Source organism: Carassius auratus, chromosome 3 (assembly GCF_003368295.1).
Source record: "Carassius auratus strain Wakin chromosome 3, ASM336829v1, whole genome shotgun sequence".
NCBI classification, from domain to species: Eukaryota; Metazoa; Chordata; class Actinopteri; order Cypriniformes; family Cyprinidae; genus Carassius; species Carassius auratus.
Window position 1 is genome coordinate 16892481 of NC_039245.1, and position 72089 is coordinate 16964569.

At 37.4% G+C, this 72089-nt stretch overlaps 3 protein-coding genes across 5 annotated transcripts in view; 2 read left to right on the plus strand and 1 right to left on the minus strand.

Annotated features, from left to right (window-relative positions):
* Window positions 1–676, plus strand: part of LOC113055646 (transmembrane protein 100-like) — a 5119-nt gene extending 4443 nt beyond the window's left edge. Inside the window, exon 2 of the mRNA XM_026222057.1 lies at window positions 1–676. This exon is cut by the window's left edge and continues 2181 nt beyond it. The gene's annotated coding sequence lies outside the window, so the exon portion shown is untranslated.
* A 20565-nt stretch (window positions 677–21241) lies between these two features.
* LOC113055475 (monocyte to macrophage differentiation factor-like) lies at window positions 21242–35526 on the plus strand. 3 transcript variants are annotated; one of them, XM_026221820.1, is made up of 7 exons: window positions 21242–21337; window positions 29244–29325; window positions 29441–29601; window positions 30266–30340; window positions 31648–31749; window positions 32944–33013; window positions 34153–35229. In XM_026221820.1, exons 2-7 carry the CDS (start codon window positions 29248–29250, stop codon window positions 34354–34356), a joined length of 690 nt encoding a protein of 229 aa, XP_026077605.1. In that variant the 5' UTR covers window positions 21242–21337; window positions 29244–29247; the 3' UTR covers window positions 34357–35229. The 3 variants fall into 3 exon arrangements, with proteins under 3 accessions (XP_026077605.1, XP_026077614.1, XP_026077593.1); XM_026221829.1 differs by lacking the exons at window positions 21242–21337; window positions 34153–35229 and adding exons at window positions 26955–27236; window positions 35231–35526; XM_026221808.1 differs by lacking the exon at window positions 21242–21337 and adding an exon at window positions 26955–27236.
* Window positions 35527–36833: 1307 nt separating this feature from the next.
* On the minus strand, window positions 36834–49776 carry hlfa (HLF transcription factor, PAR bZIP family member a). The gene is made up of 4 exons (XM_026221573.1): window positions 49470–49776; window positions 47852–48199; window positions 40347–40558; window positions 36834–39395 (listed from the first exon to the last, which is right to left on the minus strand). Exons 1-4 carry the CDS (start codon window positions 49582–49584, stop codon window positions 39180–39182), a joined length of 891 nt encoding a protein of 296 aa, XP_026077358.1. The 5' UTR covers window positions 49585–49776; the 3' UTR covers window positions 36834–39179.
* Between the last annotated feature and the right edge of the window lie 22313 nt (window positions 49777–72089).

Below are 72089 nucleotides of genomic sequence, written 5' to 3' on the forward strand. Positions count from 1 at the left end.
TTATATCACTAATATTATGATATATAAACAACAATGGGCTGGAAAACCAGACGTTATTATGTTCTTTTATCGAATTTGTTTTGTATTTCAGACTATGAGGACAGACAAAGATGCTCTTATTTGAGCATTGATTTATGACTGTGTTACAGTATGTGAAGATGACAGTATTATGTCATTTTTGTGTATTTAATCATGGAAATTGTGAATTATGGATGTCAGGTGCTTATTTTTTTTTAATGAATGAAAACGCATCTTAACAATTCAGTTTATGCTTGTAATTGTCATTCCTTAAAATATGTCTGTGGAAATGTTATATCTGTTAGATGTTGACAGAACTATTTTTAATAAACGCCTGTGAAAATAAAAATGTTTTATATCAATGGTTTCAAAACTCATTTGAAATTCAGTTGTAGACTGTAAAACTTAATAGCAATTGATGTATTAAAGCTGAATACACAGTTATAGTTGAATTTTATTAAATGCTGAATTTTAAAACAAACTGTTATGCTTTAAGTTCTGACTGAATGAGTGGTGTTTGAGTCATTTCATGTCTGCAGCTGGTTTAGAGCAGGCTGGCTTTCATTATTTATCCATTAACTTGTGCTGTTTGTTTGAAGTTGTGCAGTTTGGGTTTGGTCGAAAGACGCCAACTGAATGCAAAGAGCTTTCTCGTGTAAGATGTTGCGATTAAAACTTTCAATACTGAATGGAAGGAAATGTTCCTTTCTTTCTTTTACAATGAGTTCTGCTCACTCCACGTCTGCACTGTGCATTGTGTTTATGTGAATGCAATCAGATGTGTCTAAACTTCAGTGCATATGTGGCTGAGAATTTCAAAGGCAGATTTTTTTTAATGACTTTAAGTCAGCTTGAAATCAAAACTGACTTTATTTACTTTGCTAGAGCACATTGCTAGTCTTGATGTAAACACTTAATCCATGCAAGTTAATCCGCTGAAAAAAAACTGTTTGTCTTTGTAATCTTTAATCAAAATCGGAACATTTACTTCCGCTCTGGAATGGCATTCCTTTTCTGTTGACATCAGTTTGACTGCTTGGGCAGTATATCCTTAAACACACCCCTCCTACCATATTAATAAGTGCCGGCCGTTCTATCTGTTGAGGGAATAATCAGCCATACTGTTCGTTGCTGTTTACATTCCTCCCTGCTCCAACACCAACAACAGGAGTGGGGCACTGAATTAACTGTACCAGCTCACCCTGATGCTTTTCTCATCTTGGCTGGGGATTTCAAACACACAGACTTGAGTGTGTTCCCAAAAATACACCAACACATTAACTTTCCAACACGAGGTAAAAACATTTTGGATTTTGTTTACACCATCGAGAAAGGAGCTTACAAGGACCTTTACAGACTACAAGCCCCCACCACTGACCCATGACAGCAACATTTCCCTGCTGAAATGAGCGGAACATTACTGGGCATGTACTGAGAGACCATCCACTCAGCACTCACACATCTAGAGAAAAAAGACTCATACGTCGGAATGCTGTTCATAGATTTCAGTTCAGCGTTCAGCACAATCATCCCTCAGCAGCTCATTAACAAACTGGTCCAGCTGGGGCTCAACACTTCACTGTGCAACTGGCTGTTGGACTTTCTGACTGGAACATCTCAGGCAGTACGGGTCGGCAGCAACACATCCAGCACCATCACACTGAAGGGGTCCCCCAAGGATGTGTGCTGAGCCCCCTCCTCTTCACTTTGCTGACTCATGACTGCACACCGTCAAACAAATCCAACCTCTTTATTTAGTTTGCGGATGATACGACTGTGGTGGGTCTCACTAGCAACAGAGATGAGACAAACTACAGGAGCTAGGTGAGCCGCCTGGCCAGATGGTGCATTAACAACAATCTTTCTCTGAATGTGGAGAAGATGACCAAGATTGTTGTTGACTTCAGGAGAGTACACACTCAGCATGATCCTCTGACCATCAACAGAAGAGCAGCACCAAGTTCCTGGTGTGCACATCACAGAGGACCTCTCCTGGACCGACAACACTGCAGCACTGGACAATAAATCACAGCACCATCTCTACTTCCTCCGCAAATGGAGAAAAGCCAGAGCCCCGTCCCCCATCATGTGCACCTTCTACAGAGGCACCATCGAGTGCATTTTGTCGAGCTGCATCACTGTGTGGTTATGGACTTTAAGATTGAGCTAGATTGAACATTGCTGTTTGCTAAGTCAAACATCATTATTACTAATGCCCAATAGGTGAAAAAATCTAAGTGTAAGTCAAATCCAATTAACTTTTACATTTTTTTTCTTTATTTTTTATTCAGCTTTTTGGAAATCCACACCTATAACACATACTCAAATATTAATGCACAAAGTTGTTAACCACTCAGAAAACCATACTAATACCCTGGAAATTACCATGAGCATCCTAGCACCTGCATAGCAACCAGTCAGAGCACCTTAGACACATCAAAGCAACACCCTGACAACACCCCTGAACACCCTAGCAACAACACAACAATGCAAATAAAACAACAAAACTATCAGCGCTGAATTAATTCTCTATAGGTGATCGCTTGTGGCCTTGAACTGCTCACTTCAACATGACGGTTTAAAATAGATGGACTTAGAGATGTATTTATAGGTAGCATTTAAATTGCTATGCGTTTCCCTGACACCAGACACTACAACTCAACGGTTTGTTTGCGTCAGAGGAGCATCCACAACACACTTCATCAGATTTGATGGCCAACTCACAACCGAGTGGACACACAACGGACAGCAGATACGTCCTGACACCTGACACAGAGATCAGATGTTTGAAGCCCAGTAAGATGTCGTCAGGAAGCTAGAGAAAGTCCTTTAGAGAGACAGAAATAGACACAAATGAGACCAGTGTTATTTTATTAATGCTTATATACAATAGTTTATTCAAATTTTGAGATAGTTTTTATTATTCTATTTTTCAGTTTCATTTGAATTAAATTTTTAGTAATTTTTGTGTATTTTTGTCCTTCATATTATACATATTTAAAGCTAAACCATGTATAATTTAGCTGTTTTTTTATTAGATTTTGGGGAAATTGTAACATTAATTGTGAAAGTTTTTCTCAGAATTGCGAGATAAAATTACAACTGTAAGATAATAGTAAGTCTATTTTCCTCATAATTGGACCTTATAACTCGCAATTGCAAGTTTATATCTCACATTTGTTAGCAAATAAGTCAGAATTGCAAGATATAAACTCATAATTGACAGAAAAAAGTAACAATTACAAGTTTATATCACACAATTCTGAGAAAAAAAGTTAGATGTAAAATGTTAGATTTGTTTGGATCATTAGATGCAAACTCGCAATTGTGAGAAAATATTTATTTTTATTTATTTATTTTTTATATCTATATTCAGTAGTGGAAACAAGTTACATTACAGATTTATTCCGTTATTTTAAAATAGAATTGTTTTTAGATTTATTTAATTATTTTAATATAGTTTTAGGTTACAATTACAATAAACAAAAAGGGAAGTGCAAAATTAATGCATACATTATTTAATTTATAATAGCATCCCTTAATAGTCTATATCAAGATTTATTTATTTATTATTTATTTTATTTTTTACTCTAGAGGAGAAACATGAAATATCATGATCTTCTTCTCAACTGAAACATTTAATGTGAAGCAATCAATATATTTAAGAGATCTCATTTGGGAGTTGTGTTTATAATGTATAATAGTATTTCCACATCTGTCCTGTTTAGATGTCTTATATAAATTGTCACGGGAGGAGCACAAGACAGACACAGTGGGCGTGGCGTCAGGCCTCGGAGAGGCTTTTATTAACAGAAATCATAAAACAAAGGGAATAAAAGTGGCCAAAGGGGGAAAGTGTCCAAAATAACAGGGAATCTGGTGTCCTCGTTGTGCTGCGGGATTTGTGTAGGTCGGGCAGTGTTCATCAAGGAAGGGTCCAGGCAAGGGGCGGAGTCCGGCGGCCGCACGCGCTCCCCTCCTTGGTCCGGGGCGCGAGGGGCGGCGGCTTCTCCTAGCGGCCGCGTCTCTCTCGTTGGCCGCGGCGCTGGTAGGGGATGGACGGCCCGGCATCCTGGCCCGTCGGCCGTGTATACGGGTGCGGTTCCCATCCGGATCGCGGGTCCGGCAGCTCACGTCTTGGTGGCGCGGGAGTCCCTCAACGCACCCTTCCTGGACCCACGAGGACACCAGTGTGCATGCACGGGGAAGAGACCGGTCTCCTGAGGAGAGGCGCGTTGGGCTTTTAAACAGCGGCGGTAATGAGGCTCCACTTCCTTCAGGTGTGCCCCATCACACGCCGCCAGCCCTGACTCGTCCAGCGCCCCTCCTCTCACACACCCACTCCAGTCGGGAGCCTGGTGAAGGGCGGCGATTTAGGACGGGGTGCCGGTGACAATCAGGGAGGAGGCAGCTGACTCGTCACATTCCCCCTCCCAAGCGACATCCCCGTCCCCAGGGCGCCACCCACACGGGAGTGCTACCATCCTCAACCAGGCTCCAAACGGTCGGAGTGGGCGGGGCTTCCTCTCCGGGCGGTCCTCCCTCTCGCAGCGCACCAGAACAGGGACAGAGAAACCGGGTTTTAGTGACAGCCTCAACCAACCACAGGGTAAAAGGACAATGGAAAAGTCACTTACCCCTTGTGTGGCTGGGAGGCTGTCCCCAGTTTTCCTCCGTCCCAGTCTGGGTTCTCACGAACGTTTGCAAGCGAGAGGGAGTGACGTCACCAGACGTTTCCCAACTGCGCTGTCTAGGCTCCGCCTGCCCGCATTCTCCACCAGTGTCACGGGAGGAGCACAAGACAGACACAGTGGGCGTGGCGTCAGGCCTCGGAGAGGCTTTTTATTAACAGAAATCATAAAACAAACAGGGAATAAAAGTGGCCAAAGGGGGAAAGTGTCCAAAATAACAGGGAATCTGGTGTCCTCGTTGTGCTGCGGGATTTGTGTAGGTCGGGCAGTGTTCATCAAGGAAGGGTCCAGGCAAGGGGCGGAGTCCGGCGGCCGCACGCGCTCCCCTCCTTGGTCCGGGGCGCGAGGGGCGGCGGCTTCTCCTAGCGGCCGCGTCTCTCTCGTTGGCCGCGGCGCTGGTAGGGGATGGACGGCCCGGCATCCTGGCCCGTCGGCCGTGTATACGGGTGCGGTTCCCATCCGGATCGCGGGTCCGGCAGCTCACGTCTTGGTGGCGCGGGAGTCCCTCAACGCACCCTTCCTGGACCCACGAGGACACCAGTGTGCATGCACGGGGAAGAGACCGGTCTCCTGAGGAGAGGCGCGTTGGGCTTTTAAACAGCGGCGGTAATGAGGCTCCACTTCCTTCAGGTGTGCCCCATCACACGCCGCCAGCCCTGACTCGTCCAGCGCCCCTCCTCTCACACACCCACTCCAGTCGGGAGCCTGGTGAAGGGCGGCGATTTAGGACGGGGTGCCGGTGACAATCAGGGAGGAGGCAGCTGACTCGTCACAAAATCTTCAGTACTTATCCTGCTTGATCTGTCCGCTGCTTTTGACACGGTTAACCTCCAGATTTTCCTATCAACCCTACTGGCAAAAGGCATCTCAGGATCCACACTTCAAGGGTTTGAGTCTTATCTATCAGATAGGTCCTTCAAAGTATCTTAGAGAAGTGAGGTGTTCAAGTCACAACATCTAACTACTGGGGTGCCTCAAGGCTCAGTTCTTGGACTACTTCTCTTCTCTGTCTACATGGCATCATTAGGTTCTGTCATTCAGAAACATGGCTTTTCATACCACTGCTATGCTGACGACACTCAACTCTACCTCTCATTCCTTCCTGATGATCCGACGGTAGCTACTCACATCTCAGCTTGTCTAACAGACATTTCTTCCTGGATGATGGACCATCACCTTCAACTCAACCTTGCCAAGACAGAACTGCTTGTGATTCCAGCAAACCCATCGTTCCATCACAATTTCACCTTCAAGTTAGGCACATCAACCATAACTCCTTCAAAAACAGCAAGAAGCCTTGGAGTTATGATTGATGATCAGCTGACTTTCTCAGACCACATTGCTAAAACTGTCCGATCCTGCAGATTTGCTTTATTCAACATCAAGAAGATCAAGCCCTTTCTTTGGGAACATGCTGCACAACTCCTTGTTCAAGCTCTTGTTCTGTCCAGGCTGGACTATTGCAATGCTCTCTTGGCAGGTCTTCCAGCCAATTCTATCAAACCTTTACAATTAATTTAGAACGTGGCAGCAAGATTAATTTTTTAATGAGCCGAAAAGAATACACGTCACACCTCTGTTTATCAATTTGCACTGGCTTCCAATAGCTGCTCGCATCAAATTCAATTTTTACAGACTTTTAAATTAAATGTTCCCTCCTGGTGGAAAGACCTCCCCAACTCAATCCGAGCAGCTGAGCCATCTTCAAGAATCGTGTAAAGACCTTTAACTCTAGCTTGCTCTATTCTTTTTTATTCTATCTGTTTTCTTTTTATTTATTTTATTATTTAAAATCCCATGCTACATGTACTGTGTTAACCTAACTGAGACTTGTTATAGCACTTATATATCATTGCTATTTTTGTTGTTTGTGATTGTTTCCACTGTCTTCATCTGTAAGTCGCTTTGGATAAAAGCGTCTGCTAAATGAATAAATGTAAATGTAATGTAATATCTCAAACTGTGCTCAGAAACCAAGTTCTCAACTATTTATCCTCAAATTCTCTACATTGAAAAATGCACCGATCTTTATTTCTCCTTAAAATGTTTATGAGACAAAGTTGATGCTTAAACAAACCACAATAATTCAACTGAGAAAAAGACACAAAAAGAGCCACATCTGAGTTGATCACAGATTGTAATCTCAAATTACAAAAAAAATACAAGAAAAAAAGTATTGCTAAAACAGAAAAAAAAATAAATAAATAAAAAAATAATAATAATAATGAAAAGAAACAATTATAATATTGACTAACCACATCCGGACAAGCTTTTGTGAATGTTCATTAAAAATATTATATTTGTGAAGCTTCATTTAAAGCTCTGCCCTGTCCTCGTGTACTGTAGCCAAACCTTCAAGGCATTTAATAAACAAAAGGCAGAGACAAACGTGGTTTAACTCTAGCACTGTGTAATTTGATTAAACTGACTCAGTCCATCTTATAGGAGCAGCAGGGGGTTCCTAAAAACAAGCCAAGATCTCCCTCTCTTCTTCTGGTGAAATATCACTGCTGTGACCCCGTGGACTCAGATTTGGGGCCAGGATGAAGGGTGGCTCTGTGTTTGTGTCTCAGCTTTTTCTTGACATGGAGGGGCATCCCACAACATCACTTCCTCAAGCTATATCATCACCTGACATGAGGAATCAGCAGATCAAACAAGCTCTCTGCTGCCAGTAGGGGTGGCACGGTTCGCTGAAAAAAACAACGAGCCGTTCGGTTCACCACACACGCGCTGGGACCGCGGTTCAACTTAAATCAGCAACAACAAAGAAATCACTCACTGCTCTTGATTAAAAACTCTTGTAACTTAAATGAAGATAATTCATCTTAAGATAAATAATCTTTAATTTATACAGTCCAATATGGAGTGCTGTTTTACATTCGAGTACTTTATTAAATTTCTGTACCTAAAATCTTATGCTAGACCTAAGAAAAAAAAAAACTGAACATCACTGTTTATTGTTTGGATCTTTAGTCTATTGAATTTATTTGTGTTGTTGCTTGTAGTTGGACATAATATTATTATTCTTTTTTTATTAGAAAGTACAGTTTTTCCATAAACATAGCCGAACTGTACAGAAACTATGACTCTAAAACCGTGAAACAAACTGAACCGTGAAAAAGTTGATCCGTGCCACCCCTAGTTGCCAGCTATCTATCAATAAAAACGAAATAAATAAGATGTAGTGCTCTTTTATTTTTATTGCCAGTAATGTGCCAATAATTGTCAATTAATGAATTTTAAGAGTAACATTTAATACGTAACTGAAATCCCCACTTCTTAGCCTGAGATATGAAAGAGCAAAGTTAATAAAACATCTGCGCAATGGTCACAACAGCGTGTGAATCATGTTTTCCCTTGGCTTTTATAGGTGTCTGTTTTGGGCTCTCATCTGACCACTGTCATCAGTAAAATGCAGTGAGAAAGACCTTTACAGAAAGAGCTTTTATTCAGGAATGAAATACACCATGCTGAATTCCCTACATCGGCTCTGCCCTTTAAACACAATAATGTGAATCCCTTCTTTGCGGGAATGCTTTTGCCTGTCCATTAGCTTGCGAAAAACGAAATGTTATCTGTCACAGCAAAGTATCTCTCCCGCTGTTTCTGAGCTTCGATTCAACACGACAGCCAAGAAAAGCAGCCTGACCCGAGTCTGAAATGCACAGAACTGAACGGGAGGTGTTTTAAAAGCTAATAGATCTTCTTTAGTGTCTCTCTGTGAGACAGGAAGGCCAATTAAGCCTGTGAAAACTCTGCCGTATAGCTGCAGGGATGGAAGATCTCAGCGTGGGATCGCTGTACTTCCTGTGCCAGACGGTTCCTGGAAGTGACACGACTCTGAGCAAGCGTACATTCAGGAGGAATGCTGATTAAAACATGTATCACTGATCTGAGCAACGTTACTGTCATCCATTTCACTTCATTCAGGGTGACTCCCCGGTTTGCTTCCTCTCTTTGATTGTGAATAAAAGCCAAGAAGACAAAGAACAGGAAGGAATAAGAGAAAGTGAGGTTTTCATTATAGGTTTCAAAATAAACTTGAGGCCTTTGACTTCATAGACCTCTGAACTCTCCTAATCGCAATCACCGTGTTGCAACAGTGATTCAAAAGAAAAAGCTGGCAGAGCTTTTGTGTCTCTGGTTGAAAGTTGAGAAATCGTGTGAAACCCGATGGAAAGAAAAGTGACCAAAAGAGCTTAATCGTATTGGCGAGATGGTCATCATACTAAATGGATCCTCCCTCTCAGATGCTTCTCCAGCGGAAATGAGCCCAATCTCGCATGTTTTCCTCCCTAAAATCAGTGAATCCACGGTATTGCAACAGTCAAGCATAATCCCATACACCACAATGAATAATACACAGTGATTTCTCAACTTGCATCCAGAAACATTTGCAAAGACAAAATCACAAAGATAAGCTGTTTTGCTGAAATGTTGCTCTATGTAAACTAGGCTCATTTTCAATGTGATATATTCATAAAAATATAGCGCTATGTGTCTAGTCCAACATACACTACCATTATGGGATTTGAATAGTGGTTCTAGATTCATAGGTCAATTACTTTACTCATTAGAGATCATTTTATTCTACAACACGATAACACATATTCATTCCTCAAATGCGAATTTTGACACGATTGTGTGAATTTAAATGCAAGTTGCTAAAAAATAACTACAACTAGAACATGGAAGGACGGCAGTCTGAAGAATTAGACAACCATAGATGCCTTATATAGCAACTCGTTTGCAAACAAACAACCAGAATTCAGAAGTGACCCACAAAAATAAGCTAACTGCCAAAGAGAGAGATTTATAGCGGCACTCAGAAGAGAAAACCATGTCAAATTTATTGTCATTTCCACAGACGCTGTATTAGAAACAGAGCAGATCAGAGTAAATCTGAGCATCGTTAACTGCTTTATTTTTTTTTTAATTTGATGCAAAAATAGTATAAAACAAAGTGTTATAAATATACACTACTTTAAAAAGAAATACTAACTTTGCAGGATTTGCGATGCTGATGATCAGTCTGTGAAGATGGTCAATAAGAAGTGTTGCAAACTGTAAAACTATTAGCGCTACAACCCACTGTTTGTATGACAATGAATTAAAGCAATGTAATAAATACCAGTTTGCAATATCAAGCAGCAACTAACTTGACTGTTTTTGTAGAGATAACAGCCCAGATAGCAAGAACCTTTGGGCCAAATGTGGCTGATAGCTGTCACATATGTGCCAAACTTTAGAATTTGAGAGAATTTTCTTTTGGATGACTATTTGTATTGAGGTTTATGGTCCAGATGACAGCACACAACTGAGAGTCATATGTGGTTTGCTATGTCACACCGTGGAATACGTTAACTCGTGGTTAACCTTCTTTTGTGTCTTTTCCTATTCTTATTGGTGGATTAATGAAAATGTGAAAATCTAAAAAAAAAATTTCAGTTCATATGAGTGAATAAAACTTTGCCATAAATTATAACTTCTTTTCCTCCTGTCCAATAATCACAATAATCTTGTGTTTTTTCTTTTTCTTTTTTTATAAGAAACAAAGTCTCATCTTTTGATAAGAAACAAAGTCTCATCTTTAAAATTATGTATATTTTATCTGGAAATTCAATCAATAAAGGAAGTGAATGATAATAAAAGACTTGCACATTGAAATTACAAGCCCTTAAAGTAAGTGGGCTTACCTGAAAAATAATGTGGGTAAAGAGTGCGAGATTCATTCATAGTAAGTTTCCCCGTGCATGTGTTTTTAAGGAGAGGGATACGCATTGTGGGGTCATTGTTTGCTGAGCTGGAATATGGTTGTTATGTTCAACAAAATTCGTACAAACAGAATGTAACAATATTTAAAACTCCATATACATCGGGAAGAAGGAGGCGGGAACCGGCGCACAATCAAAAACGTTTTAATATCCAAAATTAAACACAAAACAGCGCGTCAGCCCCTCACGGCGACTGACGCACACAAATAAAAAGCAAACATAAAATAATGTCCCAGGCCTGGTCCTCTCTCGTCCTTCACTATAGTCGCTCCAGTTTTATATCCTTCCATCTCCTACGTGGGACTCGATACTAGCGGTGGGGCGCAGGTGTAGCTTATCTCCAATCACTACACCTGGCCTCACTCCTCGTTCCCACGCCTCTCGGCCTCGCCCCACTCGCCACACAGAACTTTCGGGTGAATGGAAGTTTACTCAAAGAATTCCTGTGGCAACAGAACGGAATACGGTATAACTGTAAAGAATGCGCATCAGCATGACTACATGACAGTATTACTACAACAGATAATAACAATGAAGAACTGGTTAGAAACCACAACATTTACCCCCTTCCCACCATAAGTATAAAAACGTAGCTTCAAAGTCCTGGAAGTGTGCAGGACGTGTCCTTGTCCTCACAGGGCAAGTTGTCATAGGGGCATCTTCTGATTGTGGACTCTGACAGCATTCGGTTATCACTTCCCGTCCGGTGACTCTATCAGGATCAAGGTTTAATGGCAGATGAATGGGGTCCAAAGATCGGTTCCGGTTTGGGCACTCTTCGAAAGAAACGGGCATGCCAGCGGGATCCATTAGATAGCTAAAAATTGACTGGCCCAAGCTGCCGTTTGACCTGGAGAAGCTCAGACAGGAAAGAGCTCAATTTATTGCTGCGATTTATTGCTTACTCAGTCCTGTACTCGTATCTTTGTGGGCTGAACATAATGCTTGCTCTCATATCTGGCTCTCGTGTTGCACTGGTGTTGATGAAGCCGTGTCCTTCAGACTCTCACTTAAGATCATCAAGAGACACTGCGGCCTGTTCTGTTCCACTGAGTATTTCTGTTCCGCAGTACTCAGACCCTGTGAAACAAAAGCAATAGGCCTTTCAATGCCATCATGCAGCTGTGACAGGACAGCTCCGACTGCTACTGCTCATGCGTCACATGTAACCAGCATGGGGCGAAGAGATCAGAATGGATGCAAGCTGTCCAGCTGAGGCTGGCACTGGAAGGTTGAGAATGGCCTCTAAGTTGGAATGCAATGGTGATGGCTGTAACTGTAGTTTATTGTAAGTGGCCATATTAAGCAATGACACTTTAGCTCCTGTGTCAGGAAGCAGTTTTTTCAGGTGCACATCACATGTAGAGAAAGTGAATTAGTGAAGACCAGCTGTATGAATAACTGCAGGTGAAGGCTGCAAACTGGACTTTGATCTGCAACACCTTGCAAAGTGGTTGAGCTTTTCACAATGTCTACACTTTTGGCCAATGGCTGAGCAGTCCGGGGAACTTTTTGCATGACGAAAGGAGCCACAGTTGCCACGTTTCCATCTTTGTTGACTTGAGGCTGTGTTTTCCAGATGATTGCAGCTTCAGGTTGGAACTCCTCCTCCATGACTTTATGTTTGCAGGTACAGAGGTGACTTCAGTTTTAGCTGCAATTTTAGATGCACACTATTAAGCTTCTTCAATTTGGAGTGCCAAAGTGAGAGCCTTATAATGTTATGTTCAACAAAAGACATCCAAACAGAGCTTCGGGTAAATGCTAGTTTACTCAAAGAACCTCAGCAGCAACAGAACAGGATAAGGTACAACTTTGAAGCATGCACATCAGCATGACTTCATGACAGTATTACTACAACAGATACTAACAATGAAGAACTGATTAGCAACCACAACGGTGGTAAGGCTGTTATGAAACAATGGGTTTTTGTTTTTTAATGATTTCCATCAATGCTGTCTCCATGTTGAGCAGTTCTGTTCATGTGTGGCCAAACAATCGGCAGCAAGCTATAATCACAAACCGTCTGCTGTGACGCAGAGCTTTGGCTCTCTCTTTCTCTGATCGATCGAACTGTCCTTTTTAACCCGCTCACCCATTGCTTCAAAAGTCTCTCTCTCTCTCTCTCTCTCTCTCTCTCTCTCACACACACACACACACACACACACACACACACACACACACTTCCTAATTAAACCCAGGAGTGCAGAGCTCAGGCCAGTCAGCCTTTGTTCAACTTTCCTCTTCAGGATTTCTCTCAGATATGCAGAGCTGTATCCATCTGCCTCAGACAGACATATCTCACAATGCCACAAAGGAGGAAATACGTCAAGCCTCCTGCACGGGAAACCAAAGAGCGAATTTTGATTGAAAATTTAAAATGGTACCATTCAAATTCCTAAATAGGAATGCGGTAGTTAAAACTGCGTTTGGAAGCAATGTATCGTGGTCGACATCAGTTAAACCGTAACACCAGTGGTATGCACGCGAGCATGAGCTCTTGGACTCTTCTGAAAAGGGAGGCAGGAACACCAGCTCATTTTCATTTAAAGGGGACAAACACACACAAAAACAGAGAGTTTTGGCTCATTCCCTAAAAGTGGCAATTTCAACAAGCTATAAAAAATTATCTGTGGGGTATTTTGAGATACAACTTCACATACACTCTCTGGGGACACCAGAGGACAATTTAAAATATTGGATCAATGCATTCTATGGCACCTTTAAGTTAAATTTAAATTTATAAAGCCATATGAGCTTTAAACAGTAGTTCTGAATGAAATCTCATATTACATCCACCCACGATCTCTTTACGAGATTACATCAGTGTCCACTCTGATCTGGACTGGGACACACTATTGAAACAAAATCAAAGGTAGGTTTTTAGGCTTTTGTGACCACTAAATAACAAGGGGATTTCGGTTTTGGTCTGCAGTGCATGGAAAGTCATGGCTCATGAATTGTTGAGATGGTTCATGCAGGAAGTGTGAGGGTGTGTCTCGCTCAGCAGCTGCGGAGGGCAGGAAGCATTTAACGGTGATGTCATGAGAGGTACAGTCATCACAGCGCTAAGTTTCCTTTTGTCTCACCTCGGCCTGCTGTGAGAGAAGCTCACAGTTCATCCCTCAACCTCCAGAGATGCAGTAAAGTGCTGTGAGACGATGGTTGAGGGTCTGTTATGTGTTTAGTCACAGGAAGACTGGTGCATTGATGAACACACAACCATCAGATAATTTACTTCTTGTCTGAAACAGTTTTACAGTAAACTCTTGTGAACCCTCATGACTCAAACACATTTCACACAAAAATGTAAGATACATTTAAAGATGCTAAGGGCCATTTCATAGTCAACGCATCTGTACGCATACGCGTCCCTGAGGCTATGCATCGTTACGCTTCGGCCGCCATTATGCGTCATTAATTCAAGTATATTGTGTTTACAGAAGAAGAAGGTTTGAATACAATGGCGGGTGAAGAGGAAAAATGATGCGAACTTATAAGTATTCATCCACATTTATACGATAGTTCATCAGCAACAGAATACACTCCTCTTCAGTTGCCATTGTGATCTGAATATTACGCGACCCGACTCTACTAATATCACCCGACTCTACTACCCCCTGTTGCGTGAGTGGTGTATTGCATACACGCATCACCCGTGACGCTTGCGTTCACTGTTTAGACTATGAAAGGGAGCGCTTCGCTCGCGTCGCTCGCATTGCTTGCTCGTTGACTATGAAACGGCCCTAACAAGTTACTAAGGAACTCCTAAAGAGACATTGATGGAAAAAATATGAGATGGGATTTTAAAAAAAAAACTAAAAAATCATTTGCATTCTCTTACAAAACTTCTTGTTCTCTTTGTGTTCGGGTGCAAAAGATTTTCATTCTCTCGCAAACTGCATTGCCCAAAGAAACCGTAATCAGTTGCAAAACATTTGTATTATTCCACAAAACATTTGTGTTTTTCACGAAAAATTGTGCATTATCTCACAAAACTATTATATTGTCCCAAGAAACTCTGCATTTGCTCACAAACATTTGCGTTCTCTTGCAAAAATATCGAGTTCCCTAGAGCAACGTTGCGGTTTCTCGCAAAACTATTGCATCTACCAAATAATTTCGTTTTTTGGGCAAAAGCACTGAAATATAGTTTTTCCTCTCACCTCATATTATTTCCATCAAAGCAGTTTTGGAAGTGAATGTAAAGTTTCACAGGGGAGCGTAATACTTTTGTGAGAAAATGCAATAGCCCTGAAATACAAATTTCCCTCTTCTTTTGTTTTAACCACTACCCCTCATCACTCTGTAGGTTACTGTAGGCCACAGTGGGAGTGGGAGTATATGAGATCGCAGGGCGTTATTGGACAGACTCTAAATTATCTGTGAACATCCCTGCCTCCTCCACCGAGGGACGAGCGTGAAAAGGGTTTCAGGTGGAGATTTTAAAGAGAGGGTGTAACCAGGGCAAAATGTGTGACCATCGTAAGACAACTGAAGTGATGTCTTTAGAAAACTGCTTTTATATTTTATGCCACATACACACCATACAGTAGTAAAAATATCTCGATTGTATCTCTTAGACAGCACTGAGATTAAATGGAGTCATCTCTTTGCCGAAATAGCTTAAATGAACTTAAAACACTTCTTTTTAAATGATCTGAGCTGCTATCCACAACTGATTACTGGATGACAACTAACTCTTTTCTTTGTATATTTGATTAGAATATAAACTGATACCTAATCTAGTCTCAAACAAACAGAATTTCAGATTGCAAACTATAATATAAAATGCTGTATATATGAATTATATAATATTTGTGAACATGCGGTTATGTGTTTCTCAATGAAAACAGTGTGTACATTCTGACGTGCGCATTGAATGTAGGCCGTATGGCAGTGGATATGGGCTCCCAAAAGCAACTATGGTAGCAAGTGCCATCATGACCAATAGAGTTCAATGGAACTAACGACCAAAGTAAGCCAACGATGCTTTTGGGAAACGCACCCCAGATCGGTCTGCTTTGTCCGCTCAGTCCCTGACAAGAGGAAATGTGGAGTCCAGGGAGGAGTCGTTTCCCACACCCAGAAGAAGGGCTTTCGGCTGGGCTAACACAAACACTGCAGCCCTCAGGAAGGAAAGGTCCCAGACTCTTCACAGACCCAGTGACATCACAGGTTTGCGTTCACACACGAGCACAAACATACACTCATTTTGTTTGTGGAGTTTTTTGAGTCAAATAATTGCTCTGAATTAATATCCAAAATCACAGGTTGAGCTTACTTGAACAATGTCTTCTAACTGTATTTTGTTCGAGGAAAGTCTTTTGATTCACGATACACAAAATGAGTCATTTAGACAGTTTTGCAAACCAGTTTGACCGATTAAATGACAAGAACTGACTAAAATTCATGATTCTTTTGTAATACATGACACAAGTCGTTCTATTGAGACTTTGCAGTCAAGTTTGACCGATTCATTGAAAGAATCGATTAGACCTCATTCACAAAATGAGTAATTAAGACCACTTTGCAAACCGACTGAATCATTAAGTGGAATCGACTAGGGCCCTGTCCCAAGTGGCACCCTAAACTCTCAAATAGCGGTTTTCCCTCCGAGTCCGCACTTTCTGGACCTAATACCGCTTTAACTGTTGGGTAGGAGTCTTTTGCAGAGCTCGCTCCAGTGCGGACTCTAGGGCGCATAGCGGCTGCAAAGGGGGCGCTCGTGAGCACTCTTTTGAATGCTAAAATTACGAATGGGACACAGTACTGTCTCGTGAACTTAACAGACACACGCACTAAGCACCTGTTGTAAGTCTGCAAGACTTAAAGTGCACATGAAGTGTTCCATTTGGGACAGGGCCTAGTATGAACAATGACAAAATGAGTCATCAGGGCTACTTTAGGTCGATTCACTGAACGAATCGACTAGACTGAATGATTCTTTTGTGATCCACGAAACAAGTTGTTCAGACCGTTGTCTGAGTTGTTTACCTTTTCTATTAAAATAATGGATTATAACGAACAATTCTTTTATGATTTGCGAAATGACCCTTCAGACCGCTCTACCAACTGATTTGACCAATTCAGTCAAAAGAATAACCTAGAACGAACGATTCTTTTGTGATTCACAAAGCAAATCTTTCTGACAATTTTGTGAACCGATTCACTGAAAAGAATCAACTAGAATGAATAATTATTTGCGATTTGGGAAATAAATCCTCCGAACCCATTTTTCATCAGTATATTTGTATACAGTAGAAATATAATTTTTGGATGAACCATATCTCTGATAGAAACATGAACATTTGTAAAAAAAAAAAAAAAAAAAATTATTTTTTTACTTGGGCCAATAATAATACAAAAAAAATTTAAATAAAAAATACCAACCGTATTAATATGATACAAATCAATTTTACTGACTTTGGTATTGTAAAACACTTTGTAAAATAGGCCTATATTTTATTTTGTTTATTCATTAACACAGATGTATTCTGTACTGGAAGGTGTGTGTGAACATTCAGAGTATAATGTTCAGTCTCTCTCTCTCATAATCGAATAGGTCTCGCAACCCATGTCTAATGGACCCATCTCCACAGTTCAGAATGAATAGGCTCAGAGCAGTTCACACACACACACACACACACACACACACAGCTCTGTGCTTCTCTCCTACAGCCATGCCAGACTCTCAGGAAAAACACATACGGCTCTTTTCAGTTCATTTGGAAATCTCTGACAATTCATGTGTTTTTGGAAACTGCACAGAAATTTCCAAGCAAACTGTAGATGTGTTTGTGCTTTTCCTTCCAACGAAGCTTACAAATGTTAGTTTATCGGGTCTCAATGAGTGTGAAATTGGATTAAGCAAAAGAATTTCAGTCTGGTGAACCCCTGATATCAGTCTTTTTGGTTTATCGTCATTAATGACCAAATGTCCTCCGACGCAAACTGCTGCCAAAGACTTTGAGAAAGCCTGTCTTTGACCTCAAGGAAATAAAATGCTTTCTAAGGGTTTCAAGACACTTTCACATGATTCATGTCAACGTTCCCTGTGAACTCTAGGGTAAGAAAAAAGCACACACACATGCAAGTCAGATGTTGCAATTCAGTGTTCAATTTCAGTTCTGACCCACAATGCAGCTGGCCTTTCTGTGCACAGCCAATGATTGCTGCACAGTTTGTATGAAAAATATCATCATACTACACACATTTTATGCAAATTAGTAATCGTGTGACGGAATTTGTTCAGACTGCTTTGCAAACCGATTTGACTGATTCATTGAACGATTCTTTTGCGATTAAAAAAACTATTGTTTTGTGGTCCAAACTGACCGACTCATTGAAAAGAATCGATTCTTTTTTACGATTCACAAAACAACCATAGCTTTGCAGTCTAATTTTCTAATTTATTGAAAATAATCGAATAGAGCTTCTTCTTTTTTTAATTCACAAACCGATTTTACAAGTAGCCTAATAATTGTAAAATGTCACTTTCATGAAAACAATCAGGGAACTGCGAGAGAGGAAAAATGTATTTGGCACAGTAGCACACGGATGCAGGAACAGGAATAAACGTGACAAACTCTTTATGCGACAGGACGCAGAATTGGGGTACTGACGTGGAAGAGAGGGCGGCTTGGTTTATGCATGTCAGTCAAAAATAAAGTCTGAATTCTGACATTATCAAACCTGATATCCTGGAGGCTGAAGGTAAAACATTCACCGTCTCTCTTTCTGGAGTTTGGCACCACAGACAGGATAGACTCCACCAGCACTTCTGAATACACAAACTGATATGGCATAAAACATTCCTGCTTATTCATTAAATAAATGTCTGACTGCCTGAAAAACAGCTTGTTATTCCAAAATGCATGCACAGATGTTGTGGTGCCGCCGTCTCTCAAGAGTTTTCACTTATCAGTTTGATAATGTCTGCTGAGTGAATGAAGGCAACAATCTGCTCTTCAGGCCGAGAGCCATCAGAGCTCCTCTATTTATTAACAGTCATTAGTGGTGCTCATAGTAAAGTTAGTGATGTGATTAAACCTCCAGTATTAAGAACTAAAGTATTAAAGTGTCATGTTCAGTGGCTTTTGCATCCAAAATAAATCCTACATTTCATGAACTCATTGTACTTTCACTGCAGCATTGTGAATAACACAAGATCTTAATTCTGTTTTAGAAGTGCTTGTATCTGCTCGAAGCTGATTCACGTGTTCTTCAGGACTGAGGCCCTGTGAGCTCTTCTGCCCTCTGCTGCTAAGATATTGTACTGAATGCAGTGCTGTCACGGTCAAAGATCTGCACGAATTACACCAGTTCTCATCTGTAAATTCATCTATTTATGTCTGTCTCTGGCTGTTTGTCAGATTTAAATTCAGATTTTGATTTGCTAGGCCTTGTATTGCTAAAACATCTGCACCATTAATGTCCCATTTATTTCCCCCTGATGTAATTAGCAATAAGAGACTGATATGATTAACAGGGTGTGGTGTTTTATTTTATTATTATTATTATTTATTTTTTTGCATTTGCCCATTCATCACCATAACATTTAAAAAATCTAATTCAACTAAATTATTTGTATTCAAATTAAAATGACTAAAATTCACCAAAGTAGTCTGTTTTTCTACAATGTTTTAAGCATTAGAATGTATCTTTGTCCCTAAACAGGAAACATTTAAAGTGATTAGATAATTTGATTGCTGCATGTGTGTTTGTGTGTTTTCTAATGATTTATTTACAGTGAATAGATTATTTGATTAATTTGTTTTTAAGTGGTTTCTTTTCTTCCTTTTTTTTTTTTTTGCATTTTAGACTTCTTTATAGTTTGTTATTTTTAGATTTCAGTGCCTTTTATATATATATATATATATATATATATATATATATATATATATATATATATATATATATATATATATATATATTATTTACATTTCTTTATTTATTTTATTTATTAATTGCATTTTGGATGCATTTTAGTTTATGCTCAGGTTGTCTTACATTCTTTGTTTCTTTGCATCTTCAAGCTTTCAGTTGCATTGTAGTTTAGACTCAGTAAGGGTTAGGGTTATTTCTGTTGTCTTAGTTGAGGATGACAACATTGTCTCTCTCTGTCATACGCCTGATAGATTAACGTGAACACAGCTGAAACAGATGGTTCAATCCCTCCTCACAATCAAGATTAGGATTACACAGGAGCCCTGTGCTGTATTACACACACACACACACACACACACACACACACACACACACACACACAGTCTGTGTGACTTAAAGACATTAAACACAGAAAACATCTCCATCAAACCCTAGATTTCAGGCTGCAATAATGTTTCGCTGGAGTCACTGGAAAACCAATTTTATACATCCATTTATGCTTTTACAAATATATATATATGCATATGCGTACAGTGATTTTAGTTTATGAAGTCAATTCTCAACAAGATTTCTGTACCAAAAAACTAAAAAAAAAAGAACTAAAAAAAAATCAGTTCTTTTGAACTTTATATTTATCCAAGATTTATATATTAAACAATTTTTTTTTCACAAGAATATGAAGAAGCACAACTGTTTTCAACATTGATAATAATCTGAAAGTTTCTTGAGCAGCATATCATCATATCAGAATGATTTCTGAAGGATCATGTGACACTGAAGACTGGAGCAATGATGCTGAGAATACAGCTTTGATCAAAGAAGTAAACTACTTTTCACAGTGTATTCAAATAGAAAACAGTTATTTTTAAATTGTGCCTGTTTTAAGATTTGTACTATATTTCTGAATAAATAAATGCAGCCTTAAAAACATAAGGGTCTAATGGACCCCCAACCATTAGGTCTATGTGTATAAATCTGAATATGAGCTATAGTTACTTTCAGACTGGACTCCTGATTTCTTCATCCAGTCTTGTTCTACATACTGAAGAAGCTAAATGTAAGACGTCTGCCGTTTATTAAAGTATTTTTAGACCCATAAACTGTTTTTATCGTAAAACACCACCCTTTTGATCTTTCTTTGTCCGTTAAACACTGTATTATCAGGGCGCTGTTATGCACTATTTTTATTTTGTCCTAATATTCAACTCATCTGCAAATGCTTTGGCAGTACAAACGTTGTTTGTGATGCCAATAAAACACATTAAAACTGAAACAGACATAAGCTGTAAATGCTCTAGCGATACAGATTTACGATTATTAGTCAATGTGCCAATAGAGCACTGAATTGATTCGGGAGACAGACAGACAGTGAAGGAGAGAGAGACAGAACGAGAGAGAGATTTGTGTCAACTAATCCCTCACAGGTCTATCTGTGCTGATATACAGCTCACACTCCTCACGTCTCAGTCCTTCACCGTCCCGCCGCCAACATGAGCTTCATCGCTGACGATGTGGAGATAGACCCGGTCACCCTCAACCTCATCATCCTGATCGCCAGCTATGTCATCCTCCTCCTCGTCTTCCTCATCTCCTGCATCCTCTACGACTGCCAGGGCAAGGACCCCACCAAGGAGTACGCACCCGACCCCGAGCCCAACATCAACACCGCTCCCATCCGGCTGGTGGTCATGCAGAGTTCCCCCGCCAATGCCAGGTGGGACCAGAACAAGATGATGACCAGTTACGACCCTCCTGGTGCAGAGAAAAAGAGTACTTTGGTCTGACAGACTGGAAGGAGACGGACTGAGAACAGCTGCTCAACAGCACACGTTATCTTTTCTATGTACTGTACATACACAAAGTGTATCTATCATTTTATAACTTGCATAAAACATCTTTTTTATAACTCATAACTTCTGTGCGAGATTGAATCATGTCAGGATTGGATTAGCAGGAGAAACGGTGAGTACAACAACAACAAAAAAACCATCTCAATATCTCATCTGTTTTTCTTGAACAGCTTTGAGATTCAGCGGAGAACAAGAGGAGGTTTGTTCTCGTTCTGGGAACCGAAATCTAACATTAGTGTGCACCTAAACGATTCTTTCAGGATTTAATGATTTGAACACTCAGTGAAATGTACGGTAAAGAAATGCAGCTTGCCAGATCTTTACCGTTAACTGTAGCAACATTTTAGGACTGTACTCAAATGTATGGTAAATTAATCTTACGCTGGGGATTTTTCACTGTTAATTATAAAATGATTGTTCGCATTTACTTCCAAAATTCTGTACATTTTACAGTACTTTACTGTAAAATTACTTAAAGCGTTCCCTCACAACTTACACTCACTTATACTAATGTTGATTGTTTTTAAGAAGTCAAGGACAAAACATTCTTAAAATAATATGTATTGAACATCCTTATTGATATTTGGTGTACATTCTCTTAATTTTGAGAGAAAACATATTTAAACAACATTCTTGGAATTATGTTATTTGTACTTGAATGTTCTAAGAAATGTTTTTGTAAGCTTTAAACAAACGTTAAAATAACGTTATACTTTGAGTAGAAATAAAATTAGGACTTAATTTTAAGAAACATTTTAGTCACTTTTGAATAACATTTTAATCACAAAACTTTTTTAAATGTAAAATTTATACAAAAAATTGTATATGTTGGGTGAAAAAGTTAGTAGAACAATATAAGAAACGTTTAAATAACATTCGAATCATGACAAAAAAGATAATAACTATTCAAAAGTTCTTAAAAAAGGTTTGAATAATGTTAGTAATTGATAAATAAAGTTAGCAGAACGCTGTAAGAAACGTTTATGTAACGTTTAAGATTGGACATTTCAACCGCTATAGAAACGTTAAAACAATGTCCTCACATTTTTATAAACTAAATTTGGGAGGAACTTATTAGCCAATTAGCAGGTGATCACAATACAGTCTTTTACATTAAAATTACAAACATTCTTAGCTAACTGTTGACTGTTTCTGGAGAAACATCTGAGACAGATCTGGTGTTTAAATGTGATGTAACAGACAATGTCATTAAGTCTCCAGAGCTATAAGAGAGCAAAGAGTCTTTTTGTTTGACCCATGAATCAGTGAAATGGAGGTCAGACGTTTCTGTGCCGGTGATTGGTTTATGAACATCCCGCATCTATTCTGAGTTGACGGCTCACACACATTGATCTCATTGGCTTGTGGATTAGATTATGCATCAGGAAACCACAGCTGAGGTTGTTTAGAGGTTAAACTGAAACTTTTCAATGTTTTTCTTTGGATGTGCCGTGAGGGTTTGACTCGCTGTTTTGTCACAGGGGTCTTGACCCCATTATAGCCGCTGAGCTTCTCGTCATGCTACTACGTACTTACTAGCTATTTTTATTCTTCGTTTTCTCAGAGGGGAGACACTTAAATGAATGCAGGACATATATTACAGGATTAGATATTTATAAACACCTAAGGCATAAAATACATTTTAGAGATGCAACTAATTGTTTGATTAATCAGTTGGTGGAATGAAACCACACTTTATGTTTTAAAATGAAAATCTTGTCCTACAAACAAAGTGAAGGCTATAAAATGAGTAAAAATCTAAATATAAGCAATACATTATATGCAAAAAAAAAAGCAATAATAAATTTTATAAAATATTTAAATCATAACAATTATAATACATTTAAAAATATATAATGGATTTATAAAAATTACCCAACTTAGTCGTTAGTCAACTTCTGCCAGTGCTGATTATTTATTGATTAGTTGCTGCAGCCATAATTAATTTAATATGTTTTTGTTTTGTTTTTCTTCAGTAGTAACACTGTACTGTTAAAAGGTTTGTTCAGTAAGATTTATTTTTTAATACATTGATACTTTTAATACATAAAAAAATTATGTACCACCGTTTTCACAAAAAGATATGAAGCAAATCAGCATATTATAATATTTTTCTATAGAGTGCTTTCTGAAGGATCACTGAAGACTGGAATATTGATGCTGAAAATTGAGCTTTGATCACAGGAATTAATTGTATTTTAACCGATTCACATAGAAAACACTTCTTTGAAATTGACTTCTTTCAAAAACCAAAAACCTTTTTAATTTAAAAACCAACTTTTTTTTTACCAACCTCAAACTTTTGAACGGTTGTATAACTAGTTAGGCTACTATTAATGCAAATTATGGCTAGCATGGGACACTTCTGTGTGTAGGCCCTTATGCATCATTTATTCAAATAAAGCATCATAAAAATGCTTGCCAGCTCACAGCAGTGTTGATTAGATATGATAATTTAACACAATCAAATTGCTGTTGAACCATCATTGACACACACACACACACACACACACACAGCATTAGCTCTGTTAGCTAGAATAGAGTTTTGGTTGGTATTATTTCAATGCAAGGGAACAACTGACTGAAGACAGACCTGGGACAGAAATAGGCTCAAGAGAGCATGCTTGATGCAGGACGGTCCTGACAGGTTCTGTCAGTGTTGTCAGGGGACAGACAGAGAGGATTCTGGGAGGTCAGTGCTGTGTTTGGGGCTCCAGGTCTGTCAGCATGTTTGTCCCAGCTCTATTAACTGCTATCATCTCCTCTCAGGCGGCCTCTTCTGTTACGTCACCGCAGTCCATGAAAGAGTAATGAGAGATGTTTGCCTCAGGGAACACGTCGGGGTGTACTTTCATTTTCTAGTCCCTCTATACCTTTACCACTAGACAAGGTGAAAAATATTGTTTGTTTGGTGACTTTATAATATGAAAATTAGGTATACGTTACCATTAGGGTATCTAACCAAGAAAAAAATGGTTTTAAAAACATTTATGATTTGCATATTTTGTAACTTGACACGATGGCGAAACATTCTTAGAACAGTCAGATTTATTTTTGTTAGCTGAGGAGTTAAGTCATTTTTAATAATGTTAGCACTGAAATGTTATTCATTGCATTTCTGAAATTTTAAGTCATCTCATGATTTTAAATATCACTATATTTGTTTCAGAATGTTCTGAGAAGCATCAAAAGTAACAATCCCATAATTGAAACAATTATAAAATGGGATGTTCCCTTCAATCGGATAGTTCACCCAAGAATGAAAATTCTGTCATCATTTGCTCCCCCAATGCTGTTTAAACCTGTATGAATTTCTTACAGCTGTTGATATTTTGAAGAATTTTGTCAACCAAATTGTTGACGGGAACCATAGTCTGGAAAAACATAGTCAGTGGCTACAGTCAACTGTTTGGTTACCAACAATCTCCAAAATATATTTTGTGCTTAGCGGAAGAAATAGGCTTAAACAGGGTTGTAAAACTGTAAATTAAAGTATTTTCATTTTTTTGGGTGAACTATCCTTTTAATATTCGCATAATACAGTATAGAACATTTAACATATGGAACTTCTAGAACATTCAGAAGTAACATTTTGAAAACTATTAGAAAAACGTTCTTAGATCATAACATTTGTTGGCTCCGTATCTTAATGTTTGCAGACAGGAACAGAAGATTTGACTGTAAATACGTCATGAAAGATTACAAGGAGGAAGAGAAGGATCAGCTTTCCTGTTAGTGTCTTAGTGTAATTCCCCTGGTTTATCTATCCCTCTTTACTTCCTCGAGCCGCACTGGATTTATTCCAGCATCAAGAGCATGCTGCTATGTTTTGGAGCCGGGCTCTTTTGGTTTTGACTACCACGCAATTATTGCAGTTTGCATAAACGCACATGCTCAATTCTATTTCTGGTGCATTGTGGGATGTAACTGTACCACAGGAAAGAACCGTTCTGATGAAGGGTTTAAATGCAGACATATGGCCACTGTCAGAATGGAGTGAGAACATTTTGCTAACGTTCCCATTGAGTTATGACAATTTTATTTCTGAATGTTCTCAGAGCATTAAAAAAAAAAAAAAAAAAAAAACGTAACTTTTATGTATATAAAAAAAAACACCGTAAAGGAACGTCCAACTACACCGTTACAGAAAAAAATGACCATGAACAAAGTATTTGTGTTTACTTTTTAAGAACATTATTAAAGACCATGATAACTTTGAATGCATGTTCAATTAAGAATGTTTGCGCATAACGTTAAGAGAACCTTTCTAGAGAACCTTTTCTGGTAAGGTTCTCTAAATGTTACAAACAAACATCGTTTTAGTTATATTGATAGGATATTTGTTCAAAGTTATCTGGTCTTTAATAATGTTCTCAAAATGTTAGCACAGGAACGTCGTTTGGAATGAGTTTCTGAAACAGTTTAGTTGGAGTAAAGTGTTTTTTTTTTTTTTTTTTTATACATTACTCCTTATTTCAGATGGTTCAGAGAACATTCTAAAAGTGACATTCACACAATGTTTGCTAAATTCTAAAATGGAACATTCCCTTAACGATGTCTCTAACATTCACATAACCAAACATTTTAGTTTTAAAAACGTCCTAGAACATTCAGACGTAACATTTTCATAACTTTAACAAAACGTTCTTAGAACATATTTTTCTTAAGAGGTGATTAGACCTTCAGTCAGACAGGCAAATCAGTCTGCAGTGCAGTTAATAGATGTTGTTACATGTTGACATGGTTCTGAATTATTACCATATTAATATTCAACAAAGTTCTTGCATGGTATACAACAGTAGCCTACTTTAAGGAAAACTATGATTTATGCTTGCACCAATGAAAAACAATTTGACAGCTTCTCTCAGAACAAGAAAACTTCATTTCTGAAGGATGTTTCAATACAATTTTTTTTTTTCCTGGAAAAGCCACGGTGGCTCTTCAACCAAACACACTGTTTCACATTAATATTGTGCAAATTTGCTTTCAGCATTAGTTGCAACATGTATTCCATCACATATTGTGTGTGTGTGTGTGCGTGTGTGTTCTTGTTTTTGTGACATATCAGGACACAACTCTGTATAATGACATGGGTATGACACAAGTATTACATGTCCCCATTTTTCAATTTCTCCATTTTTTTTTAATTTTTTTTTTTTTGAGAGAAAGGCACTCATAGCAATGATGTCAATTTGATGATATCAGAAGATCAGAGGCGTACACCTACAAAACGGCAGATGGAGGTCTATTGTATCACCTGGTAAACCACATGCTTTGAAAGTGGATGGTTAGTATGTCCATATACCATAGCATTTACATGCTAGCCTAGGCTACTTGATAGTATTGACTATTAAATGTGTCCTTGGACACCAAAGCGGTCAGTGATTACCACATGCAAATACCATGGAGGTACTCCAAGGTTGCACATGTCCAGACAGAACATTTGAGAAATAAAAAGTAGCCTAAAGCTGGTATGCTGCTCACGTCATTAAGTTTAGGTTACAGTTACACTTAATAGTTATAGTTATAGTTTCAGTGTCACTTTTGAATAACAGGACACACTTCGACAAGTATGGAAACTCTTTCGACACCGTACGCCCCGCCCTCCATTGTTTCATCAAACAAAGCCTTATCATTCCCGCCGATGATTGGTTGAGCGCATCGACCGCCTCACGTCAACCATGCTCCCATTGGCTGAAAGCCCCGTCAATCAAGTGTACCGAGAAAAAAATCTTAAAATGTACAATTCCGGGTACAGTCAGGCACAGAATGAGAGAGGGATCGGGCGCGAGATGGGATGATGTGACAGGACGGACTCTTACGGATGATTTCGGGTGTATCTGAGCAGTTGTGGTGGCAAGGACGCGTTTCGTTTCGACCGGGGATTGATTTTTTGTGAATAGGGATTTCGTCGCAGGCCTCGGACATCTGATTCATATTCATCATCTGATCCATTTACTGTGTGTTTATTCGTGAATTAGCGAGATGAAGAGGGTTAATAGTTTCCAGAGGTGAGTGCAGAGGCGAACGGGTCCGATTGCGATGCTCTGTCTTGTCTCTCAGTTAGTGCTGGTTATATCTTTATTCATAGAGGATGTTTGTTCTTGTAAACTATATCCAGAGATCAGATCAGATGCATCTCTATTGATTTTGTGCCATGTTGAGATCAGACAGCTCACTGACATACAGGCACATCCTCATGTGATGCTTTTATTTCAATGCATGATCTTTATTAATGTGTTCAGATCATGCATACATAGCAGAACATGCATTTTACTCACTCTGTATTCTCTATTTAGAGACCAGACAGTGCAAATCAAGCCAATAAGGGCTTATTGTCTTTCTATTTGGCGATCAAACCATGCATAGATTACAGATCATGTGTTTGTTGGCTATATGCTGTACAATCACAGATCAGACCATGAACTTTGTTTGGGATGCAGGAATCAGACTATGCACTGAGAACGAAGCTCGTCCTGTGACCTGATCTCTTTATGCAGTAACAGATGTTATTCCTATGCCATTAGTTGTTATTCTCTTATAGATGCATGCTTTATTCATGGATCAAAACCTAAATTAAGTTCAAACATGCCCTGTGGTCTGATCATGCCAGAGAAATGCTCAGTTTAGAGCTCAGACGTTGCTTTGAAATCAGATTCTCTATGCAGTCTGATTGTGGTTTTCTGGTCTGATATCTGCTCTCCAAACAGCAGCAGTGTCAGAATTGGGACACAGGGAATGCAGCATGGATACGGATGCATGTTTGTTTTCAGTGAGCATGCACACCATGTTTGACATCAATGCTGCATCCTTGAGGAGTTTAGGACTGAATAACACAAACGAGGAAACACACCTGAGAGAAGCAGCACATCTGAATGAGTCACACTGCAGAATATGAGCTTTCGTCCTCCGGCTGGTGTCCGTGTGCTGATGGAGATCCTCATCAGTGATAGAGGAAGATCTGGGACTAGTGCTATCTACGCTCATAAACACATGCCTATGTTTTCTGTACACATTTTCCATTTATATTTTAGACTGATACAGAAGAATAAATGACAGACACTGTCTCTTAACAAGCATTTAATTGAGTCTAGATTGTTATCATCACATAGAAATGTTGGAGTGTATATTTTGGAAATATATTTGTCATGAAAAAATTCTGATCTAATGCTTCTGCATAAAATTATTTAATTTAATTTTGGTCACTACATTAGTCCGATCATTCCATAATGGCGTTTAATATCAGTAATGTAGTATTATATTATCTATTAGTATTTCAAATAAATTTTTATTTTAGTATTTTCAGTTTTCACTTTAATTGTAGATACAGTTTTATTAATTTTGTTCTGTGCTTTTGTCTGTTTTATTAATATGATTTTTAAATCTAAAAAAAAAAATAATAATATATATGTATGTATGTATGTATGTATGCATGTATATATATATATATATATATATATATATATATATATATATACTTTTTTAAAGTCATTAATTTTTGTATGGATTGTTTTAATTTTTTAAGTTATTTTCAGCTTTAGTGTTTGTAATTTTAGTACTTTGGCAACTAACTGGAATATTTATATTATTATATTTTATTTTTTTAGTTAACTTTTTTGGTAACACTTTAGAGTAGGGTCCAATTCACACTAATAAGTAGTTGCTTATTAGCATGTGTATTATTAACATATTGGCTGTTTATTAGTGCTTATAAAGTACATATAATCATGGCATCCATAATCCTGCCCAATACCCTAAACTTAACAACTACCTTATAAACTATTAATAAGCAGCAAATAAGGAATTAATTGAGACAAAAGTCACAGTTAATGGTTAGTTAATACTGAGAATTGGACCCTAAAATAAAGTGTGACCACTTTTGGTATGCTCCCAGTAAACATGCATTTTTACAAATAATTTGTTAACGACAATAACACTGGTCCAAGCATGCATCAGATGGAATCGGTCTGTTTTCTGGTTTGTTACTGAATAGGAATGCACTGTTTGTTGTGTTTCAGGTTTATGAACACCCGGGCGAGTGCAAACTGCCGTTACCGGCCCACGTGTTATGAGCACGCGGCCAACTGCTACACCCACGCGGTAACGAACCTTCACTCTTTAATGAACACAATCACAGAGATCCACCTGAATGCTCATTTGGAGTCGTGAAGATGTGACATTCCTAATGTTATGTATGAAACGCTTACCTCTGCAGCTGCTGATTGTGCCGGCGTTCGTGGGGATGGCTCTCTTACACCGGCTGTCAGATGACCGCTGGGAGCGGATCACGGCCTGGGTCTACGGCATGGGTCTGATCGCTCTGTTCCTCGTCTCCACGGTCTTTCACATCATTTCCTGGAAAAAGAGCCACATGCGGTGTGTTTGCGGTCGGACAGCATCACACAGAACTGTGGGAGTGACATTTAGATGCAGGACTGAATCTTTAAATTACTGTATCATGAGTGTCACTGCATTACAGGAAGAGGTCATACAAAAATATGATTAATATCAACTAATCCTCAGGCCATTCAAGATGTAGATGAGTCTGTTGAGAACCGATTTGGAGAAATGTAGCATTACATCAATTGGTCATCAATGGATGCTCTGCAGTGAATGGGTGCCGTCAGAATGAGAGTCTAAACGGGAGACAACGGGAGATTAACTTTTTCCATTATGGACTCATATATTGGCCAGAAGCAATGGTTTAAAGTCAACAACTATAAAAACAGAAGACATTAACTGATGGACTGGAGCGGTGTGGATTACTTGTGGATTATTGTGATGTTTTAATCAGCTGTTTCGACTCTCATTCTGACGGCACCCATTCACCACAGAGCATCCATTGATGAACAAGTGATGTAATGCTACATTGAAAACCATTTAGTTGTTCTTTAGTATTCATGAACCACTTCAAAGAAAGCATCCTTCGTGTTTGATTCTATAAATGTTCTATTGATGAACTCTAATATTCATATAAATAGCATTTTCTGTGTATATGGCAGACAAGCTCTTTACATCGATACTGTCTGTGTGTTTTCAGGACCATGGAGCACTGCTTCCACATGTGTGACAGAGTCGTCATATACTTCTTTATCGCTGCTTCTTACACACCATGGTACGGTTCTTCACACATTTCTGTCATATTTAAATCACTTCAGAGAATTCCAAAATTAAATGCATATTTATATTTAAATTATCTTGTCTTATTGGACACCATAACACCATGTTTGGGATCAGTACGATTTTTCTTTTAAAAAGTCTCTTCTGCTCACCAAGGCTGCATTTATTTGATCAAAAATACAGTAAAATTGTGAAATATTATTACAGTTTAAAATAACTGTTTTCTATGTGAACATCATGTAAAATGCAATTTTATTCCCGTGATCAAAGCTGAATTTTCAGCATCAATACTCCAGTCTTCAGTGTCATATTATTTGAAATATGATTATTTCATAAAATTGTCTTAACTGTCAGTTTTGATCAATTTAATGCATCCTTGCTGAATAAAAGTATCAAATTCTTTCAAGAAATATTGGAGCGTATAAATGAGGTAAATGGTAAGCATTCAGTACTATGGTACTTTTTCTAATGTTAAATATGCCATATAGTCTTTGCCTCTGTGTAATGTATAAGCTTCTGGATCCACAAGCGATGCATTTCCTCGTTTAATGTTTAACTGTATCTCCTATCTAACAATCTTGCACTTGCAGAAGTACAGTCGTGCATTCACACGAGTCATTTTTTTCTCCTTTCAGCGTGTTTCTGTGAAGTTATTGGCCTGATAACACATTTTTTTGCTAGCAGTTAAAAAACTGTCATCTGACGCGGCCGCAGCGGTTGCACGCTTTTCTCTGCGAGCGTGAATAATACAGCGAGCTTTAGAACTCAAGCACAGGAGTAAAGTGAGATTTAACCCTTGTTAAAGAGCATCTTTAATTAACTTTGGCCGCTTAGGGAAACCATACAAAACCATGTGTAACGTAGAAACATCTTCACGGTATTACGGTAATAATATACTTTACATTTTGCAACGAAATGAGCAATTAAACAGATTTGGAGATTTGCTATATAGTAAATATGTACTCATGTATCCAACTTTATATTATATGTATGAATGCTTATATTAAGTATAAAGTATCTGCAATATTATGTGCAAGTAGGCTAATGATCTATATTGAAGTTAATTGAGATTTGATTTATAGCACACTACGCCTCTGAATGATTTACCACAATATTTCCCTGCATTTGTTCAAAGAATGCCATGGTTTGTGTCTGACACTTCATGAAGATCAGACTGTTTGGATGCTGTGTATTGATAACGAATCAGACGTGGCTGGTGTAGTTGGATCAGCAGGGTGTGTGTGTGTGTGTGTTACGGTTACACACGTGATGAGCACTGATGAGGATGTGTTTTTGTCCCAGGCTCAATCTGCGGGAGCTCGGGCCTGTCGCCGCTCACATGCGCTGGTTCGTGTGGCTGATGGCGGCCGCCGGGACCATCTATGTGTTTAACTACCACGAAAAGTACGTTTGACTTCAACTTAATGCCTTAATTATGCTAAATTGATCATTAACACACGCAAAGTGTTTTTTCTATGTACAACTAGACTAAGTTGAATTTGATAGTCACATGCAGTATAGCCACCCAAGAGACGACATGTGTATTTCAAACAAATTATTAAATATGAAAATTATAATTTGTATTATTTGTTAATAGTTTTTTTTATACAATTATTATTAATATACAAAATATTAAAATAAAAATAAAAAATGCTTAAAAGTGTTATGTGCAACACTTTAATTATGGGCAAGACTGATAATCAACATGCACAGAGTGTTACATTTTTTTGTTTGTTAAATGTACAACTTGTTATGGAAGCCCATTTCTGCCAATGAATAAAAATGTAACTGACTTTTCCCTCAAAATTCTTTTTTTTCCTCATAATTGCATGATAAAAACTCGCAATTGCAAGTAAAAAAAATCATAATTGCGAGATACTTTATAAACTCACAATTGGGAGATATAAAGTCAGAATTGCGATCAAAACTCTGAACTTTTTTTCTCATAATTGCATGATATCAACTCGCAAATTTCTCAAAATTGTGACTGTCTCGCAATTGCGAGTTTATATCTCACAATTATGAGTAACTCAAAATTACGAGTTTGTATCATGCAATTCTAAGAAAAAAAAAGTCAGAATTGCAAGTTTGTATCGCGCAATTATTAGGAAAAATGTCTTGTACGAAAAATTGTTTGTTTAAAAAACGTTTTAGTTTTTATTCAGTGGTGGAAACGGGCTTCAGTAGCTTGTGATTTATTTAAGATAAGTGAAGTTATTTTACATTTAAAAGTCACATACAGCCACCCAAGTTATATTAAAATAATTATTAAAATATAATTTGTATTATTTATATTTTTTTTAAATAAAAATAAATAATAATTATTATTTTTATATTCAAATATTTACCAAATACTTGAAAGTTTTATTTGCAATATTGGTTTATACGTCCTTTAATATATACAATTATATATTATATTTATTTGTTTTCAAGGTTTATTTTAAATAAGTAATTTCTTAAAGTGTAAATGGGTAATTAAACACACAACAGACAATGAACTCAATTACTAATATTTACCTGTAGAACTTCCTCGTAAGTGAAAGAGATGTTTGATTGTCATCATTTATCTGTGTGATAATGAAGTGTGTGTTTGTGCAGGTATAAGTTAGTGGAGCTGGCGTTTTATCTGACCATGGGCTTCTTTCCTGCGCTGGTGGTGACCTCAATGGTGAGTCTGTGAGCTCATTTCCTGTTGAGCTCATCAACTTAATCTGATCCATAAGGCCAAGTGCTAATTAGCAGACCCCTAATTAACCTGACCATTTAAAGCTCATGTAGGAGGTGTCACTGCGGGGGATGTAAATATCCTAATTATATTGCATTAAGCATTAACAAACGGCTGTAAATGACTGAATTATGGATGTGAAGGAAACGAGTTGTTTAGTCAGCATGATGTTTGACGAGGTGAGAATGTTCCCCTGAATGAAATCTGCCCAGCTTCAGTCCTCAGGCTGTTCATGTTAACCTGTCACACCTGACACATCCATCATCACTGTGAGGGAGACGATCTGGGATTTTCACCGTTTAGAGTCACATCAGGTGTTTCCTGTAACTGACACTCCTGATTAGAATAGATCAACACCTGCTTTGTGGCCAATTAAAAAAAAAAAAGTTTAGGTTGTGTTAGACATATACTACATTAATTGAGAACAATGTAACAAGAAATCTTAGTAGTCCTAAAACACAATAAAATATAAATATATGAAAATATATGAAAAATAATCCAGGCATGGTTTGACAGGTTTTGTGAGATTCATCCTTTCAAGTATAGTATAAATACAGCACCTGTGCACAGTATGCATTATACAATACAATTAAGGTTTAGTGTAGTAAGCGCACAAGGGTGCTCTGAAATTCAAACACTATTGAACTAAAACACAATCTTTGCTTTGGATTCATATGGCTGTTGGACACACACACACACACACACACACACACACAGAGACACTGATGCCACCTTGTGGTTTGGAGCAGTAGTTACACTTGGTTGAAAACACTTAGGGTCACCAAATAAAACTCCCTGCATTCAAAACTCAAATTTTCCTTTGGCTTTTGGATTATTTCAGAAAATAAGCTCTGTGACCAACAAAATGTTTTTCACGCTAAGAAAAAAAATGGTTCTATTAAGAACTGAACATGCAAAGGTTCTTTAGGGAACCAAAAATGGTTATTCTACGGCATCAGTGTTCCCTTTTAAACCCTTGGTGGATGATTTTTGTCTGCTGTCAATATGTCAAATGTGTAAAAACACAACATTATTCACTGATTTCCATGTCAGTGACTGTGTGTCGTTCGTGTTTTGATCAGAATAACACAGACGGGCTGTATGAGCTGGCGTTCGGAGGCTTGGTCTACTGCCTGGGTGTCGTCTTCTTCAAATCGGACGGCGTGATTCCATTCGCTCATGCCATCTGGCACATATTCGTGGCTCTTGCTGCCGCCATCCACTATTACGCCATCTATGAGTACCTGTACCACAGTCCCTCGCTGGAGGACATCAGGGATGCTTGAGCACCACTCCTGCCTCCTCTTCCTCTTTCCTTCTCCATCACCAGAACATCTCAGCCGGATGCTCCGAACACTCACAGTTTAACAGAACGACCATGCAATGTTTACGGTTTTTCTAACCAACTGGAAGCAGTCAAGTGTGTGTGTGTGTGTGTGTGTGTCCTGAATGCACATTTGCCACAGTTGCAACTAGACAGCAATGTTTGTGTGTTTTCCCATTTTCTTCAGTATTATGTAAATATATTCTGCTGGAAGCAGATGAATTGTGATTCTTTTTAATATGCATTCAGTCCCACACTCACACTCAGTAGCAGTTTCATATCAACTGTAGTGAATTACTTTTCTTTACTCGTGCAACTTTTGGTATCAAATCTATATTTTTGCATCTCAACTCACTGGGTTTTTACTTCAGATGTGCGTCTAGTTGTTTTCTACGAATGCACTGGTGGTTTTCTACACTCCTGGCGTCTCCTTCCCCCGTGTTTCTGCTCTTTCAGCTCTTTTTTTCTATGCTGCACTTTTCTAACAGGAAGAAGCTCGTCTCTTTGATACTCCATTTGTAGGCTGATGGTGGATCGAAACGATGTTGAATGCTTCTCTGCACAACAAGGCTTATGATGCTTTAGGATGGTTTTTCTCACCGCCTGGACCACCTTAAAGACACACTTTGTGATGCTTCTCGATTTCAGCACAATATTCGATGGGTTTTTGATTAAGAAGTGTTAACCAATGACATTAGAATTGTCATGAATGTCACAATGCAAAAAAAAAAAAAGGGTTTTAGTTTTGATTCGAAGTGAAATATGACTCTAAAATGATCTTTACAGATTCATGAAATCTACTCGGATATTGACAGTGTAATATTGGCGAATGAAAGATTTCTTTTTCAGCCATGATCTCTCCTGCTGAACAAGACGCTCACTGTCCCATCATGCACATCAGCTGTATGCCGCAGGATCATCTTTCCTCGCTCCCAGGACCTTCACTGGGTTCAGCAGGAGACGCTGTGACACTGTGAATGCGTTGGGTTTCCATAGCACTTTGACTTTGCACTGATATGATATGAATCAGGAATCTTGCGTATTGAACTGTTTTCACTCCAAAGCTGAAGCTTTTGTTTTGTAATAATTTCACTGTGCTCAATAAACGTCTGTTTTTTCTTGTTGGAATATCCATAGTAACTTTTTTCATCCTGTAATTGAAAAAGAAAGTTAGGATATGAAGCCAGTTTTCTACACACTTTTTTTTTTTTTTTTACCTTCAGGTCGGGGTATTGTTATGATGTTTGATGAGATGTGTTTAGGCCGCATGAACCGAGTTGTTTCAATCCGCTCTTGTACTTTGGGACAGACTTTTTTTTGTCAAATCTTTCTACATCTCGTTTTGACACATAATTCTGCAGTGACCTTCTGAAAATCCATCTACGAAACCCCCTCTTACGCTTCTGATGTTCTCATCGCACATCATTCTGGTGCTGAGGTCACTATAAAGACTAAAGGTGTCCAACCAACACCGGATAAGTGTCTAAAGTGTTCATAAACGCAAGCAGAAACTCGTGTGTTTGTTCATTTCATCTTGTGTTTCACTCCATGTTTTTTAAATGATTAAAGAAATGTACCATTTAGAAACAGATACTGTACCAAAGTAATCTAACTAAAAAAGTAATAATATAGTATAGAAATAAGTTTAGAATTTGTCATTTTTTTTTTAAATTTACACCCCCAGATTCCAGATTTTCGAATAATTGTATCCCGGCCAGATATTGTCCGATCCTAACAAACCATACATCGCTGGAAATCTTTATTTTGCCTTATGGCTGGTTTTGTGCTCAGGGTCATGTTTAAAATTTAAAGGACTTCACTTTTTAGGATGAAAATTCAGTCATCATTTACTCACCCTCCACTTGTTCCAACCCTGAATGAGTTTCTTTCTTCTCTTGAACACAAAATTAAACATTTTGGGAAAATGTTGGTATCCGAACAGTTATTGAGCACAATTGACTTCCATAGGAATTTTTTTATTTCTACTATGGAAGTCAATCTTGTTCGTATACCAACATTTCTGAAAATATCTTCTTTGTGTTCAACAGTCAACAAACGAAGACATGATTTTCACTCTGGAAGTCAACTACTCGTTTAAACCTGCGTGGTATCGTCTGTGGTAATTCAAGGCACTGGACTAAACCGGTTCAGTTTGCTTATAGCTTCCTTTCAGGACTGAGGTAGTGAATTTTACCCAAAGAGACATATTTCCCACAATCTCACTGCTGTGTCCATCCCTGGAATACAGGGATAACTGCAAATATGAATTTATGAGCCATTAGAATTACATCTAATGAATATAAGATGATCTGTATATGTAGTCTATTGTCTATTGCACCTAGCAAGGAGAGAAACACTGTTGAAACACTGAAAACTGGGCTGGGTCTTCCTCACGCCCTTGGGGAGGCATGTTTGGGGGTCATTATTCACAAGAAGCAGTTTGTCTTAACCCTGGATTTATTTCGGTTTTGTACAGATAGAAACAGTCTACACAGGGCTTTATACACGCATCTCACATCTGCATTTAGACCACAAACAGACATGAGGGGAAATTAAAAGAAACAGCATCATTTCATCCCCATCAATCCTCAATAATACAGATCTGTGCACATCTCAACCGGGGCAGTCGAGGACTTTTACTGTCTGCAGTGAGGTCACCAGCGCATCAGACGCAACTTCTGACCTGAGATCTGCCATCCCGGCTTTAAACCCTGCATCTTTCAATAGAATAAACAGAAAAATATAATGATCTCAGATCAGAAAAACTTTTACAGGACCTTCGAGACCAACCCAGTGACACAACAAGACATGTTTTTAACATTCAACCAAGCCAAAGCTCTCAGAGCTGCCGCAGTAAACATTCAATATCAACACTCTGCTGCGAAAAACACTCTCATATTAACTAAAAAAAGCATAGCCTTTAGATTTCCATTCAAAGAACCAATAGCAATACTGTAAAATGATCTGCAATGAAACTCATTACACAGCATCAAGAGTGTGAGTAAGATTGAGAAAATTTAGCTCCTTCCTATTGAAAAAAACTAAAGCAAAAACTACTGATGTACAGCAATATATAAATATTCAATCCTTATAATGAGTTATGGTTTGAGGTCCGGCTGCTAGCGTTTCCTGAGACAGAATACTAAAGGCTATCTGAATACAAGGGTGCAGAAGGTTTTTAATGCCCAAAACAGAGGACATGATGACGGGCTTTCATTTACTCCCCGTATTATACTTCATAATATATCAAAACACTACGTCACTTAGCTCTGAATAATAGATATATAAAGTATGCTATCATATATTTCTCTTGCACTACTCTGGATTTGTTGTGCCTTGAAAATATTCAGACAGTATTATATAGGAAAAATACTGTACAAAACAGCTTATAGAATATATTTCATATTATATATATATATATATATATATATATAAACATTAAAACTCTGTTTTATCAATAAATCTGTGTGCTGTATCTTTTGGTCTGCAGTAAACAAACTGATTGGGTTTCAACCACAGTATTTGAGACAACACCGTCCTGCTCAACGAATGCCTCAAAACCTCCTAAAACACATTCGTTCCAGTCATACAGCCGACAGACACGCCAAGCTGCAGAACAGAAGGAAAGAACAGAAATCACTACAAATATCGGTTTGTACGGGGTTAAAAACAAATGAAGATTTTAAAACATGCTCTGGGTAAAAATAAGAAAACAAAAAGACCAATTTACAATTAGCTTTAGGCTGCAGCTTTAAAACAATATTCATGCTGAAATATCCAATAAAACAATTAACAATCAGGAAAAATTACTATACAGCCATGACAATAAGAACAGCTATAACAATATTAGTTATTAACAGCTAAATATAAAAAAAAAAAAAAAAAAAAAAAAAATCTTCCATTCAAAATAAAAATAAAAATAAGAGAAAAAGAGAAAAAAAATCCATAAATATTATCAGGCAGATTATATTGTAGGTAGAAACATTGCACCAGATCAGATTGTGAAACACGCATTAGTGCAGGCAGAGAAACAGACAAATATGGATTCAGCATTTCTGGAGGGAAAGTTTCCGCACTACAGCAGAAATGATGGTGCTATGCACAGGCTTTGCAGAAACTTTAGCTTACATTTCATGTGTTTTGCCCTCTGAGGAGTTTCAGGCTTATTGCTCCTTGGACAAAGCAGGAAAGACGCAAAAAAAACTACGCTGGTGTTGGTTTAAAATTAATGATGAAATAAAACAGACAAAAACTCACAGAATAGGAAAAGAATGAAACAAACATCATGTTCTGACGCTAGCTAGTGTTATACACACTTCACAGAACGAAAGGTGTCGCTGTGTTACAGCTATTCAACTAAAATACATTAATATACACATTATAAAGAAGCTCTAGCAACAGGAAGTGGGCGGGGCTTCTGAGAAGAGGGGGCGGGACGAGCGGATGATTGACAGACAGGAATTGATTGTGATTGTGCGGCAAGGAAAATATTTATCAGTCCGTGTTACAGGTGTATAAAACACTCAAGAGAAACCCATTTCCAGACAAACGATCCATCGTTGTTGAAGGAATACATGGACAAACAAAACAAATAAAAGGAAAGAGAGAAAAGTGAATGTGCGAAAGTACACAAGGATTTTTTTTTTATGAACAAACTGGGTTTGTAAAGAGAAAAGTGTTAAGAGAAACGTGAACAAAAAAGAGAGAGAATTCGCCGCTTCTTGAAGAGGTGCTGCAGAAGTCCCGTTTGTGTATGTGGGCGGGGTTTGTGGAGGTGGGAGGGGCTCACAGAGGGCCGTGCCGTGCCTCGTATTTGGCCAGAACGTTCTTACAGCGGCCGAGTTCCTTCCGCAGATCGGCCACTTCCTGTCGGAGCGCCGTGTTCTCTTTCTCCAGGAATCCGGCGCGGATGGCGATCTGGTTCTCTTTCAGCCGCCGAGCATCACGGGAGCGTTTGGCCGCGATGTTGTTCTTTCTGCGCCGTACCCAATATCTGTCATCCTGCACGGAGATGGAGGGAGAAGCAAATGAGAAACTATTTATTCTCACAAAATTCTGTTCGGAATTTTCACTTACGCCAAAATTCCATTAAAAAATTCCTTTAAAAACAAACAATTTTAAACAGTACAGGAATTATGTGTTGTTGTTGTTTTTACATTTTGTGATATTTATGGACGGATGTACAATTATTGCCAACAGATAGTCACATGACTCACGAGTCACGATGAACTCTTATGATCATAGTTGTTTTCACTGATATTTTCTCTCAGGTTTTACTGAACTTTAATATCAATGCATTACATATTATATATTATCTAATACTAAACTGTTTTTTCAACCTATTAAAGTAGGTACTTGTGATTATGTTTGAGTTTTATAAAATAACGCACGTAAAGCAAGTACTTTTTCAAAAGAATTATAGATAATACATCATTTAAATACATGCATAATGTATAGTAAATGTCAATTTATAAAATTAAGGAAATTAAATAAGAGAAAAAACTGATTAAAAATATAATAATTATAATCATAATAGTAAAAAATTAAATGGGGTTTATCAAATAATATTAATAATAATTCATATTTGTGCAACATTAATTAATATAGAAATAGAAAAAGTGCATAGCAAAATAATAATAATAATAATAATAGAAAATAGAAACAGAATACAACAAAAAAATTAAATAAAAAAAATAAAAACAATAAAATAAAATTATTAGTAGTATTGCAAAAAATTATTTTATTTTACTTTTGTTACACAAACATTTGGAGACACACAATAACAATAATACTACTAATAATATGAAAATCTTGCTGTCATTATTATTATTATACAAAAAAAAGTCACTTTGCATGTTTTAAGCTAGATCTGCTGTAAAACCCGAATTTCAATCTTCCCAAGGCCCTGAATCTGCTCTGCTCTGTGCTTTATGCTTCAGTGTGTGTCTCTACCTTCAAGTCCTCTGGAATGAAGACCTTGCGTGCTTTCTTGATCATGGGCTGTGGCTTCAGCTCCTCTGCTGAGAATTTGCGTTTGCGTGGGTCGAAGATTTCCTGTCCCGGGACACTGGAGAGGGCGAGGTCGGCGGGGTCGGGCTCGTACCCGATCGGAACCTGGATGGAGTCCGGATCTATTGGACTGGGCGTATCACGTGAAGGGAGAACTGAAGAAGGAGAAAGAAAGAGAAAATCTAAAGTAATGATAATATTGACTTATCTTCACTGCCTTCACATCACCATTTCAAGCATCTGATGCATGCTCATGCTCATCTGACAAAACACAACTCGACTAAGAAAACACTTGATAAGATTATTCAAACAAAAATATTAAATATTATGTTTAGATTTTTTCTACAGTATGTCTAATACTAAATAATATTAAATTCATTATAAAGAAATATTAATTCATTATTCATTATTATACATAATAAATGTGCAATACCATCTCTTGAGCACTAGAGGCAACATGAACCCACATCTCACACACACACACACACACACACACACTTACACATCTACATACAAAATATTACTAAATAATAAGTAATAATGATCACTAAAGACGTCAAACACAGGAGCGAGTGAGTGTGTGTATGTGTGTGTGTGTGTGTGTGTGTGTGTGTGTGTGTGTGTGTGTGTTCACTAGTGAGGGATTAGACGATCAAATTAAACTCTTGAGTGAATTAAAGGTCATTAAACAGGAGCGGAGAGCCGCACGTCCACACACACAATCCTACAGAAACACACAATAACACAGCTGTCTGACTCTGAATCACACATACAGTTAAACAACAAGCTGCTTCTCCTTCATGAGCCACAGCAGCATTAATACGAGGAACTGTACAGAAACACACATCAGGGGTCAAAGGTCACAGCTAGGGCTGCACGTTTTCAAGTTTTTCATTAACCGTTAACCGAGGCCCTTAGCGGTTAATAATCGGTTAACCATAGTGTGCGCCAGGGTTTCCGTTGTCCGGTAATTTCCAGACATTGGCCAAAAAAAAAAAAAAAAATGTCCGACAAAATTTAATCTCACCGGTCAAACTGTCCTATTAAAACTACCTAATAATCCCGCCCACTAACACAATCTGTATTTGAGAATAAGCCTAAAATGTATAAAGCAAATATACACCGACCTTTGGCTATGTTATAAAGGAACAGGCTCTAGTAATGATTATGTAACTTTCGGTGTTTCGGCGAAGGTAACAAGCAGGCTCCGCGGCCGCCTCGCTAAGGCTATGACTATGATATGTTTGACAGGTACAATATTTGAAAATCGATAATTATTTTTTTTAATTACATTTATATCTGAATTTATGTCAACCTATAGACTTTCAAATATCAAAATGTCATGAATTAATATGTATTTGTGTACAAAATGACATATAAACATAATTTCCTATTATATTTTGCCTGGAAACGCTTCCAACAAGGCGTCAGTTCTATTTCTAGCATGCACGCGTCGAGCCGCGCCTGAGCCGCGCGTCTCACGCAGGCAGTCGGCAAGCTCTAACCTGTTAACATGGGAGCCGAATTAAAAACAGACACGCCACGCAGCTGAGATGCTTTCGCTCATCGCCACGCATCCAGTGAGTCCTGACCGGCCTAATGATGCCCGGGTGTTGGCTGTTGAGATTACAACAACGAGGTTGTACTTGAAGTATATCTAAGCACTGTATTGCAATACTTGCATTTTGCCCCGTCACTCTCAATTTTAAAGTGCTCCAACGCTGTACTTTTTTTTGCCCGCTTCATATTAGAAAAATGACTTCTTCTTGTGGACATTACAAATGTCTGGGAGCGCTCTGGCGGTCTCTGGTGGTGCAAAAATGTATTACAACTAAATTCAATGCACGCCATTGACGTCACTTAACCGAGCAAAATGTTTCACTCGGTTACGCAATTTTTAACGGTTAATCGGTTAACCGGTTAACCATGGACACCCCTAGTCACAGCTGTAAGCTATGAATGCTAAAGCCTGACCAAACTCTCTCTCTTTCTCTCTCTCTCTCTCTCTGTGTGTGTGTGTGTGTGTGTGTTTCACTGTCTGATTACAAACAAGTAGACAGTAAATCATGAACAAATGTATCTAAACTGACCCGACCAAGACCTGCTTTATGACGGTCAAACAGCCAACGTGACTCAGGATTTTTATTTATTTATTTTTTTCTGAGTGAGAAGTAATGATAGAATTGACTTATCTTCAAGGACTTTAAATGATCATTCATGTTCATGCTCATGAGATAAAACCCTACTGAGGATAAATTTTTTCCAAATAATTTATTGAATATATTTAGATTTAATAATAATAATAATAATAATAATAATAATAATAATAATAATAATAATAATAATTTGTATTTATATGTATATAATCTTTAATTACAGGAACACATTTCATTATATTTTATTATATAATATATGAAAATACAATATTTATTATTTTAATATGATATTAACAATCACCATCATAACTATTATAGTATAATTCATTATAATAATAATATGTATGTTTATTATATTTAGGTTATTAAATAGTACAATTATAAATGACTGTTTAGGTTCTATAGGTAGGATAAGAAATATCCAAGACAAAAATAATATATATTACATTATATATTATTCATGCATAATACGATTTTATAGAAATCAATAATAATAATAATAATAATAATAATAATAATAATAATAATAATAATAATAATAATAAATTACAATAAAGTAATCTATAATTATAATAATACATATAATAGTTTTATATATAGTAAATAATAAATAAATAAATTATGTTAACGCTATTAATAATTATTAGTCATTATTTATGACCATTTATGACCATCTATCTTCAAATAGCAGATAGAATAAAGAGAACAAAGAGAAAAGATTAGATTAGATCAGGCTTTGATTAAACATCACTTTAATATTCTTATAGTCAGTATTTTGACTATAGGAGAGAGAGAGCGTGTGTGTGTGTGTGTGTGTGTATAGTCCTGTATAACAGCTCTGACCTCCACACAGCACTGACTGAATAAACCTCTTATGAGTCTCTATCGGTTCATCTCCGTCTCTCTACCAATCACAGAGCCGGATTTTTCCTTGAGGGGCAGAGGTGAGGGGTGGAGGTCTACTGACCAATCACAGGCCTCTGTCCGGATCGGTGGGCGGAGTCTGAGCGCTGACACAGTGAAAGCATATGAGCGTGACCGTCCCGTGAACCCTGGCTTTCACCTCCCAGTGGACGACTGCAGGATGAAGAAGCCCTAACAAGCTCTATTCTAACCAGTGATAAAACACAAAACCAACATCTGCCATAAAATAAGCAGCTGTAAATACCTCAGAGTGATTAAAATATATATATGCACGCATGAAAATGTCTGAATGTCATTACATTTGATAAGCAAGTGGTGTTCATACAGAAAGAGCTCAAGCACACACACACACACACACACACACACAAAGAAATGACTAATGTATTGTTATCTAAGCCTTGATGAGCAGAAGAGACTTGTCACTTTTGGAGGTGCCAGGAGATTATTTCTGACCCCTGTGTATGTTTATTATCACAACTAACGTCACTATCTCAATTTATTCTGGTACTCAAAGCTGATGAATAACCTCCAGCCGTCTACTATCTACTGCTAACAGTACATAAAGAGATCTGTCACGCACATCGAGAGCAAAGTCCGCTGCTGACCGCCGCTCACACTGCAGACATTCACAGTCACAGAGCAAGCTCAAGACAATGGCTTTCAGACCAGGACTGAGCAGAAACCACAAACATTCACAGTTTTTTTGTTTCAATGCTGTGAATCTGATTTGAGGATGCAGAATAGTAACATGAAATGGAAAGAAGCTGAAATAGTTGCATGTTACTGCTCTTAATGTTACTGCTCTTAATGCATTTATTTATGAGGTTTTAAATTCACTAACAATGCTCGTTCACACAGATATCAAAAAACAAATCTTGTAATTAGCTTTAGTTAATACATTTAGTCAAAATGTCATAATATATTAAATATATAATTAGAAACATATAATAATAAATAATGCTTTATAATAATGTTACATGATAAAATATATTAGAAATATAAAATATTAAAGTTATCTGAAAACAATCCTTAATTTACAAAGTTTTTTATTTATTTTTTTTACATAGAATTTTATTTTTATTTTATAAACCAAAGGTTGAAGAAAAAATAAAAATAAATAATTTCATAATTTATTATATATTGTAAAAATATTTACTTTTAATATTTAAAAAAAAACTACAAAATATTATTCAGTTCTCTAAAAAAACAAAACAAAAACATTTGAAAAAAAAAGTTTCAAAATTTACTTAATTTACAAAGATTATTTAAATTATATATAAAATGTATATATATTACATAATTTATAAACCATGGTGGAAGAGTAATTCATTTGACAATTTATTAATATTAATTACTTAAATTATTAGTGTCAAAATAGTTTTATACATAATATTAAGTAAATGTATTATTAAATATTATAATAAAATATAACAAATAAATATGTTTATATATTTGAATATATACATTTAATATTACAAAAACAGTAACACAAGTACAAATGCCAACTGTAAAAAAAAAAAAAAAGCCGAATGTAGGCCCATCTACTACATATTAGAGAATTGTTGGTCAAAAAAAATTATGCAAGTGATGAATTACTGTGAACTGCAATTCAGTAAATTATCTTGTAAGTTTAATTAATATGCAACTCAAGTAGCATAAAGAGCCACTTTTGCTCAACTCTGCAAAAGCACGGTGACACTGCAGCCTATATCTCAAAACACAAATTCAGTTGTGATAACACTTTAACTGTGTCTTTCTCTCTCGTTTTCCCCTCTGCAAGCCTGTGTGTTTTGGGAGCACGTGAATCAGCACGACAGGCAATGTGAGTCTCCGCTGAGAACAGAGTGTACTTCTGCCGGACAAAACACAGACAGGTGGGACGGGCGAGCGAGGGGCGGGGCCAATGACGCGGAGCCCAATCAGAACGCTGGAAAGGAATGGGAGGGGCGTGTCATGCCTCGACAAACTCTCTCTCTCACGGCCGCATGTGTTGATCACATGGCAGCGCACGCTGCTTTGAGAACGCGGTGGCTTCACGTGAAATGTGTGGAACGGAGCCTGAACCTCCAGTCTAGACAGAACACACACACACACACACACACACCCGAGACACGCGCATACAGAAATGTAAACACGCACTGAAGACACAGAGTGAGGGGAATCTGAGGTGAGACTGAGCTCTGCACGCGCCGACGGTCATATGGGTGAAGGTTTTTCATTCCCACTTCAAGGGAATAAAAGTGTAGAGTCTAGTAACCCTGTGCCAGATTCTGCCAGACGCGTCCACACAGTTCCCCTCACGTCGGCGTTAAAATAGTAGCCTACTGTCTAGGATTTACTAAAGCCTCACAGTGAAGAGAAATAGCGCTGAAAAGGCCTGGACACATTTATATTTCCCCCTGACCTTACCATTCATGCATTTGTAGGAGTTTCCCTTTCTGACGCAGAACTCAAATGAAATCAAAACGAGTGGAAGAATATTCTTAAATCTGCTAAAATACCACACAAATCTAAATAAACGGAGATAAGTGTTATAATACATATAATACATATACAATTAATAATGTTCATTTAATTTTTTTTCCAGTGCATAGGACTATTCATTGACACACATTTGTATGTACAAGTTATAGAATTATATTATAAATGATATAAATTTTCAGATTTTAAAGAAAACAAAGACTGCTAGGATGGAATATTTTGTGACTATTTTCAAGATAATTAAGCACGTTTTCCCTCCAAATTCTAATTTCTACAATAATAATAATAATAATATAATAATAAAGGTTTAATTGTAAATTATGTATATACCATGGCAGTTGTGTTTTTAATTTATGCTAATATTAATTAAAAAGTTAATTTAAGAAAGTAATGTTTCACTAATGGAGTAATGAGAATTTAAGGTGAAAATCCAATAATAAAAATAAAAATAAAAATAAACAAACAAGCACAAAAACAATGTTCATTATGCTCTATTTTCTTTATGCAAAATGCAATTATTTTTTTTTACTTAGTGTGTTTGTTTGTCTTTCAAAGCTCGCCCATGCGTGCTCAAGTACCTCTGTTACTAACATGATGAACTGTCTGTTTGGAGTTTGGTGTGTCAATAGGATGATGGTCACATTCGTGACTCTAGAGTTTCCACCTACATTAGCCATAAAACATGTGATTTAATGCACTAACTACATTTACACAAATTAAAGACATAACACGTTGTTAGAAATTGGTCAGATTTCTCATGGCAGGTTTAATGGCTGTAGGAGTGAATTATGAGTCACTGCTTCATGAGGGAAATTATGATCAATGTGACAGGTGACTCTGACGGCTCCTCAGGTGCGCTTCGGCCAGAGCTGCCACTCATGTTTGGGCAGATGCATTCATAGTCTGAATAATAAAATGCACATCAAGCATGTGCTGCAAACACAATCACTAAATGTTGTTTTATAAAAAAAAATATTTCGTGATTTTAAATGCATTTTTTTTTCAGTGCCTGTCAGTGTGTAATGCATTATCACTATGAACCGTATCCGCATGTGCAAATTGACTTTTGTTTTCATTGCAGAAGTGTCACAATGATAAAAAGCCCCCAATATAAGCAATGCATGAATGCAATTTATACAGAATGAATTTATACAATCGGTCATAATATATAATAAATATATTTAATATTAAATACATATACTATGATATAATAAATTCAAGTGCTGCGTATTAAACATTATCACACATTTAATTCTATATTAAGAATACATAATTATATATTTATATATATATAAAAAAAATCACTTGTAATTTTTTAATATTAAAATATGTGTAATAATGACAAAATATTAATCAAATTCCGAAAGGCGGCAGAGATAAAGCTCCCAACACAGCTGAGAGCACAACACGATCCGCAAACACCTGACCACATGGACTTCAACCAAACACACTGCAGTCGCCACTGAGCCAAGTCCAAGGAATCTGACGAACACTTCAAAACTCACACTTCTGTCACTCAAAACTCCACGACAGACGCTTGAGTTTGGGTTATTGTGATGTGAATCTTTAAAGGTCAACAGAGGTCAGACAGAAAACACTGGTGATTAACCAAAGCAGAAGAAGATGAACTTAGCATACACAAAAATAAGCATTGATGGTTCCATGAAGAACTTTTAACATCCATGGAAACTTTTAATTCCACGGAAGTTTCTTTAGAATCTTTAAGTGTTCTAAAAACTGTTCTTTTTTAGAACTGTTCACCAAAAGGTTCTTTTTGGACCCTGACATGGATAGTGTATGAAAAAACTGCATTTTTTTAGGAGCATATGTGAACAGAAAGCACAGGTTAGATGCTTCCGGATGTCATTTCAAGGCTCGGGTCGGTACCTGCTCTGCTGGGACTCTGGAGGCAGCTCTGGCTCACGATCCCGGAGTGAACAGACGTGGCCGTCCGGTTACTGAGATCCACCACTGAAGGTGTAGGCGGGGCGGAGGGGGGCTGCTGCTGCTGCAGGGGCTGCTGGGAAGGCTGGTTCTGCTCGCTCCCAGGGTTGGCAGGAATATTGTTCTCCAACAGAAACTCCTCTAAGTCCATATACTCTAGCTGGAAGTTGTCCCCATCGTACGGCAGGGTCTTGTCCCACAGCGTTGGCCCCAAGAAGGCGGACTGAGGGGCACTGAGAGTGTTTACGTCCTCTTCCAACTTCTTCTCCTTCTCTTTGTTTTTCCCAAACCCTGGAGAAAAAAGGCAGAGGCATTATTGTCTCTGTCACACCCAGAAATGTACATTTTGTCATCATTTATGCATATTTGTGTTGTGTTGCATGCTGATTTTAATAAAAACAACACTATAATAAAGTCATTTATCACCATAATTTTAATAATAATAATAATAATAATAATAATAAAGTAAAGAGACTTTATATATTACACATTTGTGTTGTTCCAAAACTGTTCTTAATTTATACTGATTTTATTAAATAAATGACTTTATTAAATTAATTTTACACTGTGATGCAGTAATGAGAATTTGGAGAAAAAAATTTGCTTAATTGTCTTCATTTCACAATTAAAATAATCTTAATAAAATATTATTTTTAAGTAAATCAGTATTATTATTGTCATTATTATTATTATTATCTATTACACATTTGTGTTGTTCCAAACGTGCATTTAATTAATGCCCAATTTATGTAATATGTTTTTTTTTTCTCGTTTGTTTTTCTTTCACCAGCTGTTACTTTTATTGTGCATTTTTGTGACTTTGTTTCTCAGCCGTGGAAAAAGTGGGAATTTCTCAACATTTCTCCAGAGAAGAAAGAAAGTACAGTTTTGGAATGCAATGAGAGTGAAGAACGCGGGTGAATTAATCCAAAACCAAACCAACATATTGAATTTGCACACTAAAAAAAAAGGATATCTCGCCAATGCATGACCTGCTTACGTGCATCCAAAATAAAATAGCCTTTTATTTATACTGTAAACGCATGATGAGGACTGAGGGAGCATAAAACAATCAGAGACTCTCAGTAGCGCCACCTGTAGGGAACTATGAGTACAAATCATCTCCACTGCGTGCGAACCTCGATCCAAAAGTCCAAATAAAGTCAGTATCAGTTGAGTAGACTCTACTTATCCTTCCTCTCAGCGAGCAGATGCTTTAATAATGTGCAAAACAATCATTTTACGCAGGTAACATCATGCATTTAGGCAAAATCTGCTCAATGGATTTGTGTTTGCGCGTTAAATGAATGCAATGCAATGCAATGTAATGAAAACATCAACATTACCATAATAATACACAAAAACGTACACCTAAAATCACATCAGAATTCAAATCAATTATACATGACAGCATGTATGCATGAGCAGGTACTGAAAACACAGTGACATGACGCGTATTTATGTGCAGAATGTAATGAAAGCAAAGCGCGCACCGCGCCTGACAGCCAATAACTGATGCAGAAAACCATTTAAATCTTTCTAAACATTCACCCACATTTACCTTCATCATGGTGAAAGGGCAGCTTCATGGGGTTCTCCAGCAGGGATTTCAGGACGCCGTGGGTCGGAGGTAGGAAAGTTGGGTTTATAGGAAGAGGTCGAGACATCTTCTCCATTGCGTAAAGGAGATATCAGTCTTTCTGAAGAAACGAAATAAAAAAAAATAAAAAAGCCAACTTATGAAAGTAAAACCTCTGCAGTGCGGTCTCGGAATACAGCCCTCAGCCTGTGCGCAGCACCGATGAGCGGCGGCTCTCCTCGCGCGTCCGTGAGCTCGGCTGGCTGGAACGCAAAAGCGCAAAAGCTTCGCAATTCCATGTGCGAAGCCTGACGTCCGTGACGTCAATGGACAGGCCGAGCTGTTGAATAGAGCCCCGGCCAATGAGAGCTTGAGGGGCGTGGTCTTCAATCATGCATCGACACATTGTTGCTCGTGCATGATTTCATTCTTTTTGCGTTTCAAGATTATTACATTGTAACCACTACAATGCATTTACCTTGTGTTTTTAATAAACATTAAATCATTAAATTGTGAGAAAAACGGAAAAATTTAAAACAATAGGATTTAATATCATTTAACGATTGTATTTATTTATGATGTATAATTCCAACCTGAAAATGGATTAAACTGATAATAAATATCAATCGACTTTTACTTGTATACTTTGTGTTTTAATCATCATTATTATTATTATTATTATTATTATTATTATTATTATTATTATTATTATTATTGTCATTTTAATAAAATGTATTTCCTAATATTATTTTATTATTAATTATTACTAATTAGGGTCAATTAATTTGTATTTAATTTTTGTTTTGGGTTCATTTTATTTTTTATTTATTTCCAGTTAGTAATTTTAGCCCTTTGACTTGAATTTATTTTAAGCTTTTAGTTTTAGTTCAGAATAACAACACTTAAAGAGAGTGGGTGTGTCCCAAAACCTAGTAATCTGGAACTCTCTGCCTACATAGGCAGCTCCCTGTGTTTTTGAAGGACAGCTACAGGATGCTTCGTCGAACATTGCAGATACATCTAGAAAGTACACTCAGTCAGTGCATAAAGTACAATTAGGAAATCAGTTGAATTGAATTCATTGTTTTACATGAAACCCTCCCGCTTTGTACTGTCTATAAACACAAAATCATCTTCTTGGAATGTCCAGTGCTCTCTCACTACACAGTAACAGCCAGTGCTAGTAACCAACAGTCATCTTTCATCTGAACAAGAACGTGCGGACGTGTGATTGGTGGAGCGTTGCATGCGCGGAACAGAACATCCAATCACAGTGAAGCTGGTGCACAATTCGCTGAATTAAGGAACATCTGAGCAGCGTTCAGCCCTGGGCTGGAACTGACCTACTTTTGTCCAATAGCAGCAGCCAGTCGGTGATTCCGGTGAGATCAGTGCGGGCCACGGCACATTGAATGTCATGTGTTCGTGATCCCTGTAGAGTGAGTCTGTGAAAACAGCTCCAGCTCTGACTTCATGTCTGCACATTTACACTGATGACCACACCAGTCAGTATCAATACTATCATATAAATCAGCACTGATTGCCTATTTCAGTGGTTCTCAAACCTCTCGATGAAGTACCCCCAGCACTGCATGTTTTGTAAGTCTCCCTGTATCTGACACACACACTGTTTACTGTCTCAAGAGCTGATGAGTTGAATCAGGTGTGATAGATGAGGGAGGTACAAAATGTTTAGGGCAGGAACTCCAGGACAGGTTTGAGAACCACTGGCCTATTGATTCCCTGGATATAAAGTTACAATTATACAGTTTAAAGTGAGTGGTTTAAGATTATTTAAATATATCTACTTCCAAGCAAGTTCAAAACATGCACAAGTGGATGGGGGTGTGCGCGTGCACCGGTAGGAGTGTGAAACAGCGAGAGAGAGAGAGAGAGAGAGAGAGAGAGAGACATGCTTAGTAATGGTGGCTGTTGTGACAACGCGTTCATAAAAGTAGGACACACACACTCACACGAGAGAAAGAATGAGCGGTGACAGTAGAGAAGAATAGATGCCATGACAACTGCGGAGAGAACAGCACTCGTCACCATCATCAGTAGCTGTGATATCTCACTGTATACACTGAAGATCTATCTATCTATCTATCTATCTATCTATCTATCTATCTATCTATCTATCTATCTATCTATCTATCTATCTATCTATCTATCTATCTGTCTGTCTGTCTGTCTGTCTGTCTGTCTGTCGTCTGTCTGTTTGTCGTCTGTCTGTCTGTCTATCGTCTGTCTATCATCTGTCTATCGTCTGTCTATCGTCTGTCTGTCTGTCGTCTGTCTGTCTATAGTCTGTCTGTCTATCATCTGTCTGTCTGTCTGTCTATCTGTCTGTCTGTCGTCTGTCTGTCTATCGTCTGTCTGTCTGTCTGTCTGTCTATCGTCTGTCTGTCTGTCTGTCGTCTGTCTATCGTCTGTCTGTCTGTCTGTCGTCTGTCTGTCTATCGTCTATATGTCTGTCTGTCTATGTCTGTCTGTCGTCTGTCTATCGTCTGTCTTTCTGTCGTCTGTCTGTCTATCGTCTGTCTATCTGTCTGTCTGTCTGTCTGTCGTCTGTCTATCATCTGTCTGTCTGTCTCTCTGTCTATCGTCTATCTGTCTGTCTGTCTATCTGTCTGTCTATCCTCTGTCTGTCTGTCTGTCTCTCTGTCTGTCTCTGTCTATCGTCTGTCTGTCCGTCTGTCTATCTGTCTGTCTGTCGTCTGTCTTGTCTATCGTCTGTCTGTCTATCGTCTGTCTGTCTATCGTCTGTCTGTCTATCATCTGTCTATCTATCTGTCTGTCTGTCTGTCTGTCTATCTGTCTGTCTGTCGTCTGTCTATCGTCTGTCTGTCTGTCGTCTGTCTGTCTGTCTATCGTCTGTCTATCTGTCTGTCTGTCTATCGTCTATCTGTCTGTCTGTCGTCTATCTGTCTGTCTGTTTGTCTATCTATCTATCTATCTATCTATCTATCTATCTATCTATCTATCTATCTATCTATCTATCTATCTATCTATCTATCTATCTATCTATCTATCTATCTATCTATCTATCTATCTATCTATCTATCTGTCTGTCTGTCGGTCTGTCTGTCTGGCAGTCTGTCTGTCAGTCTGTCTGTCTGTCTGTCTGTCTGTCTGTCTGTCTGTCTGTCTGTCTGTCTGTCTATCTATCTATCTATCTATCTATCTATCTATCTATCTATCTATCTATCCGTCTGTCTGTCTGTCAATCTATCTATCTGTAACAACCGCACAAAGGTCAGGGGAGGCAGAGACCCGCACAATCAGATGGCAGTTTACACACGATTCTTTATTACTTGTTAAAACATGACAACATTTCATAAAACAGATTAACCCCCTTTTTAGCCAAAATTAGCCCACATGCAAAGCGGACGAGCTCACGTCAGACGAGCAGGATACACAGGAAATCTTCAAAGATCAGTTTATGAGTCCACCTATTCAGCTTCTCCAATCTCGGTATCATCTTAAACAGTTACATTGGTCACAAGCTCTCCTAGCCCAAAGTCGTATCCCTAACTGTCGAACACATGTACCCCACCACTGACTGCCTATCTTCACCGTCGGAGATACTAATTATCCCGAGCAGCCATCTAGCGTTTCCCCATCAGTGAGAGCTCGCGGAATCTCTCTCGAATAGAACTCAAACCATCCTTAAATAATCATCATCATCTCCTCCCACATCAACTGTACACTTCAATTTAATTAAGCCACAACAATTCATTCAAATTAAGGGGCGTGTACATTAATAACCCCTAAATTCCTATCTATCTATCATCTGTCTATCTGTCTGTCTGTCTGTCTGTCTGTCTTTCTATCTATCTATCTATCTATCTATCTATCTATCTATCTATCTATCTATCTATCTATCTATCTATCTATCTATCTATCTATCTATCTATCTATCTATCATTTGTCTGTCTATCGTCTGTCTATAAGCTGAATATATCTATCTATCAATCCATACGTCCATCTGTCTGTCTGTCCTCCAAACAAATCTAAAATCAAATCGTTTTGATCTCTCACACAGAATGAGTGCTGATGCTTGTGGGGTAACAGCAGCACAGATGGCCGATCTCATCTGTTCCCTGTCCTAAGAAATAAAATACGATGTGAAAGAAGCAGATTTGCTGCTGAGACTGCAATTTTAGTGACATGTTACCTACATTCCCTCCAGTCTCTAAGACCCACCAAATGACAGATTTCACAATTAAAGAGATTCACCAGTCTGATAGGAGTCCAGTGAAGCACAGTTGCCTAGGAATGAAGGCTAGGGTTGTATCAGTACCAAGGTCTAAATATAGCGAGATGCACTGACGGGAGTCTGTATTGAATTAAAAGATGCCATGTTGTGTTGGGCCCACTCACTCCACCCACAGGTACACGACCCTCACGGTGGAGCGAAAGGCTCTCAGTCTCAGCTCCTGTCTTCTCCACTTTCCTTTCCCCCCGTCACATCCTCCAGCAGCTACTGTATTCATCCTGAAGGTCTGCGTGAATCACCTAGAGGAAAAAAAATTAAGAATATCCAAATTTCTAGTGGGAGTTCTGTGAATTAATTCAAGCTGTGGGCTATTTCCAACACATACCACAGATATTAAAATTATAATTGGCCAACATGTATGTAATAAACCATAACTGGAGCGATATAGATCTGTGTCTTTCCTAAACAGCTGCTAAAATCTCACAAATAATACACAAACCTTTGGTTTTAGAAAAATAAATGCAATTTTATTCAGCAAGGATGCATTAACTTAATCAAAAGTGAAGGTAAAGAATTAATTAATGTTCCAAAGGATTTAAAATGTATCATGATTTGCACAAAAATATGAAGCAGCACAGCTGTTCCCGACTCCAAACCTTTAAGATAGTGGCTAATATATTATCAGTATTACAGTTTTAACAAAATAATCTGACATAATCATCCAAAATATTTCACAGAACAAGACATTCGAGTCTATATTACATGTATTAAGTGTTCGAAGGCAGGCAAAAATGAAAGATACCTGTGTGCATAAACTATATTCTTTGGTCATGCTTCACGTCAGACAACAGAAACCTGAGATCACATTATTATTAGCTGAGGAAGAGAAATGGAGATGAAAATGGAGATATTATAGGTGCTTCACACTGTCAGATACGATTTCGTTTCAGTAAAGCCTCCCGTGTAAGTTTTAATTGCCTCCTTCCTCAACGCATAAAAAGATGCTTTGTATTTGTTATTGCATTGTTAATAAAATACTGGATTTTTATTAAGATTCCCCTTCATGTGCACAAACCACATTTAAATCAAATGTAGTTTCAAATGAATTAACTGTATAATAAATGTTTTATTATAGTCCGGGGAATCCTTCTGCCTCCACCTAAGCTCCACCCATTCAAAAATGGTTTTTTTTTACTAACTTGTTCAGGATAAAAGATTCCACGTCTGGGCAGCAGGTTAATCGAGATGCTTTTTCTTAACCACCTCCTTGTTTGTGGTTCTTTTAGAGGTTTCCCAAGTAAAGCATTTCCTTCATTCAAGCTCTCCATTTCCTTCAACAAAACCGCTTTGTTCCCTGTAGATATTTCTGTTCAGTACCTTCCCTTCAGTTTACAGGTAAAGCCACTCTCACAGTTATAATACAGCTAATAAGTTCCTACTTTCTGACTCATGAAAACATGTTAAGCATTCGAAAGGAAAATACAACAAGCTGTTATGTCTGATCTGTATCAGCTGTGAAATCCAAAGATAATGCTTATATGGATATACAGTACTTGGCACACACTTGGCCGTTTGTGGTCATGATGGTCATTTTCAGATTAATTAGTCTGTGGTTAGTAGTATGACATGCAAATGTGTAAAAAAGATAACTACATTAACTACTGGAATGGCAAGGTTCGCTCTCATAGGTGATGCCAGTTTTCATGGGAATTATGAAGGAACTTGATGAGTTTGACTTGGAGGAGTTTGTTTCTTCATCAGATTTGGAGAAATGTAGCATTACATCACTTGCTCAGCAGTTGATCCTCTGCAGTGAATGGGTGCCGTCAGAATCAGAGTCCAAACAGCTGATAAAAACATCACAATAATCCACAAGTAATCCACACCACTCCAGTCCATCAGTTAACATATTGGGACACCTTTTTAACTTTAAAACTGTTGCTTCCGGATAAAATACAAGTCCTCTATCCATAATATTGCTTTCTCCAGTGAAAAAGTCATCTGGTCTGAATCAGGAGAGAAATATGCATTGCAACATTTACAAGCAAAAACAGACCTCAGCAAATATGTTGGTGTTTCTTTATTTATGTGAAAGGACAACAGGAGATGAACTTTACAGTTGAAATGTCTTAATAGTGTATTTGTTTCTTATAAACGCTTTTCACTTCACAAGACATTAACTGATGGACTGGATTGGTGTGCATTATTTGTGGATTATTGTATTTTTTTTTAATCAGCTGTTTGCACTCTCATTCTGATGGCACCCATTCACTGCTGAGCACCCATTGGTCAACAAGCAATGGAATTCACAATTGTACAATCTACATATTGGATGGCATGAAGATTACATTTTTATTTTTTAGGGTGAACTGGTCCTTTAAAATGAGAATGATTTGATGTTACTTGAGTGTGTGTGTATGTGTGTGTCATAAGCAACTGAGACTTGACTGTAGACAAATGATTGCTTTGTGCTTGAGTGCATCATGAGATTCTTGGACTTGCTATTTCTGCCTGATGCTTTATCAGCGTGAAGAGTGTTTTTGACCAATAGAAATACTCCAACATCACACACTGAATTGTGCAATTGCACAAACAGTCATCAACACATATCTGGGCAAACGTTGAGTAAAGTACTACATTACTTTATTACATAATTTTGGTAAAATTCTTAGCAAAAATTCTTTCAGTTTCATTACTAGAACGTTCGTTTAAAGTAATCTGATCTTTAATAACATTCCAAAATCTACAAAGAATGTTTATGGAAGTTTTTTTTTTTTTTTTTTTTTTTAAGCATTGCTACACAGTTTCAGATTGTTCAGAGAATATTCAAAAGCAACATTCCCATAATGTTTGCACAATTATGAAACGGAACATTCCAGTTAACTTAATGAAAATGCAAGCAAAACGTTCCTAGCTGGGTTAATGGTAATTGTGTGTTCGCATTCAGTTGTTTGTCCTGATTGTATTTTAGTGTGGAGTTGATTGTGTTTCTATTTGTCTCTTCCCGTCTCTCAGGGGATGACAGAGGCAGGGCGGTCACTTCCTATGAGACAAAGAGAGAACACACAACTACAGATATTTTCTCTCTCGTACACACACACACACAGTAAATAAACTCCTGTTTCTGTGTTTTAGTAGCATCACAGCCTCATAGATGTAACAGACCACTGTAACAGATGTAACTCTTTCTCTCAGTCATCATGAGCGTCTGTGATCACATCTCGACCGGCTGTGGAAAGACATGCAGTCCGACCCAGAGCTGCTGTTATGTAATATAATCCATCACTTCTGCACTCACTGAAACCGTTCCGCTGCATTCCAGCAGACTCACGCTGAGATAGTAGACACAATAGACTCGACTGAAGTTCCTCATCAACCTCATACGAGATACAAATCATAAATGACATAATGTACACTGTAAAAAATAAGTGTAATTTTAACTGTAAAATTTTGTAAAAACGCTACGGAAAAAAACTGATAATAGGTTAACAGTAAGTTCCCGTACTATATACAGGGAAAAACTGTAAAAGATCTAACAAAGCATTTAATGTAAATTTACAGTAAAATTCTGTTAATTATACAGCTTTTAGAAGTAAAAAAAGAACAAATCAATGTATAATTTACAGTCTAAAACTGTAAACTGATATTCCCAGAATTCCCTACGTGACACTCCACGTTTGAAAGTATTTTGTTTAAATAATCATGTTTTTAAATAGTTCTTGTTATCAGTTATTTACATTTGAGCTTTATGTTACATCTTCTGTTGCTTAATGAAAGTTTTTTGCATTATTTAAGTATCACGTGTGTTACCATGATGGTGTTTTGTGTTTCCATAAATGTGCACCTTCTATATGTTAATATATACTTCTGCTTGTGGTGAAGCTACTTGTGATGAGCTTTGATACTTCATGTGTTTTCTCTTATACAGTACCATCTTTATTATTATGGTGGTTGTCAGTATTTTCAAGGTACAAAACAGATTTAATTTTGTGTGTTGTTGAATTTACTGGTTTATATTCACATTTTCTTGTTTGTAAATTACAGCTTTATATTGTAAAATTAACAGTTTTTGACGTAAATGTGTTTACAGTTTTCTGTATTTTTACAAAATTATTCTGGCAACCACAGCTGCCAAAAAGTTTTTGTAAAAACAACAAGAAATTTTTTACAGTGTAATATTTCAACTGTATCTTCTGGACTGAGAGTTCTGCATAATCCAAATATTTCTACTAAGAAAACTGAGAGTGCTGAGAGTTTCGGGAGAAATCTCTCAAACTGTGCTCAGATTGTGTACGCACAGACACACACAGTTCCCCAATACTAAATAATACTATTATTTATATAAAATATAATATAAATATTAATATTTAATAAACAACAACAACAGTCATCATAAATGTTGCTAGACAATTCAGTTGGACAAAGGCAGCGCTCTGACACCCATGACACAAAAACTGTATTATTTATACAATTATAGTGAATTTGGAATCGGTTTGAGAAATACTGCAAGCAAACTGATTCAACCAGTAAATGTTTGGAGTTCTGTTATTTAGAATACTGCACTCCTCTTGGTCATTCAGATTTGAGAACCAGAAAGATCTATTGTGTGTTTATCATAAAAATTATCATTTCCAAATTGGGTAAGACAGAGGGAAACTCCGCATCTCAACACTCAGTCAGCAGAGCAGTGGATTTGATTACTTTTTCAGTTTTGTATTGAAGCTCGAGGTGAGATCGGAAAAGTGGGTTATTTTAGGATTTATTTGAACTGAGATCAGAGAGTGGAGAAGATGCAGATAATCCTGATTATGGAGAACATCTGACTGCTGCACAAAACCACACACACACACACACACACACACAGTACTGTACTCAGCATCTCTCCCTTCACTTGTCAAATACCCTGCTCTTTACTGTCAGGGTTGGGGTATATTTTACTGTATAATCATGTGAAGGACCTTTTATCACAGTGAGAATGGGGGTAATAATTGGATTGAAAGTCACTCCGTCATTGCCATCACTGTTTCAGTCTCATGCCGACTGCAACCAGAAGTAAATGCAAATTAATTAGTTTCCCTTCATTTAAGATGATCCATCTGTCTGTCATCTGAGGATAGAGAGCTAGAGTCCAAAATGCACAGTTTTGCCAGTTGACTGAGAAAATGTAATAGCAGCCCATTGCTACTGGCTATGAATCCATATATTACATTTACATTTAGTCATTTAGCAGACACTTTCATCCAAAGTGACTTACAAATGAGGACAATGGAAGCAATCGAAAAAAAGTGCAATGATATATAAGCGCATAACAAGTCTCAGTTAGGTTAACACAGTACACGTAGCAAGGGCTTTTAAATAATATAATAAATGAAAAGAAAACATAGAATAGAAAAAGAATAGAGCAAGCTAGTCTTTTTCATTTTCTTACTTGTATAATAAATTAAAAGAAAATAGAATAGAAAAAGATTAGAAAGCTAGTTATTTTTTTAAAGAAAACAAAGTCTAAAAGGCAGAAGTGTCAAATAAAGATGGAAGAGATATTTTTTAGCCGCTTCCTGAAAATGAATAATGAATATATAAAAGAATATTGTATCGTTCTTTTAAAATAACATATTGTTGTTCCTGTGAAATTATTATTTTTTTAAACCTGCTAAAAGACACATAAACACGTAATTTCTTTAGTAATGTACTGTAAAATCTCTATAATTTAATTTACTCACATCAGGGTCATATGATTATGGAAGACTGTTTCTGCCTCAGACTAAGAAATAAAATAAAATAAATAAATATTATGAATATTAATTATTATAAAAATATAATTATAACTATTGTTAATATTAAGTAAAAACCAAAAATGGCTGTTTCGTTGTCTGTTGAGGAAGTACAGACACTGGCTTTACCTTCTTTCCTTGTTGAACGCAAATGAGGCGTAAAACAGAGGTTAATGCTATTCATTTTCTGGGCCTGAAAACGAAAACACCATTTAAGTATAATAACCACATTCCAAGTCTTCTGAAGTCACATGATGTTTTGTGTGATGAACAGACTAGAAAAAGTGTTCATTATTTGCATACATTTTTTTGGCTCGCAATTCTCATTCACACTTCCACGTTCAGATATGCTGTATCTCAAACTTAAAACACTGAATACATGTTTGAACGAATCATATTTGAGATTTCATTTTAGCGTGAATCATTGCTATAATTTAGGTTTTTGTAGGGAACTAAGAAGATCCAAGGTTCTTCACATGCAGTGATGTCATGAGGCTCATGATCACTGAAAAACAATGTTTGTTTACAAGAGTTCACAGTAAGTGTTATTACTTACAATGACTGTTTTACACTACAGGACAATCCAGCTCTGACTGGAGGGAGTGGGCAATTAACCAGCCATTCACTCAGCTCTCTGGAAGTTAAAAAAGCCAGACAACATACCATTTGAGACTCCTGAGAAAATTCAAGGTTTCCCCCAGAATCCTGAAAACTTTCTATATTGGGGCTATGGGAAGTATATTTACTCAGTGCATCATTTTGATTTGACCAAGATAATGGCTAGCTTGGTAACACCAGACTCTGCTACTTCACTTTGCTTCGTAGACAGAGTCTGGAATGGCATAATAGAGAAGTGTTTTCTCTCTCGCTAGGGGGCGCTTGTCTGAAGTTTAAAATCATTGGTTACCCGTAAGCCAATCAGATACGTTTAGTTTGACGTACGTTATGCGCCTGTACAGCCGCATCGAAGCACAGACATCATGCATCGAACTCAAATCTATGATTGAACTTCCACTGTAAACCTGTTGTAAACACATCATGATGCGAGCGAAATACCGGAGTGAACATGGCTGTAAACGACTTTTGCAGATTATGCGAAGTTAATCTACGCATCTACGTCAGGGCTCTCAGCCCGCCCTCTGCTCGTTGATTGGCCCGGCTGTTTCCAGACCGGTGGCAAACAGAAAGCTCTGACGCTGTATCAGACTGAGTACAGAAGCGAAATGAAATTGAGCGGAAGTAGGAAGTCTGACGTAGTCAGGCTAGATAATGGCAACCTCAAAGATCAATGTAACAAAAACTTTTTAAAATGTCACATATAAATTAACAACAAACTTGAATAGGTCTTTCCCTTTACTAAAAACACACATAATTTCAACATTTACTAACCTGCTTTATCCCTATGCAAAGCATGCTGGGAACTGGAAATCTGCACGGCTTTATTCCAAAAGACAGCACTTTAATGAACTAAACAAACTTTAGAAAAATATTTTTCCTGTTCTAACTAAATTAAGTTAAGGTAAATAACAGAAATGTCCAAGCTTAATTCCACTATATCAGTTAATGGTAAAAAAACTTTTTGCTTCTTTTTGTGCTCTTTCCATAACTTCAAATTATTACACTGATCGTGATCATTGATTATTGAGATAATCAGTGTGATCTGAATGTCCATGAACGTTTTGTTCCTTCATGACATTGACAGGAACAGGAAGTTGATATCTCTCAATCTCTGAGTTTGGCCCATGAGCGCTGCAAGATTTCCCAGCTTTGTGAGAAAACAGAGATGTGAGAGGAGAGACGGGGAGGTGTGAAACGCCACACACTCCACTCAGCCAACAACCATCACAGACCGGAGATGCAGAGCTGCGTTTCCAGTCAGTTTCAATACTGATTTTTCTTTCTCTATTTTGCAACAGAAGAGTTTGATTCTGTAACTTTCAGAAAAGCATTTATAGGAAATAAAATGCACAACATGAGCTCATTAACTTATGGCTACATGTATTTACTTATGAAATTATTCACTGGATTAAAGTCACTGTAAAACTAATTCCCTATCTGTCGGTCACTACGAGTTATGTCGAACGATATCTTCTCTGTTCCCTCCATCAGGGAACGAGGGTTATGTCCGTAACAGAGATGTTTCTGAACAACAAACTTCATTTTCCTGTGTATTGAGATGCCTGATGTGGCCACCTAACTGGAGGCGGGGAGGAGCGCGGTCTATGGTGGCGGGGAGGATAAATTTGGAGTTGGACACAGAGAGGGATGACTTCGATCCTTGCTGGTCTGACTGATAGGGGAACTGGAGTAAGAGGAAACTGGGATCAAAGAAGATTCTGTGGAACTGGAAAATTCCTCTTCAGAGGAGAATAGCTGGAGTTTATCAGGGTGGGACATGTTTCAAGGAATAAACCGGGATCATATGCCGAAAGAATTGCAGTGACAGTACTGAGTGATTAGGCTTCTCCCAAAAACTAAAACTCATTTAAACTAACTACTTACCAAACTAACTAACTAACTAACTAACTAACTGACTGACTGACTGACTGACTGACTAACTCTTTTATGCTCTATGACTATGATAATAATTTATGTATGGAAGTATTCATGGGGATATCACTTTAAACTAACTAACTAACTAACTAACTAACTAACTATGTCATGTTCTTTATCTAAAAATAATATTGTACTTACGGAATTTTCACTTTAAAACTAACTAACTAACTAACTAACTAACTAACTAACTAACTAACTAACTAACTAACTAACTAACAAACTCTTTTATGTTCCATTAATATAATAATCATTTATGTACGGAAGTATTCACTGGGGAAATCACTTTAAAATTAACTAACTAACTAACTAACTAACTAACTAACTAACTAACTATGTCATGTTCTTTATCTAAAAATAATCTTTTACTTAAGGAATTTTCACTTTAAAACTAACTAACGAACTAACTAACGAACTAACGAACTAACTAACTAACTAACTAACTAACGAACTAACGAACTAACGAACTAACGAACTAGCTAACTATGTCATGTTCTTTATCTAAAAATAATCTTTTACTTAAGGAATTTTCACTTTAAAACTAACTAACGAACTAACTAACGAACTAACGAACGAACTAACTAACGAACTAACTAACTAACTAACTAACTAACTAACTAACTAACTAACTAACTAACTAACTAACTAACTAACTCGTATGTTCCATTACGATAATAATCCTTTATGTATGGAAGTATTCACTGGGGATATCACTTTAAAACTAACTAACTAACTAACTAACTAACTAACTAACTATGTCATGTTCTTTATCTAAAAATAATCTTTTACTTAAGGAATTTTCACTTTAAAACTAACTTACTAACTAACTAACTAACTTTAGTTTCCTGACAATCACCCTTCAACACACAAATACACAATTCGCATCACCGGTTACACCCAGGTGCATCTCAAGTGTCAGGTGTTGGTTGCCACGGTAACCCTGTGTCTGCCCTGTGTCTCGATGCACACACACACACACACACACACACACACACACACACACACACACACACACACACACACACACAGGTTTTGAATAAAATCTCAATCTCCCAGCAGACTTATTCACACAGGACAACGTCTCATTACAAAGTTGCCATGGCGATATGTGCGCACAGACAGATTCCCTATTGAGAAGAAAACAGATCGGGACAGACAGCACGCAGAGAAAATGAGTCTTTCATCAAGGCCAATAGCAGCGTCTGATTAGTTCCTGATTACTGTCCTTTTCAATGAGCCACAGTGTGTTCAGCTCATAAAGAGACAAGAAAGTGACAGATGTAATTGGGTTTGAAGTTTTACACCCACTGTCTTTCATTAGAGCTGGTTGGCCGTCAACAGGCCTAAAACGGTTTAATCTGCCAAAGAAAGACAGCTGGAGACCTGCTGCATGACCCACGAGCGCCACAGAACCCAGATGAAAGCAGACTGTAGAAATTATATTAATAACATTTTGTTCAGGAAATTAGGAGTCACAGATAGTAAAAAATAAAGCTGAAACTAGATCCAGTAATACAATCAGTCACATATATCAACACATGCTGACAAGAGACAATAAATGTCTTTAGAAGTATGTTGTTTGATATATTTTCATATAATTGAACATAAGCCAGCCCATTCCACTCTGTTATACACATGAAAACTGTTATCTGAGGCTGTTGTGACACATTTCTCTAGAGTCGCACGCTATGCCTTATCAGTGATTTATTTATGTTTTTACAGTGCACCAGCACTATATAAGAAGAGATAACAAGGTCAGAAATTAACAAGTGACATTTGCTCCCATATTTTTGTTAATTTTGAGGTTGCATAGGATTTTTCTGCATGTGTGCATGCATGTATACCAAACATACATGAATACATTAAAAAAACACAAGGACGATTGAATTGAAAGCTCCATGAAAATAAAAACAGTAATAGTATTTATATTTTCTATTGGTTTATCAAATTATTCACAGGTTTAATTCCCAAAAACTACACTAACTAACCAACTTATTTTTATATTACTAGAATATTCCATTACTTATCAAATTATTCTGGTCTATTATTAAAGAGGCCAATAAAAAAATAGTGGCTTATCAAATTATTCATAGGTTTATTCCCAAAGACTACACTAACTAACTAACAATGTTTCCATTTCTTGAATATTACACTGCAACATTATTTTACTGGAATATTCAAGAGAGCGCTTAACACTAAATAACTAACCAACTAAATAAATAAAGAGAAAAAGAAATACTTTGGAAGTTGCGATGTTCTGCAGCGTGACATGCACAAGCATGTTGCCTTTCTTCTTTTTCTGATTCTTTTGCTAAGGCTATTAATATGCATGCAGGTTAACTGAGAGGTTTCATGGGATAAATGGGTGCATGCTCAAAATCATTTATCACACCACAGCAATATTTAAAATTAAAATGTTGAATGAGTTTTAACCAGTTACAGTGCCTAATATAAGTACTTGACCATATAAGTTTGGATTGTAAAATATACTGATGTTGATTATAAAATCCCCATGGATATGATGTGCGTCAGCAGCCCTCCCACATCTCTAAATATCTGAGCCACTCTTGTTCAGAGTCCTGGGTAATTTCTGACTCTAGGATAAAGGATTGAGCTTTATTCATAAACTACCAGTGAATATCTTGGTTTATCTCAGTTGATGCCTGTATGATGACCTCTCATTATCTGCTAGTGTGTAAGTTTACAGTTCATTCTGAGATAAATGTGCATCAATTATACAGTAAATCAACAACACTGCTCCATCTGTGAAAACTAAAGACGTCATGAAACTGCATTCACCGCAGATTAAAAGTGATATTCTCTTATCGTTTACCTCATGCCATTCCGATGCCATATATCTTGCAAAAAAAAAAAAAAAAAAGGTCCATATTGGATTAGAGACACAATAGATGTAACTCACATTGTTGAATTATGCACAATGCAAACAGAGACATTTTCTTTAGAAAAGAAAAATGGCTGCAAAATATAAAAGAGTGATTTTTAATGTAACTGTCAAACCTCATGGATTTGAAGTTTTGTATTTATTTATTTATTTATTTATTTTTATTTAATTTTTTTGTAACATTATAATTGTCCTTAAAGTTGAATGTTTATGCATCCTTGCCAAATAAAAATATACATTTCTTTAAAATAATAATAATAATAATAATAATAATAATAAGTTCTTTGGGTCATATTCAGGAGTGTCAGCAGCTGATTATGGTCTGATGAATTTTCATGAAGGCAGAGAGATGAATGAACATTGTAAGCTGCTTATATAATATTCAATCATCATCAAAAAATATCTAAATAAAAATATAAACATAAAGAAATGTACAAATAAATACTTTGTAAGAGTCACTCTTGTGCTCTATTGCCTAACCAGTTTAATAAAGGCATAAAAGAATAAAGTAAATAAATAAACAAATAAATATAAATACATAAATACATTCATACACTTTTTTAAACATTAAATAGTATTCGTTTTTTTCTTTAATTTACATGTACCGTGTTACTACCTTTTTTTGCCTTATAACTTTTTTCAAATCAATCTATTCCTAATGCACCATAAAGACAAAATAATAATGATGATAATAATAATAATAATAATACATAAAAACCTGAGATAAGTACATTGCATAAGTATTTATACCCTTAACTCTGTACTCCAGATATTCACCTCTGAAGAGGAATTTTACCGTTCCACAGAATCTTCTTTCGTCCCAGAGCCAATTTCCTCTTACTCCAGTTCCCCTAACTCTTTTCAGCCTCAAGTCTTTTTGCACTCTTAGAAGAAATGGTTCTATATAGAACCTTAAAAGGTTCTATCAGGCGCTATGTATTTGGAACCCGTAAAAGGTTCTATAGAACCCTTTTTAAGGGTTTAATCAAAAGAATCCTTTAGGGGTTCATTCATGATTATTTCTTTTGTCCTTTCCGGATTAAATATTTCATAGAATTGACAAACATCAAGACCCTAAAATGTAAAAATTTAATTCACATAAAAAAGTCACCCATGAATACTGAAAAAAAGCACACCCAAAGTGCATAGAACTAGTCATTTATTTATATTAACAAAAATAATTACTATTACTGAAAGAATGCTACTGTAAAAGGCTTTAAATGTACAAATCAACATTAAAACACCAACCATTTAAAAATCTCATTAATAATGAAAATAGAGTTTCACCTACATCTACATATTACAAAATAAGTCCATTATACAATTACATTAATCTATCACTAATAAATAAAGCAAATATACAGATTTATCTAAATTCCCATCAGGGTTAGAACAACATCAAGTACCTCAAAACTACAAATCCATATTAATATAACTCACAATGTAAATATACAGATATAGAAGTACTTCAAATCTACTAATTCATATTAATATCACTCATGTGAATACATAGATTAAAATTCATCAATCATTTGAGTCAGTTTGGGAGCTCGGAGCGTGTTCGTGGATCATTTGAATCCGTTCGAGAGTTCAGACCGGGTTTGCAAATCATTTGAGTCAGTTTGGGAGTTCAAAGTGGGATCGCGTATCATTTGAATCAGTTTGGGAGTTCGTAGCGGGTTCGCGAATCTTTTAAGTCAGTTCGGGAGTTCATAGCGGGTTCGCGAATCATTTGAGTCAGTTTGAGAGTTTGGAGAGGGTTCGCGAATCATTTGAGTCAGTTTGGGAGTTTTAAGCGGGTTCGCGAATCAATTGAGCCAGTTCGGGAGTTCGAAGCGGGATCGCGAATCATTTGAGTCAGTTCGGGAGTTCGTAGCGGGTTCGCGAATCATTTGAGTCAGTTCGGGAGTTCGGAGCGGGTCCGCGAATCATTTGAGTCAGTTCGAGAGTTCGGAGAGGGTTCGCGAATCATTTGAGTCAGTTTGGGAGTTTTAAGCAGGTTCGCGAATCAATTGAGTCAGTTCGGGAGTTCGAAGCGGGATCGCGAATCATTTGAATCAGTTCGGGAGTTCGTAGCGGGTTCGCGAATCATTTGAGTCAGTTCGGGAGTTCGTAGCGGGTTCGCGAATCATTTGAGTCAGTTCGAGAGTTCGGAGCGGGTCCGCGAATCATTTGAGTCAGTTTGGGAGCGTGAATCATTTGAGTCAGTTCGGGAGTTCGGAGCGGGATAGCGAATCATTTGAGTCAGTTTGGGGATCGCGAATCATTTGAGTCAGTTTGGGGATCGCAAATCATTTGAGTCAGTTTTGGAGTTGGGAGTTCAGAGCGTGAATATTTGAGTCAGTTTGGGAGTTCAAAGCGGGTTCGTGGATCATTTGAATCAGTTCGAGAGTTCGGAGCGGGTTCACGAATCATTTGAATCAGTTCGAGAGTTCGGAGGAGGTTCGCGAATCATTTGAGTCTGTTCGGGAGTTCAAAAAGGGTTCTTTCTTGTCATTTTATAACCTTTTTAGCATAAAAGGTTCTTTGGAGTTGAGTATAGAACCCTATGGTTCTATATAGAACCCCAATGAACCCTTTTTTCTAAGAGTGTGGGTATAATTCCACAAGCTTTGCACATCTACATTTGGCAATTATCTGTATAACTATCTCTGTCAGGTTGGATGGGGGCCCACAGCTATTTTGGGGTTTCTCCAGAGATGTTTGAATGGGTTAAAGGCCAGGTTCTGGCTAGGCTTTCTCCATAAGCCACTCTTGCTGTGCGTAAGGTTTGTCCTGTTGGAAGGTTGGAAGGACTAAAAAACGGCCCTGGACTTTGACTAGGCCCGGCCCAAAGCAATCAGCGCGCGTAAGCTCAACCTGAATAAACTACTGTAATCATTAAAAATGTAGCAACCTGAATATCACTTCTTAAACTCATCTCTAGCAAGTAACTCTCTTTCTCCTCTCATGTTCCATACTTGGATCTGGATCTGCCTGTGGAACCAGCTCATCTTTCTGTTCCTCATCATCACTGGTGGCATGTTGCTGCATAGCTGTCTGGCTCACTCCTTCAACTGCTGCTAATATTTAACTGTGAGGTGCTGCTGCTGGAAAATATTGCTATATATTTCAGTTAGTTTGGGAAATTTAGCGGCTTCAGTATCTAAATTCCGCTTTTTTTTTTCTCTCACCTTCTCAGCCCCACCCTTTTCTTTCAGTTTTTTTTTGTTTTACCCCCGGCCGCGTTATGCATATTGTTTGTTTGTTTCTATGCTTCTTCTATCTAACTTTAACGTAATTTCTTCCTACTCTTCCACTTCTTATTCTTACTTGGCGGCCACGGCCAGTGCAGCTGGCATACAACTTAAAGGTGTATTACTGCCACCTACAGTACTGGAGTGTAAAACAGATTAGCGGAGGTTAAAAACAGGTGATGATGACTGCGTGCGTGGCTGGTGGTGGGCCATCCTGGAGTACCGGCCGTTCTGTGATTCTCCAGATCACACAGATGGCCAGTCCACCCCTGCTTTAAGGAGTCCCCTAGTCCCTGCTGCTGAACACCTTCACAGCTGCAACCAACGCACTTTACTCCTGGGCAATCAATCAATCAATCAATCACCTTTATTTATATAGTGCTTTAAACAAAATACATTGCGTCAAAGCACTGAACAACATTCATTTGGAAAACAGTGTCTCAATAATGCAAAATAATAGTTAAAGGCAGTTCATCATTGAATTCAGTTATGTCATCTCTGTTCAGTTAAATAGTGTCTGAGCAGTGCCTAGTTTCCTCCATACATGCTTGGAACTGAGGTTCATCAGACCAGATAATCTTGTTTCCCACAGTCTGATAGTCTTTTTATTATTATTATTATTTTTAAATATGATTTAATATTATTATTATTATAAAGAGGTATAATAAAAAATAACAAGTTCAGTACAGAGTACCACAGGGCTCAGTTCTAAGACCGTTGCTTTTCACCCAGTACATGTTACCTTTGGGAGATATCATTAGGAAACTTACTTTCACCTTTATGCTGATGATACTCAGCTTTTTATTTCTTCACGGCCTGAAAAAACACACCAATACACAAAACAAACAGAATGCATAGACAATTTAACAAATTTGGATGACTAATAATTTCCTGCTGTAGCACCTTTAATTCTTCTTTCTTCCAGAATCTCCAGCGTAGGGTCTCCGGCGGACAATTGTGGCAGCAGATGGCCTGTCCAGGTTGACCTAGAGGACACACTGCGCTCTGACGTATGATGGCACATGAGCACCCCAAAACACACACACACACACACACACACACACACTCACAAACACACATACATACACAAACTACACCTCTGAATATAAAAACACAAAACAGCAAGACACGTATGCCAACATATGCTGCATCTCTGCTGCTCGCATGGGTGTTTGTGTGACCTTTCATCCCATCACCGAGTCAAATATGTTTGCATAGGGCCTCTTCTTCCCCCAACTTGCATTTCGGCTAATGTCTTTCGTTGCACATTCAGAGTAATTAATCTAAAAATAAAGCCATTTTGCTGCTCATCTATCAAAATACCCTCTGCAAAGGCACAACACTGCTTTTCCCTGCCAACAGAGTGAGCGCCTACACAATCAGTGTGTGTATGTGTGCTTCCTTTAGATATTTTTGACTATAGCGGCAATGTTCCTCAGCTCCTCTGAGCTCTGAATGCCTACACCGCCCCCTCCACGAGAGAGAAAGAGAGAGAGACAGCAATGAGGAAGAGGAAAGGTCGTAGTCGTAGATGTGGAGGTTGTTGTGCTGAAGTTGTGAGCGTGTGGGCAGGTGAGATTGAACACCACGGGCTGCTCTTTTTGTTTTTTTACAAAAGAAACGTACACGCAGATTGACAGAAGCATCTGAGTTCTTGCTGTGCAGACTGACACTATAAGCTGAATATGTGGGATACTCAAATACTCACCGTTTGAAAGCTGTATGACGTTCTGTCATCTGTGGAGCATAAAAGAGACATTTAACTGAATGTCCAAACTGTTCTTTTCCAATGTGGAGCTGTCGAGTCTGAAAAAAGATGAACACACCATAAAAGTACCATTAAATATGGACTATAAGCTGATAAATATATTAATATGAAAGCTATAATTACCAAATATAAAAACCAAGTGTGGAAAAATAATTAAAAAGACATTAAAAAGACCGCAAAATTAAATAATTGTTTCCAAAATTTAATTATTGGCTGTTATATTATCTTTGAATTAAAGTAAATTGCTAAAATATTATCTAGAAATATTTACAGCAGATTTAAAGTGGATTGTAATAATAATACATTATTATACATAAACATATTTATAATTTATATTTATAAATAAATTAGCTTATATGTTGTCATTGTATTGCACCAAACTGCTGAAATATAATTAGAAAATATTTAATTTAATTAATTAATTTTATTTATTTAAGCTGGCTTATCTAATGATTAAACTTCAAAGTAATTTATATTTATATTGTACTAGATAAAATTGCTAAAATACAAATCTAAAATATATACACACTTAATTTAGTGGTCTATGCAAAAAAATAAATAAATAAATAAATAAATAAAATACTATAAATTTGCTATTAATTTAATATTTTGACCAGTCATGATCCAATATTTAAAATATATAGTAATCTTATTTAATATAGTTTACCTTATATTTTATATTACATTTATATTTTGTAAAATATTTTATCTGACATTTTTCTCGCATTTTGTCACAGATCCCTTTAAAAAAAAGTAATAAAAAATATAAATAAATAGACCTTGCTGGAGGACAAAAATCTATTTGATTCACAAAATTCTGTTTTGATGAACATTTGTAGTCATAATATTTAAATCTGACAGCTTGCAGCTGCCTTTTATGTTTAGAGAAAGAAAAACATGGCTTTGGAGTGACATGAGGGCAGGAAAATGACAAGTATTCTTTAAAAAGATGGGCTTTCAAACAGGGTTTAATACCACATGTACAGGTGCTGGTCATATAATTAGAATGTCATCAAAAAGTTAATTTATTTCACTAATTCCATTCAAAAAGTGAAACTTGTATATTATATTAATTCATTACACACAGACTGATATATTTCAAATGTTTATTTATTTTAATTTTGATGATTATAACTGACAACTAATGGAAATCCCAAATTCAGTATCTCAGAAAATTATAATATTGTGAAAAGGTTCCACATTTAAGACACCTGGTGCCACACTCTAATCAGCTAATTAACTCAAAACACCTGCAAATACCTTTAAATCATCTCTTAATCTAGTTCTGGAGGATACATGATCATGGGGAAGACTGCTGACTTGACAGTTGTCCAAAAGACGACTATTGACACCTTGCACAAGGAGGACAAGACTCAAAAGGTCATTGCAAAAGAGGCTGGCTGTTCACAGAGCTCTGTGTCCAAACACATTAATAGAGAGGTGAAGGGAAGGAAAAGATGTGGTAGAAAAAAAGTGCACAAGCAATAGGGATAATTGCACCCTGGAGAGGATTGGGAAACAAAACCCATTCAAAAATGTGGGGGAGATTCACAAAGAGTGGACTGCAGCTGGAGCCAGTGCTTCAAGAACCACTAAACACAGACGTATGCAAGACATGGGTTTCAGCTTCGCATTCCTTGTGTCAAGCCACTCTTGAACAACAGACAGCGTCAGAAGCGTCTCGCTTCAAAAAGGACTGGACTGCAGCTGAGTGGTCCACAGTTATGTTCTCTGAGGAAAGTAAATGTTGCATTTCCTTTGGATATCAGGGTCCCAGAGTCTAGAGGAAGAGAGGAGAGGCACACAATCCACGTTGCTTGATGTCCAGTGTCAAGTTTCCACAGTCAGTGATGGTTTGGGGTGCCATGTCATCTGCTGGTGTTGGTCCACTGTGTTTTCTGAGGTCCAAGGTCAACACAGCCCTATACCAGGAAGTTTTATAGCACTTTATGCTTCCTGCTGCTGACCAACTTTATGGAGATGCAGATTTCATTTTCCAACAGGACTTGGCCCCAGCACACAGTGCCAAAGCTACCAGTACCTGGTTTAAGGACCATGGTATCCCTGTTCTTAATTGGCTAGCAAACTCGCCTGACCTTAACCCCATAGAAAATCTCTGGGGTATTGTGAAGAGGAAGATGTGATATGCCAGA

Excerpts from the sequence above, each read along its gene's own strand:
- LOC113055475 (XM_026221808.1), top strand. The coding sequence starts at position 27,211 with ATGAAGAGGGTTAATAGTTTCCAGAG. Across the intron at positions 29,326-29,440 it reads CCAACTGCTACACCCACGCG|CTGCTGATTGTGCCGGCGTT; the intron begins GTAACGAACCTT and ends TTACCTCTGCAG. Across the intron at positions 33,014-34,152 it reads CGCTGGTGGTGACCTCAATG|AATAACACAGACGGGCTGTA; the intron begins GTGAGTCTGTGA and ends TGTTTTGATCAG.
- hlfa (XM_026221573.1), bottom strand. The coding sequence starts at position 49,584 with ATGGAGAAGATGTCTCGACCTCTTCCTATAAACCCAACTTTCCTACCT. Across the intron at positions 48,200-49,469 it reads GCCCTTTCACCATGATGAAG|GGTTTGGGAAAAACAAAGAG; the intron begins GTAAATGTGGGT and ends TTTTTTCTCCAG. Across the intron at positions 40,559-47,851 it reads CCAGAGTCCCAGCAGAGCAG|TTCTCCCTTCACGTGATACG; the intron begins GTACCGACCCGA and ends CTCCTTCTTCAG.